Consider the following 72,089-nt stretch of genomic DNA (forward strand, 5'->3'; position numbering starts at 1 on the left):
ATTCTCTGTCAAGATTAAGGGAGAAACAAAAGAAAACCCCTCTTGAAATTCCTCTGACATTTTTACCTACGCCAACTCACAGATCCCAAAGGAGACTTGAGGCTGTAACTCAACACATGATTTTGCATAATTGGACGCATCTTAAATTGCAGTCTTCTAGTGTTGCTAACCCTGAAGTCTGACCTTGGCTTTAATTTTTAAAAGTTTACTTTGCTGAAGCTTCTCCTTCTCAACTTCAGTGATATTCAAAACAATGACAGAGCGGCTAATAACTACAAAGTGGGCAAATAACAGAGCGCTCATCAAACTTTTTTGTACTCGGATACCATTTTAAACACAAGCGATATCAGGAACAGAGCATGATTTAAATGTGCTTTGACATGGGAGATGATACCGGGAAAGATAAATGTTTTAAATCAAACTCTATTTAAGATAAGCGCGGCATACAAAGTAGCTACTTGACTCTTGAATTTAAAAGTGCAGTTATTCAGATACATACTTAAATATACAGAACTGTATCTGGAAATATGTTCAATGAGCAATTATATTAGTAAAGAAAATACAACGTGCTCAGGCAGTATGCCATTTTATTTATTATTATTCTTCAACTAATTTTTACAACTTGCCAAAGTGCACGCTCTATACCGATTTGAAGCCAAATTGAAAGTACAGGTGCACCAACATGTGAGAAAGTATTTCAATAGCTGAAGAAAAAAAGCTCATATTCAGAACTGAAGCTGTGTAAATCAATGCCTTCAACTGCTTAGCTGTGTGCCAGAGGAAGAAAAAGCCTCAGAAAGAAACAGACAGACTGATGCTACTGCCATCTCACAAAAATCCTGGGCTACAAAAACACTATATTTTGTGTAACTTTACCATCAGACAAGCCAAAATATTTTGTTCCTAGAGACCAGGGTTTGTACTCAGCCCTAAATTTTCTTCTGTGTCATCAAAGCTAATTGCTACTTTGAAAACAGATGTGGGAGGGGTCCACTGCCCTGGACCTACGGTAGTCATTAAAAAAGTGGGAATAGCTGTTAATACTGGAATTTAGTAGCATTTTAAGATCATTTTGACCTGGTATAATGCCAAAATTTGGCATGACTGTCAAAGTTTGAAAAAAATAATTGCACTTATTAAGAATTCAACAACTTTCTACTTAGTAAGGGTCTAGAGACAAAAAAAGGAAAAAAGTTTTAAACAGGAGTGAGCCTCCTGAGTTTTGCTGCTCATGAGAAGTGGTCTGAGAACAAGAGATTCATGTTTTTTAGCAGATATGCTGCCAGCTTTTCTCACAGGCAGCAACAGACAATGTAAACTCCAAGGCTATATCTAAAATAAACACATTTTATACCTGTGGGAAGCAGCGAGGTTCAGTTTTCCAATGGTCTAAATAATTAATATCCAGCAGTTGAGAGGTACAAGCTGATATAATATACAGTGGTGCCATTGGGTACTGTAGCAAAAGGATAACAATAATCCAAATGTCACGCTGAGATCTGCTATTGTGCAAACTGCAAGGGCTACAACCAACTCGCTCAAAGGTTTTCAGACACTGACTCAACTGTCCAACTACCAGTCCTAGGTTAGCAATGAGAAAAAGATGAAATCCTGGAAATTTTATAACGTGATGATCTTATCCCTCAGTATCTTTTAAAGTGCTCTAATGAGAAAGCATTGACTTCTAAAACACTTCAGAAAAAGCATCACTTTGTATTTGGGATTGCTGTGAGTGGTTATTTCAACTGGCCAGTATTAACTAGTTAGTAACTAGAATGACAGTTAGTAAGCTAGAATGACAGTTACTTCGTATGGGGATTTATTGAGGGAAGGATGTTTCCCAGAACATTGCAAAAAGCCAGAAGACCACCATTTCACAGAAAGGTTTTAATTGTAAAAAGAACTCTACTAGCCTGATTTGTCCCCGTTATAACTGCATCACTCTTTGTTTATGTGTCAATCTTTGAACAAAGCATTGACTCCATTAGCCTTTAGTCAGACTAAAATCCATAATTTTTCTTTCAATGACAAATCACAGGAAGAATCAAATAAAGCAGTAAAAGATTTAATATTTTGTATATCTGCTAATTGTCCTTTGGGTAATAAATAAATAAAAAAAATCAGGGGCTTGTAATTCAAGCAATTTACTTTGGGGGAAAATTTATGTACTTCTTTCCAGGCACGACGGAAATCTGAGAAATCTGTTACTATTTGTGTTCACAGCATCTAACACACTCCTGAAGTGCGATGCTTACTGTAGCTAGTCAGTTACTGCCTCCTGTAAGGAAGCAGTTATTGCTTCTCATGCCTACCACAGGAAAACTCAACAAGCTCATTCTTCACCTTTTATATTCTGAGAGAGATGCTGTTCCCTTCTACAGCTACCTTATATATTAGCATTTGATCAGTCTTCAATACAACTATCTAAAAATCATCATACTTCCTCTCCTTCTAAAATTAATATTTCCCTTTTTTAACTAAATGCACAACTCCCAATTGCTAAAGACCATCATTGCTGAATGGTTTTCTCCTACTATTTCTGAACACCTTAAAATCTTGGTACTTTGAGCGATACTGCGATTGTGAAAGAGGCTTAGCTTTTTCACAGAAGAATTCTCTTTTCTCCAATGCCAGCTTTTTTTAACACACACACACTCAAACGCAAAGCATAGCTATCCATGCAGTTACAGCAGTTGTCTTCTGCAAGTCTACATGTTTCTTAGACAGACACAGGGAAAATATGGTCTTCTCCTTATTCAGATGAAATGGCTGAAACTAATGAATGGAAGCTGAATGTTCTCATCTTTTTAAGTTAGATGAGGAAGACACTGAATGTATTTAACAGAACACATCTCCAAACTGGGCAACTTTTCAAACAAGTTAATGATGTTCCACATGACATTATCAGCAAATGTTACCTTTTATTTTGAATGCTCTTTGGCTAACACACTTTTGTGTACTAAGCCCAAACAGATGAAGAACACCCTGACCAACCCATCCTGATTGATATCATTTGGAAATTCATCTGCTAATTTGCTTCCTTTCCCCTAAGACTAAAGTGACTGTCTAGTCTTAGGGGGACACACACCCCCACATGTATTCACAAAATCTGTTCTACCTTGACGTTTATTTCACTGTTTTGCTCTATTTAGACTGTGGCTTTGAGTCATCCTTCCAAAGTTCAAGATAGTATTCCAATGAGCCCTTCAGAAACTTGCTTTGATCCCAGTTTTGGCAGTCAGCTCTCGTCACATATTTCATTTGTTACTTTAGACGTAAGTCCCCATCTGAAACAGTCCAAGAGCAAAGAAGAGGAACAGCCTCCAAATATGGTGAGAGCTAAGCTGGTTTCTGGAGTAGTTTAGCACACTGGCATGCGTAAGAATGAAGAGAACTGGAACAAGTTTTAAATAATGCTCTAAATAGACTGTGGTGAAATGTTCAGAACTTAAAATTACACAGAATATCCTGAAACAGATAGAAGAATAGCTAAGACCACATTAGTAAATATAAGACCCCCAATTAGTAAATATAACTCCAGCAACAAAATGCTGCTTCAACTCTCTGAAATCATGTCTGATGAAACAAAGGTTAAGCATAAGTCTTTAACTTAGTATTTGGTTTATAAAGAGCTAGTAAAGTTTATACCGTCAAACATGAAGGATGAATTTTTTTTCCAAAGCAATTATACTGGACCAATAAAAATAATTACCAGAAAAAATACTCTTCAGATCACACAATTCTTTTGCTTTTAAGTAGGATTATTTTATTTCTCCCCTCTACTGTTGGATGTTGCTTTCATTTAGTCTCTCAACTTAAAATTCACACTATTTCACAGTCTTCCTTCCGTGTGTGGATTATGAGAAGGCCAATTACAAGAGGGTCTCAAAACGGCAGTAATGTTAATCAAGTGACTATTACATGTATTATAGCCAACAATAATCTGGCCCTCAACAATAAAGAAATATTTATACAAGTTTTTAAATGTGAAAATATAAGAAAATAGGAAGTTTTCTATATCTGATCCTGGAAACATATAAACCTGGTATTCACACTCAATATACTGCAGACACACACCAAAAAAACAAGACATCTGACAAAGCATCAACATTTTTTTCCTTGGTCCATAAGAGCAGTACCTAGCACCTGTTGTAAACTGATTCCTATTCTCTTGTCCTCCAGTTTATAAAGAAATAAAGCAAATTTGATGCTAGCCTGTTGGATAAAGGGAGTGCCTGGGGCTACATACCCAAGTCTAGCTGCACTGTAGTTCAACACAAAGGTTTGTACAATTTTTATGAAAACCTTAATTCTCCCACAGTTCATTTTTAACTTCTACAATACACAAAAGAATATATCAGATACTTTGGCTCTGTATGCTTTGGAAAAGAATAATTTGGAAACTCACAATATTACCTTACAATTTAAAATATGGAACTGTGGTAGATTTTGAATCATAACTATAAAATATTGGAGTACATATCTGTAAAGGAATTAAAACTATAAATAGCATGAACACTAAATTGTTTCTTGTTATACACATTTATTGATATTGTTTAAAATAGCACATAAAAAGTCCTTAAAAATAGTGCACTGAAAAATTCTTATCTGAATGCAATTGCTATGCACAAGACTTTTCTTTTAAAGAAACCTGACATTTTGCATCTCAGTGTTCCTTAAAAAGTACTAAGTAACCTACAATTAGCAAAATATAAGCATATTTAAGCTATGAATTATAAGCTAATGAAATAAGCAGCTTTAATGGGGAAAACATTTTATTAGGAAATAGTAGTTGGAGAGTCAGCAGCTGCTTTTAAAGGATGCCATTAAGCTGCCATTATTTTGAAGAGCTCTGGCCTCAAAGAGGCATATTTCCTTTACGCATTGTAGAAGGCCTTGGCAAATTACATAATATTCATTAAATTTAAATGGAGATCCTTGATGTCTCCTGTAAAGATGTCCCAGGGAGTCAATTTTCAAGGAATTCATAATGTAAGCAGCAAGTTATCGGAGAAGGAGACATTCATCACTTAAGAAGGCCCCGAATGAATCATTTAGAGAAGGAGGTGATATGACACATTTTGGTGGTTTATTTGTTAAGACTCCACGAGACCCTAAGCCAGACACCTACTTCAACTAACAACAGAGGCAATCTGGCCAGCCATGTGCTGCATACGCCAAATTTCCTCAGACATTTCCTAACTTCCCTATGAAAGTGGTTTATTTAATCCCTAAAGTTAATGCTAGTGTCGGAGGGACTAAAAAAGCAGAGGTGACAGCTGGCTTCTGCCTGACACCTGCCTCGCACCCAACACCTTGGGAACTACATCCCACTTTTTGGGGGAGGGGGTTCACCCTGACACCGATCTTACTAGTGGAAGGATGCTGCGTTAACTCTTCCTGTTACAAAAAGAACCTGGCACATGCTGGGCAAACAGATCCTTTAAAATCTGAGTCCTAGTCCTACTAACATTTTGTTGTCAGCTTCTACTCATTCCCTCTATGTCACACAGCAGATACTGTTAAGGCTGAAACAAAAGGCCATCCCATGAAGTTTTTCCCCTTTTTAATATATGGTTTCATTTAAAAGTTGTATCTCCATAAAACCTTTTTAAACTCCTTACTTTTAAAGTATAAACATGTCAGTTAGACACGGAGGGTACTTTTCTATCCTAAATCATCATCCGTTTATCAAAGACTGATCTACATTGCTAAATGCTGTAAAAACACGTAAATACATTGCAATAATCTCCATGTAATAGCTACTGGCTTCCAGCACTGAACATACTCATATTTATAAAAACATTACATGGCCAATGCCACACGGTTTTCAGAATGGGCTGTACTTAGTGTAGTAGCCTTCTATCATTACTTAGTAAGTAGTACAGACATGAGAAAATAGCTTCCTTTAGCAGATAGTCTTATTCCTATCTCTCATAAAATGGCCCTATTACAAAATAATCCAAGAAAAAAAATCCAACATTTAATTTCTTAATGCAGAATAAGAGATAGGATTTGGTTTTCGTCATCATTATTTATAACTTTACTAATGCGCCCAGTGTTACACAAAAGGGCAACGTACCTCAAGTGAGCTGCAGAGTTTGCACAACACTCCCATAAAAAAAAAAATTAAACAAAATATGAAAATGAAATCTTGATTTTTACTCTGTATGATCCCATAAAGAATTAACTTTAATAAATCTAACTGGAGAGAGAATTGTCCTTAATGATCCTTCTAGTTTACTTCTAGATATTTCAATAGCTCTTTAACTGCTAAACTATATTCAAAATATCCTTGAAATCCTTTATTAGGGGGTTGAAATGTTAAATAATGAAAATTCAAACACCAACTCCATGCTGGGGAAACTGGAAGCTATTTAATCAAGCTGGGCTCTTACATTGTCAATAGAATTACGGTTGGTATCAACTAACAAACATTATGCCTCTGAGGTAGGGAAATTGTGCTGGCTCCATTTTCAAATGGGCATAGGAACTGAGATTAGTTACCAGATGTGAATTACAGATGGAAACTGGTATTTAATATGCAGCGTTCAGAAAGCTGCCTTTCTTCTCTGTCCTCATTCCTCATTTACTCACCCATCGGGGCAGTTGCAAAGTCAGTGAGACATGGGGGGAAACAGCTGATGGAAACCTGCATAACAAACCATGTGTAAGCACACGCACATCTCCAAAATTGACTATGATTTCCTGTAACCACCACATTTCAGGGATACCTCAAGGAGACAAACACTTTCCAAACTTCCTAAGTCCATAGTTGTACGACGAAGGACCTAGTCATGAAGCAAGTTAACTGCAAGGAAAGGAAACACATCCCAGTGAAATTCAAGACTCCAAGTAACTGGGTGAACTACTCACAATGTTGTTCTCCTGAGCCAGGACCACTCTTCATATCCCCTTAGCATCCAGAAAACCTACTACTGTCAGGGGACAGACTTTGCTGTCTTACTGCTCCAAGGAAAAGAAGACAAGGCAAAAGCATTTTTTTTTTCCTGAGAAAAGCGTGTTGAAAAACTTGTGGGAGCATTAAAAAAAAATACCTATGGGGCAGGGAGGTGGGGAAAATGCTCCCGTTTTCTGTCATTCTGTCTGGGTTTTATTCTGTTAAGCATGAAGAGAAAGATGCATCATGTTTTCCATATCAAAATTTGCAGTGTTTGTCCTCATGCTAAATGCAGTTCTGGCCTGCAGTGCCAAATATCTCCCAGTAATATTTACACAACCACAGAATTAGAGGAATGGTACATTTAAAGGGACTGCAGCTGACATATAAAAAAAGACATAGACATTAGCACATTTAAAAACATGCCATTTTTTTCACTAATTATATATTTTGGACACTACTGAAGAGATTTCCCTTAATGTCTACCCTGCAAACAGCTGGGATATTCATTTGGGGTTGTCCTTAAGGAAACACAGCTCTCTGTGGTCTGAGAGTCTTAACAGCATGGTTCTCACAAACACATACTTAAGCAGAGCTTAGGAGTTAGATGCTTTGCATAACACAGATTAATATCACAATTCAAGAAATATTGTGGTAGTGCATTGTGGTGCTTTATTAGTGTTAGACATGCAATATTTATTTAATGAACAGAAATTAAAATATTAAGATAACATTTTAATCAAATTAAAGGAGTTGAAGTTGCAATAATGAAACAAAAATAAAGTTTTTCATGCATTCTAAGTTTATAGTTCTCACATGTGCATATAGTTGTGATTCCGTACCATTATTAAATGTAGACAAACTACCATTGATTGCACGAGACGAAATCAACCCTTAAGTTATAAGTAATGTTCGTATCTTTTACAGACTTCCTATATAACCTGGATCTTCAGCTTTTTATAGTACATTGTAATACAAGACATCTGGAAGCTTCTAAGATGAATAGGAATGGCTCTACTATTTGTAACATACAGTGGCTTCTTCAATGTACAAATTATGAAAGATAAAGCAAATGCCCACCATGCTTTAGAAGACCATGACATTTTCAACAGAAACAAATCTCAAAACCCTTCATAAACAGAGTAAAGTGCTACCTATTGCATATTAAATACTTCCAGTGACTGTATCTGCATTTAGAAGTTACAAATCCCTGAAAATAGGGTTTCATACCGAAAGCGCTGACAGACCTTTAAATCCAGCATCAGCAACACAGCAGCGCTATAATCCTTCACCATGTACTTCAAAGAGAGGAAGTTAGTCAACATGCTTTAAATATCAACATTTTAAAAGCCCACAGCTAACGCCTCTATCATATCTACAACAGTAATGGATACATAAAGAGCAAAAAAGCATGAACTTACTTTACATACTTCATGTAGGACAATAATTTTTCTTTAAAGCTGGAAGTGTAAATATACCTCCAGTGCAGCAGTAAACATATTAAAACAGCAGTTCTGTTTGTTTTAAGATGCACCTAAGAAAGGGCATCCTGTACAGAAAGAAATGCAGACTAGTACCCAACGAGCATGAGTTTCATGAGGTCCCCAAATCATGAAACCTTTCTAAATGCAAGGCAACATTTTCACAGCTGGAAAATTACAAATAGTTCTTGATACAGAGCCAACAGCAATAAATGTAGTTAGGTATAATCTAGGGAGAATGCTACATTCATTAGTAGGTGGAAAACCAAGCTAAACGTAAAATACAGCAGCAAGAGGTAACATATATAAATATTAAACATCCTTCTTGAATGGCAGAAAGTTTAAATTTGTTACTTACAACATTAAAGCATGGCCTTGATATTTGTTCTTTAAAGTAAGTAAAGTACATGGCTATGAGCAGAGCTGTTTCAGAGGATAATTTCAAAGTATAGTGTGTGCATGGATGAAATTTTACGCTAATTTTTGAGAGGAAAAAAATCAAAATAATGTGGACACGTCAAAAATTTTCATCCCTACTTTTTAAAGGGCAAGAAAGACTGACCATAAGTAGCAAGTTATTATGTTTTTAAAATGATTTGCAAGAAAGTTTGCAGTTTTATCCTATGGGAGAAACAGAACTTTCTTTGTTTTCCATATATAAATTACTCCGTATGAAATGTTTTCATTTGAAAGCTGTGTGGTTCAAAAAATACACATGGGGTGAAGATGCTTTTCAAAAATAATCTCAAAATATAGAAAAATGTTTCTTTCCAAGCAAAAAATGATGTGCATGTAATCTTCCCAGAATTGCTCCAAAAGCAGCCTACATCTTTAGCTATAAGAACTCTACAAAAATATTTTCATAGTTATAAGTGTCCCATTCTGCCTCTTGTAGTAACTTTACCTTTTCCTAAACTGCATTTGTCACTCTCACCTCTTTCTTAACAAACTCTTAGAAACAAAAGGTGCTTTTATTCACTTACAGATCAGATAAAGACTAGATAGCACATTCAAAGCTTCACTAAATTTCTTCACTAATGCACAAAAATTGATCTTTTCGCTACCTTTAATCTGCTTATCGTTCTTGGTATGCAAATATGTCAAATGATCTGCTTTTAGTCAATTATGCAGTTTGATACTCTACATTTACATTCTAAAAGAAGTGATTTCAGAGGTGCTAAATATAGTAGAGTTTCATTTTAATAATTATAAGTTGGCTTGCAAGTAAAAAGCCATTGGAGCATATTCTCTGGTTAGTTTACTTGTTAAACCCCATTGGTGTGTATGATTTCATCCTTGTAGATACTACAGATGGTCTCATACCAGTTAGTTTGAAAATGACTGTGGAATTCAAAACAATTGCACAACACTTCCCCATTAACAATATGAGAAAACCACTTGCTTCGGCCAAACATTTGAAAATGTTTAAGAACTTTTATGGAAATACTGAGTAACTGAAATACATCTTGGTGTAATTAGGAAATTAAAATCTAATTGAGTGCAAAACCTAACTTCCAACAGTAAACGTACCATAACTTAGTACATAACCTTTGGCACTTTGAATATATTACAACAAATTTACAGTCATTTAGATCTTAAGTGGGTCAAAAGAACATTCATGTGGTTTATGAGGTACCAAACTTGATAAATCCTTAGGTTGTCAAAAGAGAGACTACCTGATGAAGTGGGCCCGCTTCTGTGCTACAAACGTCTAAATGCAGAGCACTACAATTAGGTAGGCCTTGAATCACTCAGGCTCCATCCAGGCACAATGATCTATGGTAATGGATCCCAACGGTGGGCTGGGAACACTCAAACTGCATACATTTTAGGGACATAGCGCTAGGGGGATGGGAGGTAGCTGCTAAAAAAAAGAAGAAAATAAAAAGAAAGAAGAAGAAAGAAAGAAGAAAAAGCCCAAAATAAGTAAATGAAATCTGAGAACAATTGTACAAAGTATTTTTTCCTAACAAGAATAATTCTGTGCTGTCATACAATAGTAACATTGTCAAAAGCATTCAGATAGTAGAACTTTTTCAACTCTTCCAGATCATCGTTATTCAAGATACTACTAATTTTTGCAGTTTTAAAAATGAAAACATATTTGGATCTTTACAACAACAACAAAAATATTGGAATTTAATTTCAAGCTTTTTTGCCTCCTCAGCAACAGCCATTACATGGTGCTGTAAGAAAAAAAACCAGATCATGTACCGAAAAAGAAGAGGAGGAGGAAAAGATAGTCAGTTTCCTTAAATCCAAATCTGAACTATTCTCTGTACTTTTTTTTAATATCATCTTACTGTTTCACAGCAATAGACAATCCAACTGAGACTCTTATGGAGGAAATTAAAATTAAAATCTATTTATGTTAATATTGTGAGGATTCTTCTCCTACAGTATTTTCCCATTTACGTTCATCACTATATTTTGCCAATTTATTGAATAACAGATACCTTTTTCATATGTCATTTTACAATTATTAAAGGATCAGGAAGACATTTACTACATTCTTCTTTCATTTGCCTCAATGAAAACTGACTTGTAGAAGTACTTACAAGGAATACATATTTTTTTGTTAACGAAGAGCCTTTCTAAGTACTCTATATGTGTTTCAGCAACATAGCCTATTTCTAAAGGCATATACTTTGTTGTCATAAGATTTAAAAAACCTGACAGATATATATCATGTAAAACTCAACCTTAAATTGAGTCAGTTCTATATTTTTTGAATTATCATGTCTATTTAATTCAGTCTGTTCATTTCTCCTACATTTTCACTGTAGCAGACTTTGACTGAACAAAGTATTCATATCTTTATTCCATACTTTTCTCCAGTCCTACCTCCGACTCTATTAACACTGTTCAAAGAACTTTAACACATAAAAAGGCATGCAATAACTTCATACAAAAAGATCCTCAAAACAACCTTGTGTCATGAGCTTGCTACCAAAGTTCAATCATTATACACAAAATTTAGCGTTTAAGTGTAAAGTAACTGATTCCAGCATGTGCCATTACTGAAATGGCATGGTATTTTTTACATTGTTATACCAAAAGCACATTGTATAGAATACAGCATTTACTCCGCAAAGATTGTGCACCAACTGTTTTCCTCTAATATGTGTAGAACAAACTACATTCCATTGCAACAAAACACACTCAGGTTTAGTAAAGCGTACTACACTGGCTTGAAAACAGTGGTCTTGATGGCATGCTGTACTATCAGAATCGATATATTTGCATAACACCAATAATCATTCAAGAAAACATTCATAACAACAAAGGCTTCCCAGTTGAAACTGCCACATGGTGAATACTAAGCTATTATATAAACTGCATGGACATATTTAATGTGTATTATTAACCCTACTGTAAGTATTCTGTACCTAAAGGTGTTTTCAAAAAGAAAAAAAAAAGTTATTTAGGTAATCTAACAGAATATTACTTTTGGCAGTCCCTGCTAGTGTTTGGAGTAAAAAACAAACAAAAAAACCCCACGCCATAGTCCCGTCCTCCCCTGATTCCTGGAATTTCTTAGAAGAAAAGGAATGAAGAGAAGTCAAAATGTTAAAGTGTGATTTCCTTCCACTAATGTATTCAGCAGAAAGTACCATCAAGTATCGCTATCTTAGCTTTTGGAAAATTTGCCAGCTTTTCGAGAAGGTTCATATGGCACTCTGAGAATACTAGGTGTTTCTTCCATTACTCGTACAAGAAGATTATCAATGTAATCCTCAAGTTCACGAATATGGGTGTCCTTCTTCTTAAGTTGCTCTTTATGTTTCACCAGCTCCTGCAAAACCTCTTCGTAAGTAAGGTTACGGTATCCTGCAGTGGCATCAAATGGATTTCCATCCTACAGATAAGTTTAAGAAAAACACCAGAATTTATTAAATAGTTCAGTGTTCTGAACAAATTGATGTGTTATTGCTTTTCATATGTTTCTCATGTGCAACTCCTGACAGAAGCAACTTCTCCTAGACAACATACCTCCATTTGCTCTAGAGCTTTTTCCCTCCAGCACCCCCACTGGTGCAGGCAACGGGAGATAGGCTGCCCAGTTTGAATTAAGTTTCTCACACTGTCATCTCAGAAAAAAATAGTGTTCTCAATAAGATGTATACATAGTTAATGACCATATGAGCAGTAACCACAAGAACACTTTGCAGGTCCATTCTGGGAAATCAACTACATGCTAACCTTAATTATAGAAGAACAAGACAAAGAGCCCTGAAAATTCAAGTCCTACCATAACTTTACAGAGTTCTTGTCTTTTGAGCGTATCATAGCAAAACATTTACGTAGCTCTAAATTACATCAGTCGTCATCTGTCTTTCATATTCTATTTTTAGTCATCAGTGGTTCTACAGACCTTGGCCTCTGAATCATACAAAACTTTCAATTTTAAATTTCAGGTGAAGCTAAAAGGCTGCATCTTATTTGCACCAGAGCACTTAAGAGAGAAATGTGTACTACTAAAAGATATTGCTTGCCTGCTTGCTTGCTTTAAAGCAGGAGGGGGCCAGAATTAAGCAGGAGAGAAAAACTGAATTGTTTCTGTAATGATTTCTGATGACTCAGTAAGTGCAGGTATTAACAGAGATGGACAAATTAGTCCCCTTAACAAAGGGCAACATGTGATCCAAAACACTATAAAATTGAATGTCTTATCCTGTGTCAAGAAGAATTAGCTGTGACCTTAAGTAACCACATTACGAAAAATTTGGAAATACATAACTGAGAAAAAGATTGTGAGAGGTGGTTTATAAAAGTATTAGCACTGTTAGACATGCTAAGCAGTAAGTTTCATCTGATTCAGAAACAGGGACATTTAAAAGATATGGAACCTCTAATTAAGTAAAATAATCTAACCTCTCAAGTCCTGTACCTCTTAACAGGGCAGAAGAACAATGTGGGATAGCTTTTGTTTACAGTAGAAACTTGACATTAAAAATGATAAAGCTTGCACAGCTAGGAAGCATACGACATAATAAAGTCATATTCATGCCTCTTCCATGCTCCATTCCTTCTCTTTCCATATAGCTCCGTATTTGCACACTGGCATATGTGGAATCATTAAAATATGCAGGTGGGGAAAGTTTTCAAATAAACCTAATTAAAAGTGATGGTGCACTGCAAATAGGCTGAAGTACGACAGATCAATCAGCCTCTCTCCATCAATTATATTCTAATAGTAGCTCTCGAAAATGTGCTTTTAAGGGTTTCTCACTACATTTGATATTTAATGTCACGTTTATGTATGTGTATTCAGTATTTTAAACTTACCAAGTTACAAGATTGCAAGTGATCAGTAACTCCCACCTCATTAAAATGGCTAACTTGATGAAATTTATAAATTGGCTAGTAATTTATTTCCAACAAGTATAGAAGAGAAAATACCTTCACTTTGTGGTCATTACATTTTAGCACATTTTCTTCTACAAGAAAGAAGTAAAATTTTCTCTTTATGGTACTAAATTTTTGTACACATTGGAAAAGACATCATTAACACTTCCGTGTCTGAAATACAGAGTTTGCCTAATTTTCTGATTTGGCAAAGGAACAGGAATTAAGATGCAATGATGTCTTTAATTATTTTATAAAGTTTACTGGAAAATTGTGTGTAATACATATGCTTTAAAGATGTTTTGTCATACACATGCTCCATATAGATCTTTGAGGGGAATAACCTATCACATTAATTACGTAAGAAAATCCTAATTAAAGGATGCTAGTAACTTAGAAATAAATACTGTTAAAGTTAAGATTTTAAATGTTCAGTTTGAGCAAGTAAGTGATACTTAAATGTTTAAGGAACAACTATATCTTTATAAAAACAGATACTACAATTCCAATACAAAACATTAATCTTATAATGAATTATTAAGAAAAAAAGATTCTAAATAACAAGGTATGCAAAGAAAAATTGTCTCAGCTACAAAATACTACTGGGGTACACACTGACAGCTAGAAGAAATAGATAAAATGAAGGCCTGGCAATCTCTGATCATCTCTTTATTGTTCTAATGAGGAATTCTGCTCTGGGAATATCATCTAAGCTACTTTCACATCTTTTGTCCTACTTACTTCATCTTCCTTTCAGTTCTTAATTAAGCCTTAAAGAGCTCACACTGCCCTTTCAACTGGCTACTGCTCCCATTTAAACACTGCTTTCAGAGACAGGTGTTGGCACCAGAGTAGAAGACATATAAACATAATTACTAAATGTGATGCACAAGGAAGAAATATAATAACTTGGTGAGGGCTATTATTGAAGAACCTAATAATAAATTACTTCAAACACCTTAGAAAGCAATCTTGAACATTAAAAAAAAAAAAAAAATCAAATGATTTCATTCAAAACTATGGTTGAGATATAGTTTCTTCTCCTAATTTGTATTTTGTATTAAATAAGCACCACCTCATAATCCTACAACTGACATTTAGGATAGCTTGTATTCCAAAAGAAAAATCATCAAGGAATTCTTTTATCACCTTTAAATCCTTTAAATAAAACAATTCACATCTTGTTTCTTAAAAGAATTAAACTGATGCTTTTACCAGCAATAAATTACATGATTTGCAGTAGTACATTTGCAAGCACATAGAAACTGTAATTATGGTTACTTTACAGACAATAGCAGCTAAGTTAAATCAATTTTTTTGATGTTGCTTTTTGTCAGAGATTAAGTAACTGCTTGGTAGAATTCAGTTTACTATCTGATCAAAGGCAGCCTTCATATACTCTGACATCTCCCACCAGTTACTTACATTATAAAAACTTGGGCATTTACAATAACATCAAATGTTATTACAAATCATTTACATAAACTAGCAAAAAATAAACAGTACAAAGTCATATTTGCCTGCAAAACTTGTTTTCTATATATTTTAAAGACTGAAAACAAACCCACTTTTAAAGATTTCATCTATTCACAGAACAAATTCTAGCAAGACCACATTTCCCTTCAAAGACACTGCATAGGAAATAGGTGGATTTTTTTGGTCTTAGGACACAATTTATTCTAGGTATTTTTAGAGACATCAAAAGAGTATTTTGAATAGTAACTCCTCGTATTTCTATTTTTAGTGTTTTCTGAGAGGCTGTTCATTTATTATTTGTATTATTAATCCTATCATATATCAGTTCATTTCTTCCATTTTGATTTGTCATCTAAAGACTCTCCTCAAGTCTCCAACTATAGTGATAGGAAGCTCCTGTTAGGTCAATTAATACAGCACTGACTAATGCAGAGTTCCTCACCTGACTATTACTTCTCTAGTCATCCGAAATACCCCAAAGCAACAGTTTTCTTTTTACTTTCTGTGCAAAGATCTAATTTTTCCCTTCTTCTCTAAATCATCATACCAGAAGTACACTGCACATTGAGTGTAAAAATCTCCTTTATTTCCAAATTTATATTAAGCCGGTAATTTTCTAATTAGATTTTTCTGTATATGTCAAAAAACCCCAAACGCCCCCCCAACATTTCTTTATAAGAGGTTAAACAAGAATAGTAGCTTATATTGTCTCAAGCACCAATTAGGTGGCATTTACTGATGGCTTTCCGTAACACTTCATAACTCACCATTGTTTTCCTGAGGTCCTCAATGCCAGAAGGATTCATATTAAAACTGTGGGAAAAAAAATAACCCCCCAAATATTAGTAGTGCACACTTATCTGACCAAAACATCTACTAAAAGTCACTAATGAATTAGGTATACAGCTGCAGAATATTTAATATTATTTATTTTTGCAATTTGTTGAACTTAGGAAAAGTAGAAAAATATTTAAAGTTAATGGAAATCTTCATATATTCTTCACTCACAATTTTTTGTATTTTACATATTCTTTTTTTCATAACATTTGAATAAGTAATAAAGAAATGCAAGAAAGGATATTATGGATTGGGCTTCCCTAGCTCTTATCTCTAGACTTACCTTGAGCTTCTAAGCAAAATAGGATACTTTAAATGAAATATTCTGGAAACAGGTCCCTGGGATGAGATTGTTCAAAACCAGCAAAAACCCGCAGACTAACATGTATTCCCAGCTTTCATGGCAGCTGCTAGAGGAGAAAGGTCCTTTAGAAATTCCAGCTTAAGTCAGAGCCAAAAAGCCATCTTCTGTCAGCAACATTTGTTTTGTACTTTAGATTGAGTAAATAATCTATTTTTTTATAAATCTAGAGATTATCTCACATATCCAAAAAACGCCACTATTGTATGATGTTGTTGAGATTTTTTTTTCTTCCTCAATTGCAAAAGTGCAGTTGATCTTGATAAAAGCAGCCACTGTCTAAGTGTCAGCCCTAAGAAACGGTCCACTGGTGTCTCAGGTTGATGTAATTATTAGCAAATATCTTCAAAAATCAGTGCTGCTATGTTCTTATGTACTTGCTACAGCAAGTTTGGAGTGAAAACTAACTCTCTGAAAATGTGTTCAGAATTTGGATATGGCTCACAAATACTATTTATTTGGTAGCATCACAGCAGGCATCATTCTTTCACATCACAGAATCTACACTATTTAGTTAGTCTGCATGTACTGGCTGTCAAGGGTGATGTTTGTTGACTGAGAATAATGCAAAAAGTTACAAAAATATGTTAACCCTTCTTGACATTTTATTTTAAAGGTAGCTTAAAGTAAGGAATGTATTTTGAGATTGTTCATGACTGTTATCTGAATTTATAAGCCATATATTTAATGGTGTAAAAGTGGAAGGGACATAATTTACAAAAGTAAATTATGTAAAATGCAAAATCCAGTTTTCTTCTGTAAAAAAAATTAATTACATTACAATTTTTTTACAATAAAATTTTTTATTCTGTACATTATTTTTCATATCCAAAGTAGGCAGACTTTCACTCATACGGAATTCCCATGAACCATCTGCTGGACTGAGGATATTAGATAGACTGGATTACACAAACAGTCACAACTAGAAATCAAGAGGTGTCTGACGAATGAAGTTCTGGCTAATTCCCATTGTACCTGTTTGTAACAGTGATCCGCAGCAGTCTGCCTAGTTTGCTGGAGACCAGTTTTGAATGAGGGGCCTCTTTCATCGGGTTATTGTCTAAAAAGCCAAAGGCAGGAACCCTCCCTCACAACCCGCCTTTTAGTTTCACACTGATGTGTCAAACACATGATGAACTTGCTTCTTTCATGGCTGCCTTTTGTGATCCGAGGACAAAAAAAAATGAGTTAACTGAACTGGATCGAATTAGCTTGGTGAAAACCAAGAATGTGTCTATTTAACGAAGTGTGGCGTTAATTTGGGATATCTTTCTTTTGGGACTGTTTCCTCATGTCAGACAAGATATAGAATAATACGGCCTGACTGCTCAACTGAGTGACTTTCTGAAAGGTTAAAAAAGCAAGATCTTTCATTGCCTTGAATGACTTTATAGTTTCTGTGAAATAAGTTCTAGGACACTTTTTCACAGCAGCAGCTTAACAGAAAAGCAGCAGTTCCATATGAAAATTAGAAATATAAATCACTGGCAATATGGACTAATTTTTTTTTTTTTTTTTAGCTAAAAAACCTGCAACCATTTCCATAACATTGTGGAGATTGTAACTGCAATTACAAGAGAGCACATCTGCGTATTTTACATGAAGCAATTTGAATATACTTGCAAAAAATGAAAAACTATTAAACAAAATATTTCCCCATAAAAACCCAAACCCCATGAATACTCTTACTCATATTTTAAAGAGATATGTGGAAAATATACTGCTTCTCAAGGAAGAAACAGGTGCTGAGATCGCATATAACATTTTTTAAATCAGATTGTCTGCTAAGTAAGGTGGGAGCTCCACGGCCTCGCTGAGCCCCGCAGGGATTCCTGCCAGCGCTTCCAGCCTGAGGTGAGCGTGAGCAGATGCAGGCTCCCTACCCGTAATTCACTGTCTGAGGACCAAGAAATACCTCAAAAGAAAATACTGTAAAATTATGAATGTGTACAGTTGGGGGAGTTGCCTGTTTGGTGTATTGAAATTCATGAAAGCGTTTATTTTCTAATTTAAATTTCATCACAATAATAAACCCCTAAAGTTACCATCTCACTTGATTACTGGTAATAGCTTACAGAAAACATGCCTCTAGGACTACAGCCCACACGCTGTACAACCATCATAAGTCTCCTTTGAGCAACCATTTTCTTAACTTCCTAACAGCTTTCTGAAATCATTGATCTGAGCAATTATAAAAAATGATGTTATTTTTTTTTTGCTGTGTTGCAATCACAGTTCATAGTGATAATGCTAGTTATAGTCCCAGCTCTGTTTTTTCCCCAGGGTTTGATAAATTGGCATGGAACTTTTGCGATGGAAGCACGGAAACTATGTTCACAGCTTGGGAAAATAATTTCTTTTAGATTTTTTTTGAGTGCAGTTTTCTGTGAACAGTGATTGTAAAACAAAGTGGCATTGTGGGATTCCTTAATTATTGTTTCTCAATTATGCCCGAACTAAATTTGCTCAGTTTACAAGCAAAAAGATGTTTCTTTTCTAACAAATGGACTTTCTGTCAACTCACCCTGAGAACTACAGTCAAACTGGGTTTCTCTGGCTCATCGTCATTAACACTGTGTGTAACTCCTAGATGTTGTCATATCTAACGCCTCCTCGCTGGACGTACCTTCTAACCTACACAAACTGGCTTGACTACTCCTCTTTCTGCTCACTGAAAAGAGATCATCTACCTTCTTGCTCCTGTGTCCTTCATCATCTCAAGGAATCAAGTAATTTTCTACCTCTTTCGCTTATCCAGACAGGGCAAGAAGCCCGCTCTCCACCACTGTGGAGTCTCATGTGCCTCAAGGTGATGTCCCAGGTCCCATAACAATTTTTAACAGTTTGTCTCATACAACTAATAAGCTTTCATTCACTCCAATAACCTTCAAGAGAGTTAGGAACTAGTAAAAGGGAGGTAAATCACACCAGCACAGATTCAAAGTCAGCTGCAGTAGGATCATGCAGGTGATGCTGACCAAACAATCCACTCAACTTCTACACCGCCTCTACCCCACTATAGGTCAAATAGACTTCTTTAATCTAGCACAGCAATTAGTTGTGTCCCCCATTTCACTCATTTGGGAATTCAATTAGTTTCCTTAACAGTTACTTTATATCAGATATCGGTACCAGATTAAATAATTTTATTGCTTGGGATATAAATTTTTCTTTATACATACATTTTTACTGAATAGTAAAGTTTGCTTGAATTTCTGGGGTTTTATTAGCTTGGATTTCAACTTCAGCTCATCTGAGGTGAAAACCCTCTCCTATCACCATGTTGCTGGGGGGAGAAAAGTGATGAGAAATAAAACCAGTATAAGCTAATAATGGAGACAGATGTATTATAATGCTAATTCTGTAGAGTGTTTTGGATTACTATTTCATAACCAGAGCAAACGTATTATTTTATACTTTGTTATTTTCATTATTTAAATACATTTCATTAGAACTACATGAAACTTTTTTTTCATAACACCTAATTTTTATGAGGTAGTTAAATACATCACATGCTGATTATTTGCAGTTTGTATAGAAACTTCAACACAGTGGAGTTGAGTTTAGGACATATCACAAGCTCAAGTTTATGGCAGGAGCTTCTAATTCCGTCTTCTGAAGTTTAATGGTAGTTAAAAATTCAAACATTAGGTCTAGTGGCTGCTTAAATATTTAGCTTCTAAATGCCTAGAGATTAAAACAATGTTTAAAAAAATATCTCTCCTATAACTGATTTAAACATTTTAGTGCCTGAACCATTTACTCTGACAACATAATGAATAGGAATCAGACTCCTAAATTATGCGTACGGAAAGCATACTTTCCTAAGGAGCAAAAGCTTTTTACTTATCTTTTGTTATTCGTATTAGTTATATGATCGTTGTACTGTATACTATTAAAAATTAAAACTAGGATATTTACATTAATCACTACTATTCAAAATACTGAAATCTTTTATGTTAACTTGACATCCTGTAAAATATCCATTATACCAATAAGCTCAGTGTGAGCTTTCAGGTTTTTTCCTTTAACATGGAACATCTGTGTACAGGTAATTAGCAAAGCTCTACCATACTCATCTTTCATTAGACCTGAAATAATATTCCTATTCCTACTTCTCGGTCTTTGGACTGATTCTCATTACAGTGCTTACGCATTTTTCTTTGGATTCTCACAACACATATCAAAACTTTGAAATATTAGGACGCAATTTATGTACTAGAAAAACAAAAGAAATGAATAAAATCAGATACAGTTAATGAAATTCAGAAACTTTGCTTTCCATAGAATATTATTAGCCTGCTGTGCCTGGCAATGCAGACATCACTTTATACTCTGAAAAGGAATGACTGTCATGTCTGGCAGCTAAGCAAGTATGGAGTAAGCATATTACCATTTACTTCCCAATCAGATTCTGGGGAACATCACTTAAGACACTTCACTATATAAATTGTCCTGCTGTCAAGCCATGTTCCATGGCCTTCTGGAGTTTGTGTAACCCCGGAGGACACAAAAAGAGTATCAGGTTTTGTTGCTATCACTCCATTTTCTTAATATTATTATAAAGTCTCATGCCAAGAGTTAAGAAACTGGACCAAAAACTCTGAATGTAAGACACACTTTTTCTGCAAATCATTTGTTCTCAAGCTACATATTCTTTACATAGACTCCTTTGGAAATGGTCTGCTTGTGATGATGCTGCTGCACTCTATGGAGCACTTTAAAGATGGCAGAAGGTTCCATGAGATAAAGAAGTTACAGTCTCAGAATACAGTGCTCAGTAATGGTCCTGAACAGTACGCACTTCAAGGAAGCAGCCTTTTCTCTTGTGGCTCACGTATATTTCAATTTTAGTGCAGCAGAAACACAATAACGCAACTATACAGAAGCACAGAAACTTTCAGTTAAAACAACTTGAAGAATTTAACAAAATTTTGGCTTTGTGTATAAAAACCTTCATTTTGAAAACAGACAGGGATCCACAATAGGCTGGTGACCAATTCTGAGGTGTCTGATACTGCTGGAGACACAACAAGGGAAAGTGGAGGCACACAGAGCTGCATTCATGAGCTCTGTCAGAATGCTAACCTTCTTCCAAAAATACAACTATCTTAAAAACTTGCACACCACTGGACACACTACTTGCGCAAACTCACTTACTATTCAGGACTTACAAGACATTCTAAAATCAAAAATGATCTCACACAGTGTACTCAACTGAATTTTAGTTTAAGTTTCTGGAAACAAACAACAACAGTTTTACACAAAAAGTTAATGTTTTTAAGCATTTAAATATTCATCCTTTTACTACTATGAAGTTTTATTCTCAAGAGGCCACTAAAGAACTGTTATACTAAAAGTTCTGCCAGCACCTCCACTAGAAGACCCTAATATTAGAGATCTAGAAGTCAACCAAAAAATCAAACAACCCTGAAGTAAAATTTTACATTGAAACTTCCAGAACCATTTTTAAACACTTAAAAAACCAGCACTAATACTTAGTTCTTATAATGAAATGGAAAAAAAAACTTCATCAGTTTTACACAGCTTCTGCATTTATTAATAGAGAAACTGGATATAACTATTTAATTATTTTTTTAAAAGAAAACATAACAGGCAGTGCATTTCCCCTCGGGATAGATAACATGCCTTCTGCATCCACTCAAAAAAGATTTCACGTGCCCTAACGTGTACCGACAGACAATGAAAGCTTGAAAAAAAATCTTGTCACTCAGCCAGCAGGATGAACTTTTGAAACAGACAGTTTTGACACTTTGCTAAAACACAACTAATTAGGAGTAAGTGATTGCCAGTGAAGAGTTTGCAAAAGTCAAGATAAATACTAAACATTTCTATAGTATCTCTCTAGGAATTGATTGCTTCAAACCACCCTAGTAATATCCCAAATACTGTGACTATTGCTTTGTAGTAGCTTTAGGCAAGATTTCAGTATTATTCTCTCATCACATGCAGGGATCTTTCTAAATTGGATGAGTCTTGGCAGGACAGACGAAGAGACTAAGAATCCTTGCATGACTTCTAGTTTTGTACTTTCCTGTTACCTCTCACATACCTGTAATGTCTTTGTTTTACTGAAATAATGTTCTACTGATAGCTTTACCACAACGAATTAACAAATATTAACGGTCTACAGTATAAGTGATGCACTGTCATAGTCTATCAATATTCTACCTAGACTATATATAATCACAGTTGACTAGAAGTATCTAGTCAAATTTCAGTAGAGAACTGAAAAAACCCCTTTCACTTCAAGAAAAGCAATGCAGAAGTATCCTGTTCTTAAAATAAGACGTGCTAACACTGACAGAGGTAACAAAATTCTGAAAATAGCATAGTTCACCTGATGTCATTTTTTGACTAACAGAGAAACATACAATAAAATTTTGGAACAGACTTTATTACTCTAGCAAGCACAGTAATAAACTTGTTAGAGATCAACATTTCTGAACTGGATAAGTAGTGAGTTGTATTGTACACTGGGAAAGGATGACCTACTTGGTAAAGAAATAACACAGCTATTACAACCTTTTGCTCTGACCAGGCAACTTCTGAGGTTCATTCCAATGGAGCTGTGGCCAGTAACTATATGCCTCCAGCACATCATACGTAACAGGCAATATTGAAACCATTTAACAGTCATTTATCTTTGATGATGCTCAAGTTACTGCACTGATAACTTATCTTCACTGTGGTTTAAACTAACAGATTTTACTTTACAACTGCAGTTGACTAGAGCCAGGCACCTGGTCTACTAACAGCTCAACTGACAAGCAGCAACCTAGAAAGCCATAGTAACACCATGATTTTGCAAAAGTTTCTCTAACTAGCTGACCTTCACACATACAAAATTTTAGTATTTGCTGAAATGTAACAGACAGATGTTCTTTAGACTTAACAATTTAATGTGATCTGAAAACACCGTGGTTATCAAGAGCCTCATGTTTTCATGGCACCTCACTTGTTTGGGTTTTTTTTGAAATCTAGTAATGAACATATCAAAATGCAGAGACATTGCTTATTTCAAACATTGCATCCATTGGGAAAAATGAAACTACAGACACAGATTTGTTTGGAACAGGCACCACTGGAGAGGCAGGGAGCTGTAACGAATGCATGTGATGACAGTATGGGGGAGAGAGGCTGAACAAAATAACCACATTCAGAAATGACAGACAAAGCAGAAAGATGCAAAAGAGACGAGTTTAAGGGTTGTGTTGTTTGTTCTTTTTTAGTTGCAATTTTTAAAAGACTGAAGCAGTAAAAGAACACAGAAAAAAAAATATTTTTGTATTTTATGCTCTAATTGACCAATGACTAATGTCATAAATATGAGCATTACTCATAGTTGTTACAGTGAATCCTAGTAAGAGATATGTTTCTTTATCCCCCACTACTCTGCCTTCCACACTGCTTAGAATGTAACATATTTATTGACAGAACTTAAGATATATAATCAGTATGCAGGCACAAGCTTTACCTTCTTTCCTCTAAGTTTAACAATACTTAGGTCATAGAAGTGCTACTTTAAAGGGGTTTTTAATCCATCTCTCTATATATGTGTATACATATGTATATAGAGACACATAGTTATATTGTTTCTGTATACGTATATATTTTATATATATATTTATATATTATTTTTCTATATTAAAAAATGTTTCTTAGAAAGCTCTCAAGCACCTATCAATTCAGTTTCCCAGATCTGGAATTTGATCAGACTAGTAACAACCTGTCAGCTTTAAATATTGGACTATTTGTTTCCCTGTGTCCAGTGCCTAAGATCTTGTTAATTACCTAAACTCTCTTTCTGTAGGTCTTGTTAATTACCCGTCTCCTGTCTCAGAGGACCTTGTTAATAACTTGTACAATCTCTCTAAAAAGGTCCTAATAACACATTAAAATTAAAGATGCTTTTCTTTTAGCACTTGTCAAGTGGTGTAAATTGAGAAATTTTCACATCAGTTGATTAGCCTACTGTAGTGTATTTTCCTAAACACAAACAATTTCAGAGAAATGATGCACAAGGTTTGGTCATGGCACAAAACAATCTTTGTTTACCAGGAGTACCCTCAATTTCTTTAACTGTGTTCAATACAAAATCCACGTGGCTCCTGACTGCAAATTAACCTCTTGAGAGCCATGACAATAGCAGTAATTGTAAGACTGACAGCAATTTAAGATAATATTAGCTAAAAGTTTTAAAACAGTGAATTAAGAAGTACAAAGGCAAAACTATTATTGGTAAATGCTAGCTAAAAATAGTAGTCACATTGTGTGCTTAAAAATTCTTCATTGGCTGTATGATATAAATCCTCTGGAGCTAACAGATTTTGTAATATTTGGAAAAACAACGTTTCTTGTTTCACTGTGAGACTGCAGCGTTTTTAAATTGTCAAGAAATCAGCTCATAAATATCTATATTACACCTACACCAGACAATAAAAAACCCCCAATCTTAACACTTATGTAATACTGTAATACCGTATCTATAAAACCCTTAAAAAAATACTAATTTATCCACTCAGCATTTGTAAGAGGTAACAAAATATCATCCCCATTTTACAGATCAGGAGCAGGGAGACTAAGTGATTTAGCCAAAGCCACAGAACAAGACTTTGCCAGAGCAGAGATTAATAGAAATCAGGGGTTTGTATTTTGTGATTTCCTGACAAGTAGTATTATACACAAACCAGGTGGGTTTTATTTTGCTTTTCCAAAATGCTTCTTAAACCTTCTTGAAATAACAATAAAAAATAATAGTAATAAAAATAAATAATACTTTTCAAATAATCCTGGGATATTAGTTGCTTTTAGGAAAAAAAATCCTATAACTATCGCTGAACCACCTCTACATTTTCTGTATCAGCAGCTGAGAAACACATGGAAGATGTATTTATCTTCATGCTTTTAATTAGTAAATAAGAGTGATTAGTGACAGAATATTCATACAGCCAGTTAGGTCTTAGCGGGTGGTTGGATGAAAGGTTATTCAGCAACTCTGTTCTGCAACTCACCTAGCCATCCATCAGTGAGTGATGTTATAAGCTGCTGTCCTGCTCATCATTACTGCTTAGTCAGCATTACCAAACACAACTGATTAGGATGAACTTGAGCCTGAGCGAAAGCTCCCCAAAGTCACTGAAAGAACTCCTGCTAACTTTACAGACATAGGTTCAATTGGTGCCAAGAACATGACCTTCACACTACACACATGAAGGAGTTGGGTTTGGTCAGGTTTTTTGAGGGTGGGGAAGAGGGTTGCTGTGGGGTTTTTTCTTCCACTTTGCAGTATCTCCAGCCTGGTCCCAGAGACCAAATGCCCTTCTGTGGCTACAGTGTGCTCCTGGAATACATCTTCCAGCTGAGTTTCACCAGACAGGAATCCAGTTCACATCCTCCAGGACCATTTCATCACTCAAACCATGGCTTTGCTAAGTGCAGTTAAATGGGAGATCCACCTGCTAAGCAAACTCCTCATCCACAGCAGAACACTGATTTTGGACACACCTTAATAAAAAGATACTGCCTGGTTTACTTGCAGAAATGGTATCCATCCAAAAGAGCTTAATAGCATGCTGAGTAAATAAAAAATAATTCAAAGTCTAAATTCCCTGTGCATGCTTTCTGCATACTGAATTTCTTACTCAACCTCATTTATTTTGTGCCCACAGATTTATACAACTCTTTCTTCACAGTACTAGTTCAAAAAATTAAAAATGGATTCTATTCAACAAATCCTCCACAGATAAATGGTAAACTTAAACTGTAAACTTATTAAATATGCACATTTTGTATTAGTTTCTACTTCAAAAGAAAATCATTGTACAAGTTACATTTGAAAGAAAGTGAACTTATTCTAAAAGGTTCTCACAGAACATAATACTGGAGCATATAAAAATAGAGAGTTTCTAACTTAAATTATTGCACACTAGATATTCCATAATAGCTGTCTTACAGGAAAGGTCAAAACATTTACTATTTTTGGCTTTTTCAAAATAGCAGAATATCTATTTGTCTTATCATATGTTTATGTTTACATAAAAGTCAAGAACTAGTCAAAGAGACTCATACAAAGAGGGGGAACAAATGACTACAGTCCTTCTGAATGGGCACTGTGATGAGCTTTTTAATTACAAAATAAAGAAAAAAAAGTCCATCATGATTACCATTGAAGATTTATATTTATCAAGATCTGCTGCATTCAAGAACTTCAAAAGATTTCACTACTTGTATCTAGCATCTGCCTGAATAGATTTTTTCATTTAAAAAAAATTAAATGCTATGTAATTTTAATTGTTATTTAAATTACTTCTCTTTAAAGGAGCTTATTTAAATGGAAGTTTAACTTCTGACAAACCAAGCTACATCCTAACCTTACTCTAATCTAGAGAAATCCTTTATTAAATAAATAATATTCTATGACTCTGTCTGTAAACATGATATTTAAGACACTAGGAACTTACTTGACTTGTAGAAGACGCTAAGATAATTCATTGAAGTCTGTATGAGCTTCTAGCAACCGAATCTTTTCTATAGCACTTCCATTTCAGTTCATTTATCTAATTCACATCCATGATTAGTTTTACTGAGAAAACGATTATAACTTTAAATCAAGAGTGCATGCATTCTAACCTATGAATAAAACTGAGCTGGGATACAATAAGATCAGTCTGTTCTAAATTCTTAAAGAACAAGATAACAAGAAAGAAATTACCTTTTTTTTTTTTTTAAAAAAAAAGAGAAAATACTACTGTGTCATTAATTAAGGAATTAATAATAGGGAAAAGGCAAATTTGTTAGAACCATGTTTTCCATTTAAAATGCTGATTATTTTACAACCTTAAAATTCTAGTTTGGAGCACTGTAATTTTAAATTCAATTTCTACTAAATTTAAGTCCTTAAATAGAAATGAATCATTATGTTGCAAAAAAAAAGCACTGTTAATTTCAGGCATTAATATACAGAAAAAAAAAAGAATGCAAATGAATAAAAGTTTAATTATTAACTGCTTAAACATTTATCTGTTGAGAACAGTACATAGGTGGGGGTGTGTGTGTGTGTGTGTACATATATATATATATATTAAAAAAAGAGAGTATATTTTCCTCACTAGCAAACAAAAGCCAGAAAGGAAACACTGTGGGATACACATTTTTGGTTTTGTTTTGGTTTTTTGTTTTGGTTTTGTTTTGTTTTTAAAGAAAACAAGTTAACTGTTGATAGACAAACAAAGATTAAAATGGATTATTTAAATCAAAGTTTCTTACCAGCCCCCGTAACTTAATTCACTCTGCTTAGAACATAAATTGCTGCCTCATGCAATGACTTGAATACACAGGAACTCAGCAAAGCTACAGTGAGCCAAATGAATTCAAGCACGGTAAGTGTCTATGTGGGTGCTCCCGTTTTGAAACGGAATGGTCTTCAATTCTTGTGCTTTAATGTATAGAATCTAAATCCATTTTTTTTCCCCAAATGGTGACATCCACAGGACTTGTTTTCATTACTCCCATTTTCTTTATCCTTTTATTTATCCCGTTTCATCTTTCCCTTAGATTTGAAACCTTTCCCTCTAAACCCTGACTTAGGGCAGTGTAATAATTAGCAACGAGTGTTCAGTGAAAGCAGAAGACTTTCAGGAAGAACGCATTCTGAAGCACAAACAAGGTCTTCCACAAATGCAAGTACCCAAGAACATTCACAGTACATATTAGTAATATAAATGTAACTACAAAATGAATTAAGAAAAGATCAAACTATATAAAAAGTTCGTAACTTTTACTTAGAAGCAGATAAGCAATGATATAAAGGTATAAAAAGCACAAAGATTGTGTTCCTCAACACTTCACATTTTCATTTATATAACATGTTCAAGATATCAGATCGAAATACAGCAAAAACCTACCTTGAAGATGGCAACATGCTTGTAGGCTTGAAGTTTGTCATAAACGGATTAGTCGAATCATAATCAAAACTCTCCCGACGAGTTTCACCAAACGCACTAGGTGATTTCAAGTCAGTAGAACTGTCTGATCCCCCATTGCTAAGTTTATCTGACCTCTTGCTATCTTTTTTTCCCGTCACTCTTTCAAAAAGACTAACTTTCTCTTTTTTTTCTCTTTTAATTTCTTTCCTGATTTCGACAGGTTTGGAAAACAGACTTATGTTTTGATCCCATGTTGCTGGGCTTTCTTCAAATGGATTCTTCTGTCTTGGCAGCGTAGCAAATTTTTGGGGTAACGAAGCACTCACATTGGTAAATGGGTCACTCTGTGCTTCAAGTGCAGTTTCATTAACTGTGCTGTCAAGCTGGTTCATTTTAGAAGTATCAACACTTAATGTCCTTCTATGTGGAGATTTTAGACTCCCTGCAAACAATCTGTCATTAGTATATTATCAACAAGACACTATATCATAGTTTATGACATGCATAGAACCCATTTTAGCTTAGGTCTAGAAAGTTTGCAATCAAGCCTCAGTTCAAAACCCTGTTGAGTAACTGAGGTATTTTTTAAAAAAAGAACGGCTGTCATCCTGACGTTGTGATTCAGAAATGTTTATGGATAGCCACTATAGCAAACTTGTTTTCTGTGTGAAAACTAAGTTTTACAGAGAAGACAGCTGTGTCTAGTGCACCATTCCAGAAAGCGACAGTAGTCTACTGCTGCATAATAACTTTAAACAATGCAAACTATTTTCAGTTCTTTGTCTAAATCAGGTTTAAAACTTTGATGATAGTTTTCAACTTTTTAAACAGAATTTTATTTTTCACAAGATGTCATTTTGCCTACAGTTCCCTCTAGAATGCAATGCTTCACTACAACATACTCTCAAATTAGGACATAGAAGAAAAATGCTAAATGACCATAAATTATGACCAATGTAAGTTATTTCTTACGCTCAGAAACAGCAGTTATGAGCTACCACCTAATAGAAATGAAAAAAAAAAATAGGCCAGCAATAGTTCTTAACTTTTTGGCCTTGTAATTGCTTCATAAACTAAACAGACTTTTGAATGCTCCAATGGCAGTGAACTATAATTATAATGGTCATGAGTTGTACTTACCACCTTCATCAACTGAACCAAAAGAGTCTAGCTGACGCCTGAAAAGATGAGAGTAGCCAACTGTGCTGGATTTCATTTTTTCTGAGGAGACATGCGATCCTGTTAAATCTGACATCGAATGAGCTGAGGATAACCGCTGAGGTCCCAAAAGGAAAGGTTTTTTTGGTTTTGATTTCATTTGTACTTCACCACTACATACCTCTATGTTTGCATCAGGTATGTGAGTACTTGGGATGATCGCAGAGGAGGTGTCTGAAAACGTCCCATCATTTTTTCGACCCTTCATTTTGTCTTTTAGTTTAGCAAAAGGGGATTTGGTTTTGTCCTTCATTGACAAATCAAACATACTTGCTGTCATGTTATTCCTCATAAACTGAATATTGACCTTTATTTCTCCTCTGTCTTTAGTTCTCTTCCCTTGTCTGGACTCTAGATGAAACCACCTTAAAGGAGAAAAAGAGCCAGTTAAGTTGTGTTTTCTGGAGGCTAATTATTAAACTCTGCTTAGTTGGTTAATGTATCTGGTTCGTATAACTTAACATACAAAAACCAAATTCCATACCAAAAATCAAAGCATTCCTGTAACTGAAAATTTTTTTTGTCTGTATTAGTTTTTGAAGAGAAAACTTAGGAACTAAGCAAGTAGGAAATTCTTTGCCATGTTCACCTGTTTTGAGAACCAAAGTCAACTCCATGGAAGCTTACTAAACTTCATCAAAGCTAATGGGCTCACACCTGCTTACAAAGGAGAATTTGTATCTAATGTTAATTATAAATACAAATACATTTTATTTTGCTATTTATAAGAACACTTGATAATTTTCAAGTGGCCTTTATTTAGCTGTGATGCACACTACCTGAATGTATACTACGTGGCAAATATTTCATCTAGTAGCCTTTTCTCCCTTGATTTTGCTCAGGTTTATATGCTAGCAAACATTTTTCCCCTCTGTCCCTTCCTTCTAATGCTGCCCTAGCAAAGAAATATCTAAGGTGCCTGAATAGTCAACTCTCGTTTCAGTTCTGCAACGGCAACCCCTACTGATGTTGATGGTAACTCCATGAGCACCGGTGGCAGAACACTGTGTACGTAGGGGTATCTAACAGTCGTCCCTTCTCTTGCAGGTCACCAGTAGGATTTACTTCAGAAATACTTCCACAGGCCTTGGAACCACGACATAAACCCCACTCCTTGAAAACAGACCAAAGGTGTGATCATCTGTTTCAAAAAATGAACTGTGCTTCTCTGCCAGGTCCAACAAAGGCTTTATTATTATCCAAGTTTCTTACTCATTCCCTGTTGTGCTCCATTGTCCCATGGAAGCATCTGCAGAATTATGGCTCAATCTTCCTTCCACAGCTTCACCTAAATGAATGACCAACAGACAATCCCTTCTCCACACCCATCATCAATTGCCTTTTCCTATTTCAAAAAGAGTACAAGGGCAAATTTCAGACCCATCGGCTCCAAAGAAGGTCTCTAAACCCGCTGTCAGGAGAAATGCATGCACACATACTAACACAACAGTGCATTATCATGATGAAGTAACTTTTGAACTGGAGACTAAGAAATGAAATTGCCTATCAGCACAGATGCAAAATTGATTATGCAATTATACATACATCATTCAATACTGCCAAATATAGAAAACAAGGTCAGGAAAGGAGAAAAATAACCCTCAATTTCCTTTCAGATTTCATAAATATTTTTAAAGGTGACAGCTGAAATCAAATTTTCAGGCAGAGATACTATTTTTTGAGTTGAGAAAATACTTCTAAAAGTGACCCACCAAAGAAATAACAAAAGGATAAAGAGTATTATGACCTTTTTTCCTGCTTTGTGATGCCCAAAAGGTTTTATATCCCATACTAAACCAGAATAATTGAGGAATCTCAGACCTTCTCTGTCCCAGCACTGGATAACATGAATCCAGACCAGTAGATCCAGAAGTTCAAACCAGTAGGAGGACAATTAAACCTTTAGGAAGAAATTTTTTCTTCTGTTGTGAGGTAACTTCATTTATGTATTTTAAATGAAATGCAAAACCTGCAATATGTTATGTGTCAGAAGAAGGTGGATCATTTTTCTTTTTAGTTAATAAGTTCACTTCTTGGTAACTGATTCCAGAAACTCTTTAATTCATCTATAGATTTATTACAGAAAACACACAACAGAACCAAGAGTAAATCTTTTTTGTGATATATAATATCGCAAAAACTGGAAGACAAGATAGCCTACTTTATCTGAAACTCCTCTTTACTAGAAAATATGCTCAAATATTCTCTTAAAAAAAAAAAAAATACACAGCCATAATGAGCAAGCTCTTGCTTACAAATCCCCATGAAACAGATCTTGCCTGTGCAGAAAAAAAAAAAACCAAACCAAAAACCAGCCTGAAACTGAGAAAGTCTTCACCGTGATTCCTTAGACACACTAAACATAAATAAGTCTTATGAGTGTTTTAAGATGCTTAATAGGCAGAGAGGACCCTGCTTTTTGACATTCAAATTTAATGGCTCAGCCTACCCTGTAAGAAAACATATTCCCCTTCTTCCACTTCCCCTCACCTCACAGGTCTCCAAAATTAATACTGTATCTCTGATAAGATTGCTGAATTTTCATGTGTTCCTACTTAGGAATTAGCAAAACTTTAAACAGATGTATGACACTTGCTAACTTGTTTTAGAACAGTATCAAGACATAAATTGTTAAGCTTTTGCTGTGTGGAAGAAAGCCTTTTCTTTTAAAACTTGATTTAACTCAATTATTGACATTGTTATCGTGAATCAACAACCCCTCGGTGTCACTACCAGTTCTCACCTGCTAACAGCATACCTCCGCATACTATTTTGACATTCACCAGGTCTCAAGGACAGAATTCCAGCCCACAGCTAATACATTGCCTTTGCAGCCTGCACATTTTTTTGAAAGTAGACTTTGAAGAACTTAACACTAAAAATAAGTTCAGCTGGGAAAACAAAGAAACTCCCCTTACCCTACGAAGAGAACACAACGGCATAAGGGACTGGACCTCATACCTGCTGGGACCAGGTTCAACGCTACCACTGATTCCAATAGAATTTAATCATAAACTCTTTACTCCAGCAAAATTCCTCTGGACTTCAGTGGAATTCTTATTTGAATAATGATTGCTGGATCAAATCCTTGTATAAAACACAGATATTTAATTTTCATAGGCATTTCAAGAAGGTTTCTTTGTTACCTTGGAGAGTTTATCTTGGTTTAGTTATAATGAAGGTTCCATATGCTTCAGCTCATAACAAGACAATATGCGAAGCAGACTCAAATCATGATTTTCTTCAAATTCAAAGGTGAATAATTACTTTTTTAAACAGATGAGAACAAATGCAGGCAATGCATTTGTGTGGAACTGCACGTGAATGAGCAACTGAGTCTGTAAATGTTTCTTATTAGAATCTGTTTCTACAACACATGGGCGTGAGCAACAAATAGAAAAAACAGCACTGTATAGAATAAAGAATTGGAAAATGAAGTCCACTGTTTTCAGATAACAACATTTGGGTCCTAAAATACTAAATTCCACTATACCACTGCCAATTTAAAAAATTGTAATGTATTATAAAAGCCAATAAAACTTGCTATTTTGGTTTGTTTACAGTACTTTTAGCCACAATAAATGCTCCATTTGTCAGGCTGCCATAAGCTTATTCTATAGAAGCCTGTACAAAGTAGGAAAATAGCCAATAACATACACGAACAAAACAGGGTGGCTTTTATGAGAGCAGATGCCCTTTTATTTAATAACCAAATATTACATCCAGTCTTGCAGACAGTCTTTATTTAAACAGACCTTGTACAAAGTCTGGCAAATTTTCCCAACTTCAAAGGAAGCCCTATTGCCTTCTGAATCACATTCATACTTCTTGCTCTCACCTTCAAATGTTCTGTAGGACAACGTCCTCCATACACCCTCTAATTTTGACTTTCCCCCTATGGTTTCCATCAGAACAACCCTTGCTTCTTTTTCTCATCTGTTTTTGAGTGCACTTATGGGCTTCGCCTGTCTTGCACAGGTTTCTGATCATTTTTATTTTGTAAGTATTATATAAATCGCCACTCTGTATGCTGACAATTTTTTTGAACACAAAAAGAGAAGATCAAGATTCAAGCCTGAACAGGAAAAATCCTGCTGCCCAGTCAGCCCTGAAAGACTAAACCCCTATCTGAAGAAACGTGGCTATTTTCTAACCATGACAAAATGACTCAATTTTGGCCATTCCTACAATTAGGGGTGCAAAAAGCAAACTCCCTTATTTCTGAGAAAAACAGTAACCGTCTTCTGCATACTATTAAAGTAAATTGTGTAGCATTTAGCAGTACTGAACCCTTTAGCTTAGAAAAGGTAGACAGGAAGAGCGAAGTTACTATAAATGAGCAAGTTATAAAATTCTGGCTTCCCTATTTCATCTAAATAGCTAGTGATCTACAAAAATACATATCTTTTCAACACAGTTTCCTCAACTGTTCTTTTCCTCTCCCTTTTCTGATTTCATTTTCTTCCCATGAACTTGGGTTTCCAACTTACTTTTGCTTATCTATACTAGTCTCATTGCACCCTTCATCCTGCATTCAACACATATTTTGAAACCAGGATCTTGTTCCTCTTCTCCTAATAGCAGGAACCTGATGTCGTCGTGTCTTAGCCTTCAAATCTGCCACAGAATTTAACAGTTCCAAGTCTTAAACTTCTCTCTTTGACGAAGCATCACTCAGCCTATTCTGTTCACCATGTAACAGTGAGCAGGATAGGTTGACAGTATGGCTAAGAAAAATAATAACAGTATGGGTAAGAGAAACCACTATGTAATTTTAATTATATTTTAATTATATACGTAAAACTTTAACAGCCTCCAAAACCACCGGGATACTTGTCTACCAATTTCGAGAGGAATTAGAAGCCTTCTAGCCAACGCATTCAACCTGTGCTTGATACGCAACCTTCTGACTCTGTCTTCTTGCCAGTGCCAAAGATGGAAAGCACTAATGGAATTTTCCCACTTCATTTTGCTGCTTCTCAAATACACCACTCTGCCTTCACTCTACCAGTAAATATCTACTGAGCCGATCTGATTTTTCTTTGCTGAGATCATTACATTGCACCCAAAGTTTTTTGCAAAATCTTGATTTTAATTCAAAATTACTGAAGGAATTCTGCAAGAAGCCACACACTCATCACAGCATCCACAAGGCTTCTAACCTTGATTTTACAGGTAAAAGCAGCATCCTGATCTGCTAACCAACTTCAATCTGCTACACAGTGATGAGGAGAATTTTCTACACCAGCAGATACTTCAAAAATTACCCCTAAAAAGACCATCAAAATCCCAGTGAGAGAACATGCCCATCAGCTGTCACATGAAAGAAGTGCTTCTTCATCTTAGATTACTATGTTCAAACTGAAGAAACTTGCTTCACAAAATCCTACTAACATAGATGTCCACAGCTAATGGATAAAAAACAACATCCAAAGCCCATTTAACATTTTCATTAGCAGCAAATACACACGAAACATACAGCAGCAAATACACATGAAAAATGTAGAAGTATGTTTTGTGATAAATCACTCTGATATCATACCGAAGGACTGCTCCAAAAGTCAGTGAGTAGCAAAATTAAGGCAAGAGGCTGAGCACAGACTACATTGTGTATGAAGGGAAATGAAGAAGAAAAGAGATTATTTATTAAAATAAGTGATGACATTCACAAAGATGAATACTATTACTTTCTGGAAGCCAACTGAAATGAGATATACAAAGTAGAGTTTAAAAATAAATAGTACAGAATGACATCGTAACACCACAAAACATATGGGAACTGACACATATCACAACACCCTTACCAAGGGGTTAGCTAACATCAGCTGGAATCACAGTAATTAGAGTGGTTTTAGTTCACTTATTATTTTGGCTAAGACTATGTGTGAAAACTTTTATTTTAGAAACAAAATAACTGAAGGTATGAGAATTAAGGCCAATTATTTCAGTTGAGTGTGTGTGCAAGCATGTGTATGTGCACACAGAAAACAGAGTATTTCAGTCCAGATGACACTCAGACTGACTCAGAATTATGACTTATTCAGAGGATGTGCTTGCATTTGTTGTCAAAATGTAAATGCTGGGAATATTACTAGATAAGCTGAAAACAATGCTATAATCCTATAAAGCTACAACTGGGCACAACTTCTTGTTTTCCCCCATCTTTCTCTTCTGCTCCTCACTACTAACTTCCTTTAATTTTTTTTTTTTTTAATGTTTAATGAGTGGTACCATGAAAGCAACAGCACAAATCCATATGGATCCTCTAGGCTGCTCATTATTTCTGTATCTTTAACAAATTTCTCAGTTACTACTCTTCCCACTTTTGACTAGAGTGGAACAAGTTTTTCCTCCTACTTTAAACCACAACATTTTGGTAATTTCTGTTAGAGCCTGCCATTTCCACTACTATTTAGTTTTATCACCTAAAATCATCTAAAATGCATTTTCCTGGTTTAAACTTAAGCCTCAAAATTAGTAAATAATATTTATAAAGTGTTATGTTTTGTAGAATTATTTTTTAAAAGGCACTATTCGTTAAAAAGCACTGACCCATGGTATACTATCTATTTACTAGTTCTTTGCTTGTTCATAATTCAAGTTGTATTTGAAGCCACCTACTCAGGCGCCTGCCTCTTGCTCATGCCGCTGCAGATGAGAGAGAGGACAGGGCAGAGGCAGTCAAAGAGGGAACCTGTCCATATCCAAGAAGGAGGCTGCCAAGAAGGAATTCACATTAATTTGGAGGAAGTCACACAATTTTTATATCTTTCAGGAAGCTCAGTAGCACTAAAGTACTTACAGCACAGGGGTATTGATCGTAGTCAATCGTTAATTCTTTTTGTTTGTTTGCTGAGAATCTGGTTTTGACTATTTTATATGATTGATGTAAGCATTGTAGATATGACCAAGATTCCTTCACTGTATTATGCTCAAATAAGCTTTTTTTACAACACTGTTGTGATTAGGGGTGGGGTGCGACGGGTGGTGAGGTATTACAGAAAACAGGGAGAAGGGGAATTAAGTCACGAATAAAAGATGTCTCCTCCAACAGAATTTCTGTAAGAAATAATAACTCTACCATCACCTGCCCTCTCCAAATTTGTAACATTCCAGACAAGTGGTGCATCTTAAATCAGCTGAACGTACAGTAAAATTAGCTCTCCAGGAAATCTAATAAAGAAATGGGCAAAAAATAGAGTGGAACTGGAGAACAACAAGGACGAAGCAAATGCTGATGAAGTAACGTCATGGTGAAAGCCAACTGAAATTTGTTATTCTATTGCTGTGTTCCTTTAGCACACAGGGAAAAAAAAAAAACCTACGCACAATCATTAAGAAAAACTACTGAAAAATACTTCAGTAAATTAAGACATGTCAGTGGGTATTTTTTTTATTCTGTGATAATTCAAAAATTTGTTTTGATGCTACACATTGTCAGATCATCAGCAGTATTAAGGCAACTATGAATTATAACTGAATTGAAATTATTACAAAAATGTTTATATGCTTTAAAACAATACATTCACTGATCAGCATTTACATTTAAACTTCAAGAGCAGAAGAGGTATATTTATTTTGCAACAGCAGACTAGAAAAAATTGTCATGTATTTCTCAGGATGAATTAAAACAAGATTTTACTGCAAAAAATAAAAACCATGTCAAAAAGCTAAGATCTGAAACTTATGCTAAATATACTTCCAATAAAGCAGTATCTCCCAAGCTTTTCGAACTGTTAAAAAAACCTCAGTAAAAATCTCACAGCATCTGGAGCCTAGTTTTCAACTATGGACAAAAGAGCAGAAGTAAAACCAGCCTGTCCTTTTCCAACTACAGCAGAGATGCCACAGACACAAACTTACAAAGCTAGCACAGTGTGATGGGCATTTTTGCACCAAGACAGAAAGAAAATAAACTAGGATCCTGCAGATGCTTTGGCTGAAGTCTCTGGAAAAGGCCTAGTAAGGGACCATCTGAGCCACATCTGGATCTAACCGTTCCAGGAATTTTCACTTTTAAGAATTCGAAAAATCATCAGTTTCGGAAAGAAAGAGAAAGGACATTCTGTGATGGCGTGTACAAAATTGTCACTATCAAATTATAGCAAACATACTGCTTTGTTTCATTAAGTCTTGTGCCAGAGCAAGTTTATTAGAACACAAGACGCGCAAATCCTATCATGAGGCCTCTGCCTGAAAACTTTACTGTAGAGTATTTTTCTTAAAATGTGACAAGTAACAAAAAAAGCTATACAGAAAGAAAGGATTACTTTTCCCTAACATAATGTTTCTGAAGCTGCAGTGAATTTTTAAATTTATTTCTTCCAAATTATAAAATATTAAATTAAAAAAAATACAAAAAGCCGAATGTCACACACCCCACAATCTTCCTAGGAATTCAAAATCAGCTGGTAGCCTTCACTTCTCATACCTCCTTACTAAAAAAGCACTAGGGAATTGCTGACAGGGTTCAGCATTGTGCAGAATATTAAATATCTTTTTTGCAATACCCTGGTGACTCTTGAGTCTGTCTCTTACAGCACCATATGTACAGCTGTGTTGGAAAGAGGAAGCTATTAAATATATTAAAAAGTAGAAATATTACCAATAGACACTTCATCAAATAACTGGATCTCATTCATCCCCAAACAAAGCAAGAAATGTTAAGGTTACATCAACATAAGAAAATAACTCTGGATTTAATAACACCACAAGCCTGTTGAACATATTTGAAAGTAAAAACATTGCTTAATAAAACAGATTAGTGTTTCTGAAACAATGAATATAGCTTTCAACCATCAGAATGCTTTGGTAATAAAGACATTGGACTTGGTCTTGAAAGGCACTGGGTGTCTCAGTTCCCACACCACAGTCACGGCTAGAAGGTCTTCGGGTCCAAATATATTACCCTTAGTTTACTGCCAACACAGGACTAGGAATATTTTGTATCAAAAAGGATTTAATAAAAGGAAAAAAAGAAAAAGCTTTTTGTTTGAGATCGCATTTGCAAATATACTCTTGAAAGTTTGCCCTCCTCCCACATACACGTACAAATATTGCATCCACATCTCCGACTAACGCTTAAACGAGACAGCAACAACACACCCGCATTCCACAAAGGCATGCAAGTAGAGAACCACGAGAACTTTTCAAAAACATCTAAACGCTTAAGGACTTTGAATTATTTTTTTCAAAAGTGAGTTTCAAAAAGGTCATTTTCTAGGTTTCTAAGCACCTAAAGACATCGACAGGAAAACTGGACTTCCAGTGGCTCCTATCTCATAAGAATTTAAATCGGCATTAAGTGAATATGTGCTGCCAAAAATCCCACTAACCGCCTATCTGCACTTTTACACTTATGTAAGACTTTTACAAGTACGGCTGTTGAGCTCCAGAAGCCTAACGCCCATCAACTTTTAATAAGATTTGCAATCTTAAATGCTCGAGTAACTTCCGAAAACAGGACTTAAGCTGTTTGTAAAAATTTCCCCACAGGCCCCCATGTTCTGCAGTACAGCTCGCAGGCAAAGCCCAGCTTTCTCGGGGAGCCCTGGTAACTTCAGCGGTGATCTGGGGAAGCACTGTCGCACGTTTACATAGCGTGAGCTCCTCTCTCACACTTTAGAGAAAGAAATGAAAAAATAAAGAACACCTATGAAGCCCTGCTAAGCACAACTTCATATAAAAATACTGAAGAGATCTGAATGTTTATTTAACTATCACAAGGACTATGCTAATTATGCCACTTACAAATTTTTGCAATAATTCTGTGAGACTCCAATACTGCTTTTGCTAAAATTGGTGCAAAAGCCTATGGTTCCTCAAAGGGAAAGGAGGTTTTATTACTCACAGTAACACATGAATAATTTACATATTTTCCTCCAGTTTCTGAATACACGTTTCTACCTGGATTTACAAAGTTTTTACAGTTAGTAGTGTTTCTACTTCATACATTCTCCTTTTCTTCTGTAGAGCAGCAAGGTGTTTAAACTAAGGCAGCTGCCTACTGACTTGCAAGATAATTACAACTGATGATTAAAGAATGTTTAAGATGTATGTCTAAAGAGCACTGAAACTTCTTGAATCAAGTGTAAATAGAAATTAAGACCCTAAGGCTACAGGCATTACCATGTATTGCATCAAGATAACTGGTTTGACTTAAAAAGATAAGCAATTAAAAAGTGTAATACTTCAGACCATGAACCCACAAGAGATTCTGCACGGACACATTCTTTCCTGTTATATAATCAGTGAACATACTGTTTTGCTAAAAATGTAGTTTACAAAAAAAACCCACACCAGGGCAAAGACAGCTTTGACTTGTCTTTGGTGCTCCTTCAACCTCAGCCACCACACATAAGCAGGACCAGGTTTTGAGATGGTTTCTGGAGAAGCAGTCGCCTGATCCACAAGACCTGGCTGGTGTTGCTGTGATGATTTCCGCCTCCACCTGCCCGCTCAACTCTGATGCTGGAGGTTCACACCTCCCCAGCACAGTCAGCGACAACAACTGATGCCAGCCTCTTAGTCACTTTGATGGAAAGTCCAGCATCTCAGCATAGACCCACCATCACCAACAGAAGCAATACCCAACTTTAACAGCTGAGATTTGGGCACAGGAGCCTTTCTACTCTACTGAAGAGACACTAGAGGAGAAAAGGCACCTGGGGCAGGAACTTTTTAACCACTGCAGCAAGATTTGTCAGCACTCATACGTCACAGCCTCCATATAAGCTACCTTGGAGGTCTCCATGCTGTTCTCGGACTACTTCTGTGGGACAAGCATAGCTCAAACAGACACAAATCATTTAGTCACAGGCATGCCTGCAGTATGCCTACACCTACAGTTTATTCCCATACACTTTGGAGGATAAATTACACTGGTACCACACATCTTCGTGCAACCATGTCCTCCCTAGAAATTTAAACAATTTTACTAATTTAGTTGAAAAAGTCTGAGAGTTAGATACATACACAGTTCACCCTGATAAATTGCTGTGATGCTTACTTTCTTTTTTTTTTTTTTTTGTATTCCAGTGCTAGAATTTGCTGGTAAACAGCAATTTTATTTGACAAAGGCTTATGCTGGTAATCATAGAGGCTACTACCACAGCAGAAATTTCTCTTCAGTCTTCTCTGTCGAGGCCTGCTGTACAGAGCAGCCTGCAGGATCGCGGCCTAAGACTAATCAGGATCAAAAAAGCACTGTGCAGCTGTGGTAAGCCTTCATTAAGTCACAGTTCATTGACCACTAAAACATAAATATAAAATATTTAAAGACGCTTGGTTGCAGCAATTGAAGGAGAACATTTTTAAAGAGAACAACACCAGGCTTTGAGGGAGTCTGAGTTTCACATATGGTTCAAACTGAGGTGGGAGTTGAATGGGGATATGGCCCTGAGCAGAATGAAGAAAAATCTTTAGAAAAACATACTGTAATGAGTTAGTGGTGCACACAAGAATTTGCAAAAAATGATAATGTTATTGACAGTCCTTCACTGTGCAGGGCAACCACTGTGATTACAGTAAACTTCTCTCTGGAAGAGGTCAGGACACAATGACGTAACTGAATACGTTAGGGGCTTTGAACACACCACAGAAGAGAGAAACATTCTAATTTCATTTCAAAGTACGTTGATAGTAAGGCTACTATTTCCCACCCTCCCCAAGTGCAAGTGTAGAAGGAATACAAACAGAATGAAAAAACCCAACTATCACTTACTCTGTTTTCCGTCTTTGCTTGTCTTCAAATATGTCATTCAGACTTATCGCCACCTGTCCCAAAAACTTGTCCAGCCCCACCAGCGACCTGTGCATGACAATCAGGTACAGGATGTATTTTTCTGGATTCTCCTGCATGAGTAATCCAGGGAGCTCGAAGGAGGCCTCCTCTTTCCAGACGGGATCCAGGGTCTTCTCAGCCACCGAGGTGGAGTACTTCTCCTTGCCCAGCTGTATGATGGTGTAGGCATCGTTGCTGCCATTTTTACCTTTTGGCTTCAGACCTTTGGCTTGAAGGACCGTCACTTGCACGTGAGTTGGGAACCACTTCTGGGCTTGCTCTGCCAACATCATCGTTGAAGATTGCCGCAGCAAGAACGATCGCGACGTCTGTCAGTCTCGGAGTTACTGCGTAAGGGCACTTACGGCGCAGACACCTGTCAGGGGCTCGGCGCGGTCCTTCCTCCGGCGCTCCTCGCCGCGGGGGGCACTCACCAGTCCTCAGCTTCCCCCCTCCCCACGCAGCCCGACCCGCGACTCCATGGCTGGGGGCTGCAGGGGCCCCGCGCGGCACCGGCCCCGCTCCCCTCCCGCCCCCGGCCTCCCCGCGCCCGCCGGCCCCGCTCCCCTCCCGCCGCCGCTGCCGCCGGCCCGGCTCCCCGCCGCCCCCAGGGCATCCCCCGGGCAGGGCCCCTCCACCGACCGGCCCAGCGGACCGCGGCCCCCTCAGCGCGGCCCGGCCCGGCGCGGGCCCTGCAGGCCGCCGGCGGCCTCCCCCTGCCCCTCAGAGCTCCGGTGCCTCAGGGCGGCGGGCAGCGCCGGTGGCAGCGGAGGGGGGGCGGGGGGGTTCGCCGCCGCCCCGCTCCTCGCGGGGGTGTCGGGCCGGGCTGCCGCGGCCGTCACGGCGCTGCCCGCCCGCCTCAGCCTCTCGCCGCGCTCCCCCCCCGCCGCCGCCGCCCGGCCTGACGGGCCGGCTCCGCCGCTTCCGCCTTCCCCATGCTGCCGGCGGCGGCGGCCTCCGCGGCGGTCAGAGGGCAGAGGGCAGGGTTCGCCCCCTCCCCTTCCCCGCCGTGCCGCGGCCGGGCACCCGGGGCGGGCGCTGCCGAGGGCACCGGCCACCGCCGTGGACGGGCCCCCCACCTCCGCCCCGCGCTGCTGCCCGAGGGCAGGGCGGGGAGCGACCGGGATCCCCCCCCCCAGGGGTAACGGGAGAGCTGGGCCCTCGGGGTGCCCTCCTGCCTGAGATCCCTGCCTCGTTAATTAATGTGTCGCTATTTTTATTTGTGGAGGGGAGAGAGATCGCTACTGGAGCTGTGGGGAGGAGGGAACTTCTACAGACATCCGTTGTTATTATTATCATTATTATTATTTAATAGTCTATATTAGGGGCTCGGGGGCAGCTGTAGAGCTCTCAGTCAGCCCGTCCTGCTGCGAGCCACCTCGGGAACTTCTTTACTTTCCACCCATCCACCCACCCTGGCACTTCTGTTGGATTTAAATGAGAAAGTGAAAATAATTGTCAGATGTTCTGAGGGCACATAATTTTGTTGATGGTATGCTCAGAGGCTTTTCGCGTATGTGTGTGTGTACGTGTGCACCTGTAAGCGGAGTCACAGGTATTAACTTTGTTTCTACAAAAAAAAAAGAAGCCCACACGCAATTGGGGTTGCAAGGCTGTACGTCCACCCCCACAAACCATAACAACCAGGGAAATCAGCAACCAAGTCAGATAATACTTCATCCACCACCCCTCACTCATGAGTCCCCAGTCCACAGCTCACGGGTTAGTGAGCAACAAAAAGCTTGGGAGACCTTCTCATACTGCTGAGACCTACAGGAAATTAAAAAAGTTAAAGCTGAAGGCCATTAGGGAGAGTAAAGTATGATGCTGCCCACAACCCTTAATGCTGAGGGAGTTATTGTCCAGGGTCAGAAAAGGTTGAGGATCGCCAGTTCTACACATAGCCATTAGTCTGAGTCCCAGCTCATGTTATCTCTGTACACAATTTAAATAACTACTTAAATACCCTTTAAGTTTTGACTGGGAATGATACTTGTCTGCGTGCTGTGATAATTAACACAGTGCTGGCACTTCTTTCCTCTTCCACAATGTATTTGATTTTTGTTGATACTAGAAAATAGATGGTCCAGTTGGAAATGATAACTTCAGAACATGTCTTGGGATCATATTTAGACAAAAGCATATAAATGGATTATCTAGGGTACTGATTTCTTAAAGAGTTATAAATGCTATGGTTATCAGCCTTGGTTTGTATTGGTGAGATACTAATGGTCAAATTAAGGCTGCACATCAACTCGTGGGGATAAATCGCCATCCCCCTCACCTGAAAATTGCTTCCCCTCCTCTCCAGCTGCCTGTGTCCCACATCCTCAGGTGTCTTTCCCAAATGTTTCACAATGAGTTGTCAAAAAGCTCTCGGGGTGAACTGCTGTGCTTGGGGAAAGAGTAGCAGTTCTTCAGGCTGGAAGAGCCAGCAAGGATTATGGTGACAGTGTTCTGCAGGAGACGTAGGCCACAGGGCTCGTGTTGGAAACCAGGGAGACGTGTACATCACATTATTTCTTAAATGGATTTTACCACATACAAATTCTGTTTTAATAGAATGTTCCTCATTGCACTAAATTGAAACCAAGCATGATGCACTTGTCAAATCAAAACAAGAAATTAATTTTAGGTAGGCAGAATATATTTATTTAACCAGAAATTTAAGTCAAACATCATCATGTCTTGCATACTGTGTCTCAGGAAAAGTTTTATGAGTTCTTATACCAGGCAGGATTTGTGCTTTTTCCTTTTCTTTTATTGGTGTTATTCTATAATTTCTTATTATTGTCTCTTTCTAAACAGGGGCTGACTGGAATACATATGCACACAGTTGAACAGGGGAAGATGGAAGAACTTTTGTACCTCTATATACAATATATCAATACAATACCCGATCTGCCTTTCCTGCTTTCAAAAATAATCAGATTATTAGTCCCTTACTCCTTATGCACATTCTGGCATGTGAGAAGAGGAGAGTGAAGCCTTTCTCCCTTTCTCATGTCTCTCCTCTCTGCTCAGCTGCTGGAGCAGGCGTTGGGGAGATGCCCTCTCACCTCCCCCACCCCTGTGTTTGAAGTGAATTCTGCTCAAAGGTGCACCAGATATATTTTATTCCCTTTTATACCCCTCTAGGGTCAAGTTGCAATCAGGCCTTTTGATTTCATCCTCTTTGGAACAGGGACATTGTCATCTTCTTGAATGTAATGTGCGATATAAATGACAAAACATTTCAGAGAAATAATGATATCTCCAGCCACACAGTGTCCCCTGGCACTATGTTGGAGCATTAATCCAGAAACGACTCAGATTCCCGTTTACTAAACCACCACCACGTCTCAGTGGCTGCATGCACTGTAGGTTTTGCTCATCACTGTCCATGATTTAGTGAATATTACATTAAAAAATCCTTTTTGTTTTCTAGGCACCATTTTGGTTATGAGACCATACCGTTCCTTACCTTTTGCTTTTCCTCCCCATGTTGAGATCAAGCATTGCGGATGCAGGACAAACAGTGCGGGAATATCAGTGGTCATTAATATTAAATACTTTGCCTTAGCAGTACAGTGGGAATGCTAATGAGGATGACTAATCTTTGAGGAACCATTTTTTCTGCCTGAATTTGAAGCGGGCACTAACCAAACAACAGTTCATGTGGGGAAGGATACCGTGAAGCTGACAGAAGCGATGGACAAATTCTGTTTTCACTGTCTCTTCACTGATTAGAATATGCAGACAAAAATAGATACAAGAGAAGAAAAGTCTAGGGACTCTGAAAGAGATAATTAAAACTCATATGTCTCTTGGGTAAAGGGAGGAATTTTGCTTAGATTGGGTTTTGGCAAGATCTGTAATTCATGCTTTCTCTGTGAAAAGGACTTACAGCTTTTTATGTATCAAGGTCACCATATTCCTTCTTCTAGTTAGCTCACATCATCAAAATGCTCCTTAATCCCACAAGTTTATTTACAATTGTTTATTTAGGAAGGAATAGCTAAGTGGACTGAAAACGTGAGAGAAGAGAGGGATATTATCTACAAGGAGAGGGGGCACTGGAGCAGCCACCAGGAGCATAGTACAGATAGTATAAACCAGAAATATAGAAACAGTTTTCTGAGGCCAGATGTCCCAGCTTTGATGGCTTTTTCTTCAGCAGCAAGAATTCTGGGCTTGCTTTTCTCCAATCCTACACAGGTGGTGGGAGAACAGGGAAAAGGAACAAGGCAAAGAACAATACAGGAGCTACCAACCATCCTCAGAGAGAAATCCTTTTTACCTCAATATAGTGCACAAGGGAGCTACTTTTGATAGCAAGCTCCAAACAGCATTTTGAGCTCAAAATCCTTTAAAACAAACAAAACCAAGGACTGGAAAGTTTGTGATAGAACATCCTTAGAATGAGCGGACTTGAAGAGAAAACATGATACGGTGATGAGAGCGAGTTTTAAAAATGATTGTTTATCACAGAACAGCAGTGGATATCTATGGTGTTTTTAATATGGAACCTTAATCCTCATGTGTGCCATCTATCTCTAATACACGTTCTTCCAGGCATTTCTGGCCCAGGAGATCCACACTGTTTTTTAAAGAGGGAATTCCAAGAATTACGGTGGATTTTTTTCCAATTTCAGTAATTTGAAATACCCTCTCAATTCTCCCTCCTGAGCCAACAGTATGTCTGATTAAACATCAGGCTTGATATTCTGGCTGCCCTTGCAAAAGAAAATGCAAGAAAATCTTTTTGCCTGTGCTGCTGAGACGATTCCATCCTCTGCTTTTCATTTCCAGTTGTGTACTCACTAAAGAGGATCAGAGCAGTTGTGCTTACAGTTGTAAACTGTAGCAGATAATTTGGTGATTTTATTTCTCCCTGATTTCTGTTTATGAAGTGGGAAGAATTTTGTTATTTTTTATGAAAATGCTATCCCTTCTTTGAAATTATTTGCTGAATAATTCTTTGTTGGCAGATCTTGGGTGATATGTTTTGAACATTATGTAGTTGTGAGGCACAGGCTGGTTTTGTCTAGAGATGCTAACAAGCTTCTGCTTTCTGTTTAGCTGACTAACTTTCAGTAGCTGTTGCAACTGTCCAGATTGCACGTTTTCTGGGGAGACCATGCAAATTTTGAGACTGAACATTGTTGTCTGATAACTTTATCTTAGTTGTTGTTATTTTTTCAATTAGTGACTTCTTCAGGAATTCACTAGAATTAATTGATTGCAGAAATCAAATAGTTGGGCTCAAACCCACCACTGTGAATTGGAAGGTTTTTCTCAAGCTACTGTTTTTGTCTGCTCTCTTGGTTTGAGAAGAATTCATTAAGCTGGAAGTATTTTGATGTAAATATTAAATGCTAGATGAATATTCATCACATTTCTGTCCTGAACCCAAGTTTTGCATCCCAAAATGTTGAAGGTTTTCTGAGGCTGGGTGAGTTAGGCACTGTCCTGCTCTGATGGACACTCTTATGGAACATCTCCTCAGAAGGAGGCAGTGTTTGGCGTCAACACTAGAGCTGACTCTTCTCTGATAGCTCTTGACAGCCCTACACACACCTCACTGGTACTGACCTCTCAGGTACTGCCACTGTCATTACTGCTGTGCCGTTGTTCTCTCTAGCCAGATATGGGTTTGTCCTGTGCAATTTGTGTCTCCCCTGCCTCATTCTTCACTGTCTTTCTTGCATTACTGGAATAAACAGGATCATACAAAAAACAGCAAAGGAAATGTATCTTTGAAGACGGGAGTGGGGGCCTGAAATCAGGCAAATGCCCATAGAGTTGTCCATTGTTCTGATAGAAATCCAGTAGTTTTCAACCAGAAACCTGGAGTCACAGATACAGTAGAACTGTGTGCAATATCAGACTTCAAATAAATGCCAGGTACCACTAAGAGTGTTGGAAGCATCATCTTTTTTGTTCATTTTTAGTTGAACTTGTTTCACGGCCTTTCAACACGGTCATCCATTGTGAAGTTCAAAGAGGCTTAAATGCTGTAAACCAGTCATCAAATGCTATAATTAAACTTGCCAGCCATCCAGATTTGACCCAAACTGCCTGTGTCTCAAGATGTTAGTCAGCTGTCTAGGTTAGATTTCAATTCAGTCTTTGAAAAACATGATAACACCTAGTTCTCGGCAGCTTTTGCACAAATCATAAGCAGGCTCTTCTATCAAAACATCCCCATCATGCAAACTCCTTGAGCGCTTCTAACCTGAAATACCATGGGATACCTCAGGCACACTGAAAGGCCATTGCCCTGCCCTAGACCTGGTAGGATTCAGACTGTCTTCAGCATGGGGGACAGGACTCATTACATGCAGCTCTTCTAAAACTAACTGCTAAGGGCTAGATTCAGATTTGCTGTTGGCTCTCCTAAAACTTCGTGGAAACCTCCAAGTTGACCCTTAGAGAAGTACCCATTCAAAAATCATAGAAACACAAACTGGGGCTCAAATTAAAAAGTTACATGAGAAATAAAAATTGGCTATATGACATGTATTTTCAGACTTAAATGTGCACATTCTTTTCTTGTTTTTAATATATGTTTGATGCTTGAAGATCACAAACAACTTTTATGCATTGGAAATGGACATAAATAATACAAAGAGAGTCAAAGGTAATTTTACCATCTCTGCAGAGAATAATTTTTTCATGCTTGACAGAACCTAAGAAACATTAGCAGTAGAAGCAAACAACTTCAAAATTATTACCTTCTTTCTGGTTTCCTAATGAACCAGGAGGAAAAAAAAGAAAGACATTTTTATCACTGTCTTAGTATAAGGCTTCTTCAGAGGTATTTTTCCTGGGCTTAAATAACTCATGCATTTATTCTCTCTTTATAGGGCTCCAAGGATCTCAGAGACCATTACCTCAGAAATTATACAAAGTTATCAACTCTCTTAAGGAGATTCTCAGCAAATACCAGAAAATTATGTCCTAAAAAAAGCAGAAGTCCTGAACTTCTCTACTTCTTTTCCCTCTCTAGGGCCTCAAAGTGCTTTACAGGATCTACACATTCAACATCAGTAGGCTGCCATATAAGGGCAGACAAAAGGGAATCATTTGCAAGAAGATTAAATTGTTATATCATTCCTTTGTGTACTAAGTTAGCAGTTGCAGCAAACAGATGAAATACCTACCCACCTTAAAGCATAGTGTGCTCCTTGAAAAGAGTGAAAAGTCCTCCTTGAAGTTTGGTCTTAACTATAACAACACATTTAAACTTCCTGCTCATTCCCAAGACTTTTTCCCAGGCTTAGCTGCCCCCAAAATTTCTTCCCAGAGATTTTCTTCTACCAAAGCCCTACCCCATGTCTCTTCTGTTGTTGAAGGGTCTAATGGAATCCACCTGCAGCACTGAGTCAGCCGTGATTAATCTGCAGTTAACTCCAGGGTCTCAACACCTCCTGCGTGTTGGTAACAGGAGAACCCTTCTTCCCTGATGATAAAAAATAACCCCAAAGCAAAAGAGTAAAATAAAATAACATAACATAAAATACTTAAGGAAGGAGGGAGGATTCATGTATTTGTTACGCTTAGACTTAACATGTCTCCTTTCAAGCCCTGGTAAACCAAGACATGGATTTTCTAGCTCTTCACCCCACATTGCAGAGCTGATATAAAGCCCAGGACAATAATTGGTATTTTGGGAGAATTTTTTTCTCTTGCTGAGTTGATGAATAATTCAGATTTTATATCATCTTTGCCTCCTAGCAATAGAAATTTCAATTTGGCTTCAGCAAGGTCTTAATATAAATATGTGATTAGAGAAGGAATCTAAATTAAATTGCTGTAGTTAAGTTTTATGTGCATTAAATGTATGTACTCCAATCACTCTTCTCCAACGTTACTTACAACCCTCCTTTCTTTGAAGCATGGTTTATTCTTAGAAAACTCAAGCTGCTCCTAAAATTCTGCTCCCAGTAAGAGACAAATTAGATAAAAACAACTTACTGAGAGGAGAGAGCTTACAGAGCTCATACAAGTAGATGTGGAGTGCTGCTTGACAGCTTTCTATGCCTTTTTTTCTAAGAATTATCCAGTACCTAGTCAGATAACAGATAAAATTTCACTTTTCCAAAATATCTGCAGTGCATCTTCTTCCCAACACCAAAAGTTGGAAGGATTTTGAGGGCTATGGGAATACTGCAAATTTATTTTGGCACTGCCTAGTGCTTCACGCATCCTGGAAATCAGCACTGGATATGTTCTCATAGTCTGGATGTAAATTAGCCATATGTGCATTAGTGGCATTATTTACAGATTGAATTGTGCAACTATACTTAGGGCCTTAGATAAATTATTTCTATATTGGGTCCAATTTTTGCTGTCTTTTACAGTAATATAAATCTAGGATCACTCCACTGAAGTCAGTGGGGTAATTACTTTGAATTTTGTCCAGTGTGATGGAGAGCAGAATTTAGCCTCTGATTATTATTTGCAGCTCTGAAGCCCTTTCCCCTACACTAGTCTGAGGCTCTCTGTCACTTTGTCCCCTATCACTTTAGAATTGTGCTCTGAAAATGTACCTGCTCATGAAAGCAAAGAGATGCAGTCAGATTTAGTTTTTAGAGTATGAGTAAATAAAAATTAAAACAGTTACCTGGTGTTACGATCTTTTGTTGGATATATAGATTTGCTCTTCATGCTCCTTTGTCTTTGCTTCTAAAAGAGGAATTGCTGTGGAAGTTTGCCACCAGAGCTATCTCTGGTTGAGCCTCACTAAAAAAGTCAATATTAGCAGTGTCAGGATATAGACTTCATCCTCTGAGCTTCTTCACCCACCACTTTGAATGGACCTTGCATTAGAAAAACTGCTTTGTTTTCTTACTTTGGTCATTACTTCAGGGTTTTCACTGCATCTTCATGGCTTAAGCCAGTGGTGCTCCCTCTCTTTCCATTGATGTTTGACAGCATTGTCTATCTAACTGTGAAAAAACAGTGAATAACAGTAAAAGCTCTCTATAGCAGCTCTTTTGAAACTCCCATCTGCTAGAAAAATATGAAATCAAAGATGGAGTATACCAATCTCAATAGAAAAATAGAAACCATGCTAACACATCAGCAATTGTTCTCTAGAAACACTCTCACTGATGCTGGAGTAAATGTGATTGTCCATGTAAGAACACAGATGTCTCATCATCCAGCAACATATGATTTTAAGGCATACCAATGTTGGATGCAAGTTCGTAGCTGTGGTTCAAAAGCTCATGTAAGAGAAACACACTGGGATACTGGTTATATCTTTTTCAACTCAGTATTTCTAATGAGAAGAAGATGTCTGAATGTATTTTATGTAAGTCATAATCATTTGAAAAAATGCATTAGCAGGCACAGGTCTCATAAGTGATTTTAAATCATCTCCATATTTTGTTTTCCTTCAGCTTCTCCTTTGTTTCTTTGCTGCTGCTCAATCTCATTTTTTCTCTTCCCCATATTACTGCAACAGCATGTCCACCTTCATTTACAGTGATAGAAAAGGCTACATAATTAAGTGCTTCACTTTGACAATCAGGTGTTCGTGCTGATTAATTTATCTCAGGATCTTTTGTACAGTGTCCTGCCACTATGTGGGTCCTTCTATCCCCAGTGACAATATGAAGAGAACATGGAAATTTTTAGGTAAGGCATTAATAAGTGCACCATTGATGGGTTTGAGCAACATGATTATGCCTAGAGAGTGCCAACTGAAGAGGCACAAGACTGACATTACTGTGCAAATAACCTTTACTCAGCAAAACTCACAGGCAGTTATAAGTACTAACTTAAATATCATCCCAGCCAAGATACCACTTTCAAGGCTTATTCATGAAATTACTTAAATCACAGAAACAGAAATTTCCTTCAACATTTAAGTATCCAGCATATGTTCCCAAAGAAATTTTTCCAGACTTCTATATCTAGTGGCAAGCCTGAAATTTAGGAGTCTGTGGGAGAAAAGAGGTTGAGAGGTAGAAGAAAGACTAGAGCAGTTGGGTTGTGCATGGCACCAGTGGGATTGGACAAAGCAGATTACCTGGCTCCATTTTTATATTTTCTACAGGAAAGTCCAGGCATGGAGGATATTGGGAAGGAAAGAGGGAGCTGTGCACCAAGCCAAGCACATGTGACAGGGCTTCCCAGAGCATCAGCGTTGCTGTGAAGAGAGGATCGTTCAGGATGTTCAGGTTTTACTGTGGTTCATATATTGATGTTGATTTTGTCAACTGAATACAGCTGACCTGCCCCAGCACATCTTTGGTCATAGGGATCATCATGACTAACAGATTTGCCCTGGCCAGAATGCCTCAGTTGGGAATCCTGCACCCAGCCCAGTTCACAGGTCTTCTTATGTCAAAGAGCCATCCAGTCTTGACTGAAAAGCTTCTGTGGTGAAGAACCCACGATCCTTTAGTAGAATATTTCCTGATGACTAATTAACCTCACTGTTAACCCTGTGTGCTTTATCCATAATCAGAATTTGACCATTTTCAGTTTCTAGGTCTTGATTCATTTCAATGCTAAATTAGAGAGCCATTACAAATCTTCACCACGTGTAGGTATTAATACATCATGATCAAGTCTCTTAACCTTTCTTTTGATAAAGTAAACAGATTAGGCTGCATACATCTATCTCTACAAGGCAGATATTCCAGATCTTGAAATCATTCCTTTCTGATCTATTTTCAATTTTCCATGGCTTCTTTGAAGTGTGAACACCAAGAGTAGTCATGATATTCCAGTAGTTTTCCCACCAGCTCACACACAGCTGTACTTCTTGTGCCAGAATCCCTGGCCCAGTAATTCTGCTGCTAGCTTAGGTTTAGGAAATTCAATCTAGGGTATTAAAACACTTGCTATATATTTTCCCTGCATAATTGGAAAGCAGTGAGAGATCAAGGAAGGGATCAAATCTGGGGAGAAAAAAGTTTCCAATTCTCAAGTCCTGAAAAGTTCGGAGAAATTTACTACAGAGATACTCTCCCATAGAGCAACCGAGTGCTAACTGTAAGTCTGTTTATGCTTTGGACACATCTGTATGGCAGCAGCATAAAGAGTGTGGCATGCTGTTTAATATCTGTCAGGCTTCTTTTTTAAACCACTTAATAAGCATGTATGTAAATTCTATGCAATAAAAAAGTTCTAACAACTAGAACAAGAATAACCTTTTATGTGGTGGCTCCCACCCTTAATCCCAGCTTCTACATGCCAGTTCCTCCCCCCACTTTCACATCCCCATTTCTTGACAGGTGCCAGAAGGTTTCAGAATTTTCTTGCGGCTTCACCATGGGAACTGCCATTTCACCAGGAATGAATTTGACCCGCTGAGCAATAAAGCTGAGGCAAAACACTTATGCTCTAGCCAGAATGGGGGAATTGCTTGTCTTTCTGTTGGCATGTTCTCTGGCAATTTTTTTTAGCCAAGGAGAGCTCCATGTTCATTCAACCTCCCTCTGACTTCACCTTGAGAAAGAAACAGGACTTTGAAAGTGTTGTTTTCCCAGCAACAGCTGCTGCTTTTAGCATCCAACAGTCTTTAAATCCATAGAAGGCTAGTTTATATGGACAGGGAAGCATTAAATGCTAGGAAATGAGGGTCTTTAGGTAACTATTCCAGATCTGCTATATCTGCAGTTACAGCAATTGGTGGTGTAGGTGGTGTTCTTTTACTGGCTTTTAATGAGACACATTTATTACTGCCTTGCGATAAACCAAAGTAAAGCCATAAAAGTGACTTTCATTGAACATTTGTTTGAGTCCTGCCTGGGTCTTATAAAGCTTCATTTGTTCAAGACTTTAGTTTTTGTTTCACATGCCTGCCACCTTTTTTGGTAACAGCTGTTATCTCCTTTGATAGCTACATAAAGTAGGCTTACCTTGCATGATGCAACAGAAATTTGTTTCATGACTTGTGTGAGATGATAAAGTTGGTAGCTGATCGTTCGTAATCTGCTAAATCAGTTGAGTAACCCAACTACTCCATATGACCGGGCAGAACATGGGTTTGAAACTCCTCATGTTTATTTGTTATAATTTCACAATAGTTGAAAGCTGTAACAGTGTAAGTTGATAACAGAACTGAAATTTTAAGAAGAACAGCATCTAATCCAGCAGTCTTTCTTCAGACGAGTGAAGTCCCAGTGATTTAAGAGACAGATCCTTGTAGACCCAAACCTTCAACCATAGCATGATGATAAAAATAAATATGCTTTTTTTAGGTCCAGCAGTGAATCGACTATTGAAGGTTTATGCATTTTCTTCATCTACTGGGCTAGTTCACATTTCACTAAATATAAGTTCCAATATTGCAGCTAAACTGTCTGGAAATATTCTTCAAGAAATGTTCTTAACAACTCACCTCCATAAGTTAATACCTATTAAAACCTAAAAATGAATTAGATTTGGAATTTCCTGGATTCTTGTGTTTGTCATGCAAATTTTCAGTGCTGTTCTTTTTATGATAATATGAAATAAAGTAGTTTCTTATAGTAACACTGTAAATCATTTGCTTTCTATTACACGCAGCTGGTTTTGTTACAGTAATGATTTTGTATGGGTGCACACTGCAGTGCATATTAAAGGCAATGAGACATTCTTTTTCAGGGCTCACATGCAATTGATGTTTGTGCAAATATAACCAGATAATGACAAAACAGTAATTTATTATAATATATTAGCGAGGTTGTTTTTTCTCTCTTCTCCCAAAATGCACCTTCTCATAAGCTGCTCTTCCCCTGCCGCCCCCCCCCAGCAAATCCTTATTTTTCCTGTTTACAGAAATGACTCCCCACCCTTGCAGATGCAGATTACAGTTTTCAGCTCACTAGAGATCCAGAACCAAAATCTAAACCAGCTGGTGTTTTTAGGCGGGTGTCTTACTTTAGCTTACTCAAAAGAACACAAGATGAACGGTAAGAATTAAATAAACCACAAATTATTTTGGGGACTGTCTGGTTTAAATTAGAAGTAAACTTTTCACTGCTGGCTGTTGTTTCAAAACTATTGCCTCTATTTTTGATATTCATCCTTGGGATCTAACACAAACTATGTCTTACTAGTTTAATCCATTGTTAGGCCATGTTTAAATATCTTTTATTATAGTCATCTGCTATAAAATAGTTCTCACTGGAGTTTGCTGGCTTGAAGCCAACGGGTAATACTGCTTCAAGTGGCACAGTGCAGTATTAAAAGAATTTTTTCCTTTGGTGTTGGTACTTACCAATTTCACACCTTGAAAAGAGCCTAACTACATCAAAATGTGATGTATCTACTTTGAGTGCAGGGACTAGAAAAATATTATAGCACAAAATGAGAGCGAAGAAAACATTTCAACTGTATCAACAGCTTATTAATTTCTGGGCGTGATTAGCAATTTGAGTAATTCCTTGCTATAGAGCCTAGGAATTATATACAAATATTTTTCAAGCTTCGTTTTTTAAAAGTGATTTTGTTTTTAACTTGCTGCAGCAGGACCATTTACAAGAGTACAATGACCATGACTTAGTTCATAGTTAACATTAAATTAGGTCATTTGTATTTAGAAAGATTTTATCCTTCTCTGAAATGATTATCGAACGAAGGGTGTAACATCTCCAGTTCAGTTTCTGACAGCATTTTTTTTCCCTCGTGCATAGCCACAATCACGCAAACACTACCAATAAAGTGAATAAAAAATTATAATAATGCTTAATAATGTGGACCTTCAATTCTGCAAGCTTTTTGGCAGGAGCAGATTCCTTCCCTGATACATTTCAAACTACTTCCAGGTATGGACTGGGTTCCATTGGGATGATCCGGGATTAGGACAAAAAAATTGCTACCATTACTTCATCGTTGTGGTTTGTACCAGCACCTTCATTCTAGGGTATTATGACATTCAGTTCTGTTGTTTCTATTATTCATGGTGAAAACATGCCCAGAAAGGAAGGAAAGAGACTGTTAGGAGCAGTTAACCTCTGCAACTTCCAAGGAGAGCGCTTACATTCAATATATGCCAAGTGCAGGCCCATTAGGTTGAATAATGAGTAAGTATATCTGAGACTTTGTACAAGACAAGATGAAAACAGATTGGGCAAGCTATTGTACCACACTTTATTACCTAGTGAAATGTAATTTGATCCATTTGCAGAAGGAAGAACCAGAGATGCTTATTTCAGTATTCAATTGTTCCAGAAAGATGTAAGTACCCTAGTGTTGTTATTTTTATATCGATTTTTATGAAACACGTGTAGTTACATTTTTACAAGGCAGTAGGTTCTCTTAACAATGGCAGCAAGACAGGCAGTGCAAATGTTAGGGGGCTGAGTACATTCTTCTGTCAAATGACAGAGGGCAAGAATATATAGTTTAACTTCAGCCTTGCAGAAATAAAACCAGAACCAGACATCCAACTCCAGACAAGTTGCAGTCGGTTTAGTTCCTGGTGAGGTGACTCTCTGCCTCTTGCATTATTCTCTCAGTCCCAGGTGGGGATGTTTGATAAAGTGCATGTACAGAAAAAATCTTGGGCTAGATTCACCATGCAGCATCTTTAGTGGTGGAATTTCAGGTTTATATTTGAACTTGACTATTGATTTCAAGGTGTGGTATTCTCTGCTGTGATTTAAATTTGTGTTCTCAAGATTTTTACATATTTGTTTTGAGAGTGAGAATAATTTTGAATTTTGATCCTGCATGCTTGAATTTGCACTAAGCATGTTAGCGAAAGATTATTCTTGTATCTTTAAAAGGGAAACACAGAATTTAATTAGCATAACTTCCACTTTTTTTTCCCCCAGTCCCTCTTGAGCTGAAATAAACAAGAAAAAAAAAGGAAGAGGAGATATTGTCAGACAAAGCAAAAAACCAAATGTCCCTGAACTTGGCTGTTATATAAATCACAGTAGAAATGCTGTTGAGGCTAGGCATTATTGTAATTGGGAAAGTAGCCATTAAGCCAATATCAAATGAGACATATATTTGAATACAAAACTCAGCTTGCTGCATACCTTCAGGAGAAGAGAAGAAAAAAAAAATCATACTCCATTATCACCAACAATATTTAGCATGAAAAAATAGACTATAAATAAATTAACCCAGGAACTCAGACAGTAACCCGCACCTTTTAGACCGTTGCTTCATAAGGAAGCTGTACGTGGAAGTGTTCCGTGAAGTTTTATGGAGATACAGTCATAGCTACTGGTGCTTTTCTTACCTGTTTCTCTTTCAGCATCAGAAGACACTCTACTTTTTAGGAAGACCCTACTGAGCATGTGGAAAGTATCATCAGCATCACAGATCTCGAGGCTGACTCATTCACTTCTCTGTCCTGTTTTATTTTTCTTTTTTTCAACATCATTGGCCTTTTTTTTTTTTTTTTTGCAGACTCTACAGTAATTCCTGAAATGTTTAAAATCACATGAACTGACATACCTATTTTTTATTTTGTTTCTTTTTCATCAGTATGGTATGTGTACAGCAACTCTTTCAATTACTGCTGTATCTCAGCATCTTCCTCCTCATCTTGCAAACAGCAACTCCTTCCTTCTGGTAGTCTTAACCTCTTCTCACTATTTCTGATTTTGTGTAGTCCTGTCTTGTTCCTAAAAGAAAAATCCCCATCTTAATTTCTTTGTCTTTACTTGTACATGGCTCTATTTTGTATTCCTTCAATCACCCACTCCATTCCTTCTCCTGACAGGAGAAGGCCTCCTGCTTGCATCCAGCTCACTTCACCTTTCTGTCTAGAAGCAGACTTTGTTCCCCTTTACCTCCTGTCCCAGTTACTCTGACAGTTGTTCCAGCAGCCTGGGCGTGAAGGCCACACACCTCCTCTAACTTTACTCACCTCAGCGCGTACTGGTTTTTAGCTCAATACACACTGCTCAGGCAATCGCACTGTGCGGGACATGACAAACGATACTGCAGTTTCCACAGGTAGTCACTGGAAACACCATCTGTCCCTGCAGCCTCCAAGCAGCGGTCTGGTGGCTGCAGCTGAAGTTCAGCATCCCTTCTTCCCAGCTGCAGCCCTCAGAGGTCACTGATATAATTTTAGTACTTGAAACAGTGCCTTACACAAACTGTTACAAGAATCAGCAATCCTGGACGTAACAGGGAAGGACCTCAGCTGCAAAATTCATGTTGTGATGCAGAGCCACAGACTGGCGCAGAAGTGTCCAGAGGAGGGCTTTGATTCACACCCATTCCCAAAGCACAGCGTTTATATGAAGCAAGAATCTTTAAAGCTCCTTGAAATATGTCTGAATGCAAGAAGAGATTCCAATGGTTTAAACATCTTTGAAAATCCCAAATGCAAAGCAATTGTAGTTCATTATACCTCATCACTTCCTCACTTCCATATTTTTCAGTCTGCTTTTAAACTCAGCAGCATCTGAAATCCATAGATTTTATTTCTTTACACTCATTTAAATACTTCTGTAGATGCCATTAAAATATTCATACATTGGAAATCTCAAGAAACATAGCTATATAATATGTTTAAAGTTTCATCATAGTGGAATAGTAGATAGAGGCAAAATTGCCCGAAAACCGTATTCTAGAAGCTTGTAGTGATAATGAAGAACCTTACCTGCAATAAAGCACTAGTGTATTTTTAAATTTTGTTTGCATAAGTATGCTAGCTAAATATGTAAATTAAATAAATATTTGCTGTACCAGCAAATCTGTCATAATTTTTTGTGACTTTTTATTTAGAAGATTTCAACTGTCTTCACACAAGAGTTGTTTTACTTGCTCTGTCCAGAAGCTGAGTGTTTTTGTGAACTGACCTTCCAGAGTATTTCTGTATGGGGGCTCTTCATCATAGCTACTAAAGCCAGTCATAAAACCACTATTAACCTAAGAGGGATCATGATTAGATCTAAGTCTGATAGCTTCTGTTGTCTAAGGGGGAAAAAAAAAAGTATCTGAGGGTGTCTTTCCCTCCATATTTCCTGAGTGGAAGTACTTCAGAGACCACAGTAAGGTGATATTTCACCCTAGAGCCAGATCTGGGGACACTTGCTCAAGCTACACTAATCCTTTGCTCACACAATCATCTCAGTTTGTGCTGTCCTGAGGGAGATAGAATTCAAAGAAATAATCATGGGATCTTTATTCAATAATCTGACTTTTACAGTGATACAAAATTCGTAGGGCAAGTGATGAATAACAAATAAAAGCGCAAGGAAACATAGCAATTATTTAGAGTTTCCATAATATTTGACTCTGCTGTAGCTGGTAAGGCTCCCTCGGGGCAAAGGAGCCTTCTCTGGGGAGCAATAGGTGGTGGCCCTCTGGACAGAACACAGCAGAAGGCTCTTGGGAACAGAGGTCATACCTGTAACATAGCATCCGAGTTTTATCTGAACAGCAGATAGCTTTACAACTCACCTGCAGCAGGCATTGCTAAGGGTCAGATAAACTCATAGTTCATAGTGACAAAAACCCCACCCTGCCCAACCCAGCACAACACACACACATCTGATAGACATATGGACGGGAGGGTGATCTGGAAGTTAGCTCTTCGCGGCATGAGGATAAAAACAACTTCCAGATGAAATCACAGGTGTTCATCAAATTCTTTTTAAAAGCCCCAAAATCTAAATAAAAACAAACACAGAGAGATTCTTAGCCATGTCAAAATAAGGAAAAACATCTAGTGGTGTTATGACAGTAGAGCACAGAAAGGAAAGGAACTGTGAAGTGAGCAAGACTAATGGGTTAATTAACGATTATCCCGGATATCTGGAGTGGCAAGCTTCTCTCTTTACTGAAGCCATGCTGGAGATAAATTGAATGACAACAGGGCTTAAACTGACACATCTTCCGAGATAGCATTAGAGGCTGGCTAAAACACTGCCCTCCAGGCTCTGCTAGGAAACTGTTATTTGGTGACTGTTCTGGTTATGGATAGACTTTCCACTGCTCACAAACTCTGCCTGGTTATACCAGTAGTAGCACCTTGTAGGTTTAGTATTACTGGTTAGAGGATGTCAAGGTTCTTTAGGCTGGAAGAGTTCCCCAGCTGGGGCAAACTGGACCGGTGTAACTATTTGGTGGAACAGACCTGTGTTAATGCTGGGAGGAAAGTCTGTAGCATGGGACAGATGAGTTGGGTTCGCTACTTTAACTGTTATGGCACAGGTAACATGGAACAGCTTGAAGTTTAAGACAACCCTTTTTACACATGCACGTGTGGGAGTGTAAATGTCTTGAGCAAATACCAAGATTTCCAGTAGGTTTTGCTCTGCCATCTCTGAGGAGCAGAACAAGGCAGCCTGAGGGCAATGATACCTTTCCCTGACCCTTCTTCCTGCTTCCCTTTCAATCCAAATAGTTTCTCCATGCAATTGCCTCACCTATATTTTATTTCTGAGGAGCTGTGGGTTGTTTTCAAGGTGATTTACCAATGGCAGCTGAGTGTTATGAGGGCAGATGGTGATCAGGTAGTGGTTACCATACAGTCCCTGTCCCAAACACTGTTAATCAATAACAGTATGTAGTGACTATATCTGTTTTACAGTTCACTGTCCTGTCAGTGTGCTCGACCCTCTACAAATGGCAGAGACCCTGCTCACTGACCCTTGCTGCAGATCTTTGCAGTAGATCAAAAAGATTAATGGTGCTAGTTGGTAGTTTCAAGACCCAGCTCTCCAAATAAAAGATATTTTTTAATTACTGTCCAACCCTATTAGGCGTAGGGTTGGATAACATGTGTTTCCTTTTAGAGATGAACTGCCCCAATGGCAGTCGTGGAGCACTTTTGCATAACTCTTTCCCACTCCCCCTTGCCCTATCATTGTGCTGATGTGTTAATGTGCAGACATTGTGCTAATGGCTTGGATATGCCTAATCTTAAAAAGTAATTCTGACCCAGTCTTTTCTTGAGTGCTGGGTTGGGTCTGTGTTATATCTCTGGGGGGGTGTTTCCCATGAGCAGGCAGGTGCTGCCCAGTGGCTTTGGGATCTTAACTCCTTCCTGCCAGGTCTGATTTCCATTCAAAGATCCTACCCCACCAAATACCATCCCTGTTTTGATCCAAAGGCTTGGTTTCTCTTCTGGTCAGATTCTCACCAGTTTTATCCATATTTTTGTCTTTTGATGGGGTTTAACCACTCAGGACATGTTAGCAGAAGGGGTTTGCAAGCATCTGCAGTAGGTGCATTGTCTTGTTTCAGCATTTGTCCAAATCTGCTTTAGAGCAATTTCCAGTGTTACCTGAGGTCACAGGGTTAGGACAGTGAAATCCACCTCTTTCCCACAGTGTGTTATTTTCTGGATTCAAGCAATAGTTTTCATGTGGATAGAAACATTTGAAAAGGTCTCAGCCAAGTGCTTCACTCACCAGTTTTTAGACATCAATTAAACTGGGGTGAATCCTGCAGCTTTTACCTGTATGGGTAATTCAGAGTCCTATGAGTAGACTTAGATTACCTGGATAATTACAGATTTTTCAAATATGAGATGGTTAAGGATCAGGCCTGTCATTTTCAGTATGACTGGAGCAGAGATGACACACTTCGAGTAGGGTTTGCAGGGTGAAATCTTCATTTGTACTTCTGAAATGATCTAGTTTTCTGTGGCTTTATTTGCTGTCTACCCCTGATGCTGGTCAAGACAAAATGTTCCACCATTCAAATACCTGGCAACAACTATTTAATTTGACAATTTGTAGATGGTATTCCTGTATTACCCTTTAGGACCTTAATAATAGGTTTTTCTTTAGTGAAGCATTAAAACATTAAAGGCCATAAATTCCACAGTCACCTGTATCCATTTATTGCTAATTTATTATGGAACATATCATAAAACTTTGCTTGACATATAGGCCTCTTCATAACTATAAATCTTTTTTCAACTGTTTAGATAACTTATGCTTAAGTTCAAGGAAAGACCTCTATGAACAAATATTTTAAACATCTATTTATTATGCAATACTAATACATACAAACTATATGGCAAATACTGAGAAATATTACTCTATTTTCAAATTTATCACTTCAAACTTTTGGGGGATACATCTATTATAAAAATAAAATTAAAACTATGTGCCAAGTATCTGCTTTATTAAAGGGTTTAAGAGGTCTAACTGGATAAAGCTGTTATTACAGTTAACATCAAACATATAAATGTTTCTCTTCAGATTAGGTTTGTCGTTTGTAACCTGGAACCACTGAAAGGATTGTAAGTGTTCTTCATACAGGAGAGCTCAGCAGAGTGAAAACAAAAGTTTTCAGACTTTGTAATACCAGATCAAAATAGAGTCTATAATATCATTGCTACTACAGAGCTTGGTCTTGCTCTCATGAAGTCAGTTTTAAAATCCCAGTGGTGCTGGGTCAGATATATGCACAGAAATAATTTGGGCATTTCATTTACTTTATCTCAAAATAATTGTTTGGTGTTTGATACTGTTTATATTTGTTGCTTTTAAATTACCTGCTGTTTCACAGGAGTAAAAATGTTCTTTTTCTCTCTTGCAGTGTATAAATTCAAAAGTTGCTGGGATATATCAAACCAGCCTTCTGCAGAACACTTGTTTTTCCTTTAATATTTTTGCCTGGCTGAGTTATTAGCATAAGTATTTGCTAATAATACATATGTATTATTAGCATATGTAGCAAACTAATTGGTTTTAGCAGTAATGCATGTGCATACATCCAGACAGCTTCTTTAGCAAGAAGTTGGTTTGTAAAAAAAATTGTTTGGTTGTTTCATTAAAAGACTCTGTTTTATTAGTTCTTTTTCTGCAAATCAGTTTGCTTGCACATGGAAGGTCATTTTAATTTTGAAACAAATTTCCCTCTTAGTGCTGTCTCCATCAGTTCAGCTTGATATGTGTTTCATATGCTCTGTGGCCTCAGGATTTTCTTATACATTGTTAAATTATATGACCAAAGTTTTCATGGTGAAAGGCCAGAATAGTACAGTAAGCACATCTCCCACATTGGTATATTAAAGTCAGAAAAAAGGGGTGGAAATCTACAAATCTACATGAAATCCTACTGTTTTAAGTGAGCTCATTCACAGTAAAATAATTAAGATTGTACAGAATTTTTTGTACTTGAGAAAACCAAAAAAACAACTTACCCTCACGCAATCACAATGTGCTTAGCATTCAAATGAAAGCAAAGCAACTGATTCTTTCAAAACATACACAAGTTATTCACCAGTTCTCTACTGACTTCATCACTGGTTTGTTAATTAGGGTTTGTTTGTCAGGACAGGACAGGGAGGATTCATACTATAAACTAGTATATCCACTCAACAGCCACACACGGACGAGGGTTGGTTGTCCACCGATGCTTTGGCCACATCTCTCATTTGCTTATTTCTGCTTTTCCAAACATCTCTATCCCCCTTCCTAATTTTCTCCTTGCTTTCTGCTTTGTCTCTTTTCCTCATCCTTTTGCCAGTCGTTTCCCCCAATATCCTTCCACTCTCCCCCTGCTTCGTATACTACATATGGACAGAGCTCTGACAGCCAGATTCATGCTGGATATTTAGTGTAGTATCACATGAAAAGTGCCGTGACCAATTTTGATGGGACTATTTGTGCGCCAGACTCTTTTTCTGGCGTTTATGTGTTCATGGTTTGGGACTCAATGAATCAGTATATAGCTGTCCAAGAGAAGAATGCCAGCAATTTGTAAGATTAAACAAACTAATTAGCTTTTGATTAAATTATCTATAGCAGACATCATTTTAATATTACGTATGGACTCTGTGTGTCTTTGCAACAGGCTCCCAGCACATCTCTACATTTTGCAGTATCACAATAAATAACTTTTTATATTACTTCCCAGAAGTTGACCCTGATGGATTGTTTAATTAATTATATTGCTGATATCTGACAGAATAAGCAACTTTCCCAGTTATTTATGGTCTTAGATTTCACTAAACTACATAATACAATGTCTCCTTAAATGTTGTCAGGTGCTGTGAAAATTATCAGCCTCAAGCAGTGAAGCCTGGGGAACAAGACAAGGTTTAAAGTTAATACCATGAGTTTCAGTTACTGATACAATCTTACCAAAATAAAAGAATTACCTTTAATAAATATATTCCAGGACAGTCTGTGATGGGACTCAACAAGCCAATTAAGTGTTGTATTCAAATGTTTTGTTTTCCTCTGCAGAGAAACTCCTGGGCCAGACTCCCTTCTGGCACAAGTCTGCTTAAGTCAACAAATGGAGTTACACCCGAGATGAATTTGCCATGCTATGTTTTTCTAAATAGATTAGGGGTCATTTGAAAAGCTGTAAATAAACCTTTCAAATTCTTTAAGGCAAAAAGAAACAAATCTCCAAGAGGAAGAGAAAGGGGAAAAAAAAAAAAAAAGATTTATTCTGCTTTCCCAGAACTGCAAGTTTCCAGGTGTTCACCTTTTGATCTGGCTACAGGCAATGATTTTCTGAAGTGGTTTCTGATGGTGCCTGACATCATTTATGGCACTCTTGAACAATCTTGTAATGTGCTAAACTACACAAAATTAAGTGAGTTAGTGGCTAGCTAAGAGCAGCAAAAGGGCCATGGGTATCACAAGCACTTTGCTACTTGCAACAGCATGTGTAGCTCCAAAGCAGCATTATTTCTTTGATTTGATAATGAGAATAAAATAATGATTGTTCTTAATTATTAGTAGTACAGTAGAGTGGGAGGCCCTTGGAGGCTCACTGTGCTTGATGCTGTACAACCACAGAGAAAAAAAAGTTTTTCCCTAATAACTTACAGCTCAACTGAAAGCAAAACACAGCAATGGAGGCAGCAAACCATAGGAGGGAAAAGGACAAGCAGTGTGAACCTACATTAAGCCAGCAGAGCTGTGTGCCTGGTTGGACAGCCCATGTTACTCATCTCTGACTAATTTTTTTTATGTATCTTCTTATTTGTAGCTTGTAATTAAAAGGTAGAAGAATCCTTCCCATGAGCTAGAGGCACGGCAGAGCTGGACTTAGCTGGTAGATGCTGCACTGCTGAGCCAGTGGGAACTGTGCTGTTTATTTGCATGGGTGAAAGCACAAATGTTGTTGCTGAGTTTCAGGCAAGGAGAACAGAAGTTACCTCTGCAGTACTTATGAATGGGATCAAACTCAAAATGGCTCGAGTCAAAACCGGCACAGTCAGTCACCTATGGCAAATCACCAGCATTCACTTAGGGTCATTTCTTCCCCCAATTTCTTTCCCTAATGAAAAGTTCATTAGCTTTTTCTCTGACAAACCACTGTCAGAGAATAAATTTTCTGTTGTGCCCAAGGAGAGAAACTGTTGGCAGTAGTCTGCATCTCAAGATTTTATTAATTTTTGTAGCCCTGCTGGTCTCAACTTAGTGAGTTTTTTAGAGAAGGGAACTGGACACCTGACTGGTGGTGTGTGGTGGGAACAGAGAGCAGATCTGATATGGAAAACCCGAGGATATGAGCTATAACTTCTGTTAGTTGGAATTTCCTCAGAGCTAAAGGCTTCTTGTGCAGATTTGTTGTTGTCCAGGCAAAGGGTGATAAATAAAAGTGATTATTATGTTGTCTCCCAGGGTGGTCACAACACGTGGGAGGTGTTTCTTGTGAATGCTTCTATGAGACTCAGAAATCTGTGCAATACTTCAGTGCCCAGCATGGAAATGAGAGTGAAATGCTGCAGTTTTGTTTTTACAAAATATTTAGTCTATAAATAACTAATTAGGAGCCTTGCAGAATTTGTCATTACCAGCATTGATTCTAAAGGTTGAATTTGTTAATGACATTTTAAATTCTTATTTTACACCAACAAAGACTGTGAATGCTTAGCCAAATTAATAGAATTTGCATTGTCAATGAAATCTCTTCTCCCACTAAAAAAAATCTAAGAAGAGAAATATATCTTTGAGATCCTAACGTGATTTTGGTAAGTCTTTTCCATGTGCTTATTCTGCAAATCACTAGATTAATACCATTTAGAAAGATCAGGCAAATGAAGCTGCAATTAAGAGAATTAGTTAAATCCATTATAGATTGCTGGCCTTACTCCCCAACTCAGGAAGGATTAAGCACCACACCCAAAGACTGTTTGATCCTATCTTCAGGGCACTATTTATTAATTACACTTAATTATTCATGGCAAACCCCAAAATGAAGCAGTTGAACATTAATCCAGCTGTTACTTTTCCCTCAATTCAGGGGCTTCTTTGGGATGCTTTTCTCATCTTCTTGTCTTTTCCATCCTTAGTCTTACAGAGCATTTGCCCAAGAGTCTCTTGCTGCAGGAGCAGGCTCATTTCTATAAGATGACAGGTCACTCTTTGCCACTTATCAGTGCTAAATCTAGAAAGCAACTTACTTACAACATCAAGCATTATAGAAACAGAGCTGACTAATGGGCTCTGTGACCTGTGCTACTCCTGGTATTTGTGGAGAGGTAGCATCTTAATGAGAGGATTCACAGCACCAAGCTAGCTAAAGCAGCAGTTCAGAACACATCTGATAGGAAAGTCAGCTCTGTAAGGATTCATTTCTAACCAAAATTTGTATTTCAGAGAGCAAGTCTTCCACTCATCCCTCTCTCCCATAGTCCAATGGCTACCATATGTAGCTGGAACATGGGTAGCCCACGACTGAAATCCTCTATCTTATTTGGAGCAGGACTATGAAACCACTGACTTCCAAGTGAATCCAGAGTGCGACGAAGGTGATCTGTCCTTTTCCTTGACAAGGCTTGTGTTACTCAGGGTCAAAGCAAAGCACAGGGTAGATGACTGAAGGCAACCTGGCACTTCAGGAGACAGAACACCCCATTGCAACCCTTTATTAGTTACCAATAATAGATTTACTAGAGTTATAGAGTAACTCTAGTTAGACTCTGTAAGTGGAGTTATATAATGTAGATTATATGTTATTGATGTAGAGTTATGGCTCAGATGCTATTCATTGTTTTAAGGATAAGGAAGTAATAATTTTAACCACTTAGGTTTTGTAGCTTGTCAAAAACAAGGGCAGATTTCTGATTGCTTTTTGCAGTGAGGGTCCTTCTGTATGAAGAACTGAACTGAGATGATCAAAACATTACACGTGTAAAGTGTAAACAAAAAAAATCAGCAAACAGTGACTTTAAATTTCAGTCGTCGTGGTCTGAGGGCAGAATAATAAAGGAAAACACTACACACTTATCTGCTTCCTATTTCCACTACATGATCAAAGCTTTTAACTTCAGTTTGTTTAATTCTTAATGATCTTCAATCTGTTTTTTTACTGTGAAATACCAACAGAGAAGTGGTAGAAGGTATCTGAAATGTAGGTCCTTCCCATGTTGTTGAACACCAAATCTCCCTTTTGAAATCAAGCTTTTCAGCAATCAGATTTAAAGCTGATTTAAAAACAAGAATTATAATGTTCCCCCACCTAAACCCATAATAATCTCTATTCCTGCCTCTGGATTTGCTGATGTACGATGGTTTTTAAGTATTTACCTTCTAGATATGAAGCTCCTTAGGACTGCGTAATGTCTTCTTATTATTACCAGTCCCTCAAGTCATAATGAAGTCTGGATTATAGCATATTCTATATTTAAGTTTCCAGGACCAACAATTATTATATGTTCTTTGTTCTGAAATGAAAAAAAATATATAAGTCACATAATTAGTTCTTTTCTGCTCACTACACAACAAGAATTGATTGGCAAGCTCATCACTGCAAATGCTTGAGAAAGCCCTAAAACTTTTTTTTTTTCTTTTCTTGATGGTGGGAATATATTTCACAATTTCATATTTTTGATTTACTAATCCAGAGAGCTGGCACAAGCTACAACTGTTAAATGATGCGACTGTGAATTTTAGAATGAGGATGTGTTATTACTTTAAAAAAAAAAAAAAAAAAGGACAAAAGGACTAATACCCACCTAGGTTTCCTACAACATATTTTTCTCCTTGGAAATTTTATCTGCATAGCAAGACTTTGGTCATTTACCTAGGATTCTGGGTCAGTGGTGTGTAGCTGGACAAATATATGCCAGCCTGTATAAGAACTGCCTAAACAGGACTTTGACTGTTTTGATTTTACCTTCAGAGCTCACAAAGGAACCTCTGAGCTTGGCTCCTGTAAGAATAGAGCCGATTTATGACACAGGTTGATTTGTTCTTTCCTTAGTGCACACAGACTCCTGCTCTGAGTCCTTCTATCTTGCCTGAGAAGTCATGCTCATTCAACTAGCCCTGGAGTGGAAAGTGACCTATCTTATATACTTAAATTGGCATTACTTTGCTAGGCCAGAGATGCTGAAATTACCTTTCACACAGAGTTTTGATTCATTCTTGATAGGAACTTGCTCGCAGACATTTTCTTTATGGTCTCATAGAGCCTGTGTATCAAGCCTGGTCAGCTCCCAAAGCTTTAACGATGTGAATGGCTTATGCTAGTTTTGCCATTATGGGCACCTAGAAAAATATGTCTGATAATAGCTAAAACAGGGTACTTTTTACTTATGAGCTGTTTCATAAGAAACAAATTCAAATTATACCTTTGTATGCACCTGTGCAGTTGCAGTGATATGAAAAATTTTAGAGCTGATGAAACAGATTTTGGAATCAGCTAATGTGATATTTGGTAACAATTTTTAATTAGATTTCAAAATGAGAAGGGTTTCCTTTAGACAAATAACATCTGTGGGATGTATTGCCATTGTCCTGTATCTTGCTGACATTGCTTTTTCTAAGCTCCCTTTTGCTACTTCCCCATTTCTTAAGCTGCATCCTGCTAGGGACTGAATCTTCCTTAGTACATCTTTTCTTAATAATAAAATAGATTTATGTTAGAATATGAGGCTTTTGGCCAATTTGTTCAATTAATATTTGGGTGGGTGGAAGTTGTTGGTATTTTTTTTTCAAATATTCAACAAGGGTCCTATTGAGTTTCCTATTGTAGCACAACTTATTGGCAGGCAGTAGCACTTGTTCACCAGTCCTTTGTTTTTCAAGAATTCAGCACATATTGCTGCTGCACATATTTCTGCTTCAGCACATATTTCTGCATTCAGCTCATATTGTGAAGACTGGCAAATATAAATGGGTATAAGAAGTCATTTGGTTTCAAAGTTGCAGTTCTAGCATAAATAATATATATGGAGGGAGGGAGGAAGGAAGTAAGAATGTGTTCTATATGCAAGTAAAAGGCATGATTTTCTCTTGAAAGCAAGAAATGGGAGTATGCTCAAGTATATATATTGTAAGAGCAGCTATTTTGCCAATGTAACTTCTAGCAGGGTTTCAGTCTCCCCAACAGGAGCTGAAATGAAGATTTTGTATGTCAAATGCAGTGGAATATCTGGGGAACATGCAATTGAAATCCTTATCCCCACTCTCTTCTTCTCTTGCTCATCTTCACTAAAACTAACCATCAGCTCATGGGTTTGTGCAATACGAAGCACAGTACATCATATTTTCCACTCACACCTGTGGAGCTGGGATCCTGCTGCTCTGGTGACATCAAACGCAAGTACCTTTTTCCATCTTGCTGAAGCAGATTCAGAGCAGGGAGTAGAGCACAAACACCGGTCTGGTCTGTAGAAACCAATTTCCTGGCACTGGAGTGTGCTAAAGAAGAGAGCACAGAAGGGGTGAAAGGGTCAGGGGGGAGTGAGGATGCTGAAGCTTGACTGCTGTGCAGAGGGAAGAACTGCCACATCGCTCCGTCTGCTAGTGCTGCGTGGGTGTTCACATAATAGCGTTCAGTCATCAGATCTGAACTACACACCTACACCGAGGGCTGTATGATATAACAGATTATGTGGGGGTGGATTAGAGGATTGAGTATATAAAGAATTCAGAGCCAGATTTTTTTTTAGATTTGCTTTATGTTGCAGCTAATCATTGTCCAAAAGCATAATGGAACCACAAAGAAACTCAGCCTGAAATCACCTCACCTAGGTTTGCTGGATTTTAGATGTTGAAAGCCAGGATCTGGGATGTAATTGTGTAACATTACATGACACGTCAGGTGTCCTAAATCCCCCTGAATTATAGGCACATAATTCAGGAGGTGCCTCGGGTGCCCTGGGAAAAAAAAAGGTAGGTACGTGTAGAGAGCAGTTCAGATCCCATTGACAAGGCTGTGGGAAAAGGCACGGCAGCCAAGTGCCTGAAAATGGGAGGAAACTGGCCCTGAGGTGTTTCAAGGCAACAGAAGGTGTGAACCAAGTAATTCATCCGCAACAGAAATGAAAGTCTTTGACAGAGCTCACACTTAGAACTTGTGTCCATGAGAGCTTGTCTATTTTTTCCAGTGATATCAGTTTTCCTCATAAAATGCATTACTTCTCCCTACAAACCTTGCCTCCCTTGCTCCTTCGAGTTCTCAAATAGGTGAGTAATCCTATTGAGTTCCAAGCTCTTGACTTGGAAATACTCGTGAGCTTTGTCTGGTCAGGGTCCAAATGTCCTTCTAACCTGCAAGCAATTATGGAAAAAAGTGCTGGCTGAATAGGAAAAATTGTGGTGCTAAAATATATTTAAAACCTCCCCTCTCCAAACCTCAACTGGCAAACAGAGCAAGACCAATGGTCTATTCTGAACTGTTTAGTCTCCCCAGTTTATAGTCCCCATTATATGCCAGTTATGAAGGTAAGCAATCACTTGTTTGCCATAGAGCAAAGCTATACTCCAGCACTAACAATGCTCTGAAAATCAGGCAGCTCTGCAGGATAAACCAGTACATTTTTATATGCAGCTGTGGTTTAGTTGGATTATGGCAGGTCATACTTGTCATTTCTGTCTGATATTCTCTTGTTCTAATAAGCCCTATTTACAAAGTAATGGATTCTGTGACCCTTATTCAGGTAATTACTTTTTAATTTTAGTTTTCAAGGATTTGTATTCAGACTTCTTGGGCAGATGCAGTGTCTGGCCTGTCTATCCCTTGGAGGGCATATGCTTTTTCCCAGGCAGGTATATTCAGGGCCACTAATTTTTCCTCTGGGACTCTCTCATGGAAGTCTTCATTTCACTGTGGCAGGTTAAATCACTTCAGATGCTTCTCAGTAGACAAGTACATACGCTATCTCTGTTTCATAGACAGCAAAGCACTTTTATTAGTGAAGGAATAGCCTTTGGGAATCCAGAGATCTTGACCTGTTACAGTACAAGCTCATTTCTTTTTCCTTTCCTGCTTTCATTGTATGTTCTAGACTCTGCCTATGTAACCTTCTCCATCTAAAAGTTGCTCTTCACAAAGGTAGGAGAGATATCACTTTATTTTTCAGTTACAGTACTTTGCACCTTCATCAGAAGAAAGGTTCTTGTTTTCATGTAGTCCCCTGGAGTTACCACTTAGTGTTATTATGGTCTTTGCTCAGGGTAACACCAGTTTGACAGCTTCCCATTTATTAATGTTGTTAAATATGTTAATAAACGTGACATTTATTATTAACATAACATTCTTCAATTACATTGGTACAGTCTTATCCAGCAAAAGCAAACCTGGGCCAAATATATGTTTAAAACGTCTGCACACATGCCAATGCCAGCCAAGGGTGTGACATTTTTTGTTTTTTATTTTTACAGTTTTTAAGAACACTTCACACTGGCAAAAGCTTTCAGGGAAACACAGCTTATACTGGCATCAAGTGATTTTCTGCTCATACAGCTTGCCTTGTTTGCAGAACTGTTCCACGCTAGACCAGAAAAGCACTCCTTGGCCAGCACAAGCTGAATGTGTGCCAGGGCATGCACAGCCCAGCCTTGCTGGGCAGCTGCAGCTGCATCCTATCAACCCCCAATCAAGGTCTTCATCAGGCAGTGCTAACGGGGAGCTGTAGCCCCTTTAGCTGACCCTTATTTACACCCAGTAAACCCCTTCTTGGTTCTCATTAGAAAGGTTCACCATTATAGCTAGGTATTAGCACACCTTTCCTGCCTTCAGTTTTTAAAACTTTTCTTAAAGTTCAGATTCTTAGCACTCAGGTCCCACAAAATATGGGGCCAGTATATGCTCTCCCTCATAAAGGGAATGCCACAGTAAACTGAACAATTGCATATATGCCTGTTCGGCTTGCATGGTCTGATTCTGGCTTCATAAACAAGGAAAACCCTTGCTGGTTTTTCTTGGTATCCCTTTGGTACCATCTGCACAAAGGAAACAGGGAGGACCAAAGGCTTAAATCATGAAGAAATGTCTGGTCTGGGAGGAGAGCAAAAGTTCATAAAGAAGAGTTTTCTATTTGATGTGGGACATTGCGTAAATCCCTTGTTCTGGAGATGTAGGGAAACTTTGTGTAATAACTCTACCTGTTGTGATAGAGAAGGATGACTCTTCTCTGCCTTGAAAAATGTGCTGGTTTTCTTTTGTATAGCTGCAATTATTGGTTTCCATTTTCTGCATAGTTTTGGGGTGAGAGTGGTCTATCCCTCCTCTGAGGTCATGTGATAGAAGAATCATCCCTTCCCTGAAATACATTTGAAATCAGTTAGTACTCTAACTGCACAAATATCTTGCACTGAAGTACACCTGGGATGGTTTTTATCTCTGAGTTGTTGTTTCAGGTTCCTAAGAAGCTACTGGACTATGAAGTTGTGAGGTCTTGCCAATGGTAAGAATTGCATCTTCCCAAATGCATGTAAATCTGTAACGCCTGTGTTAGAGTAACCTTTTACAATGCTCACCACACATTTATATGGGAATGTACAAACCCCGTGTAATAGACCCCACAGATTTTTCAACTTTGAGAACAGCAAGAACTCACATAAACTTTCTTGCATTTTACATACACATCTTTCATTGTGAGATATTGAATTGTGACATCAAAGGG

At 37.6% G+C, this 72,089-nt stretch overlaps 1 protein-coding gene across 2 annotated transcripts; it reads right to left on the minus strand.

Moving 5' to 3' along the window:
• Positions 1-7,550: 7,550 nt before the first annotated feature.
• On the minus strand, positions 7,551-41,889 carry RAB11FIP2 (RAB11 family interacting protein 2). Of its 2 annotated transcripts, XM_074875387.1 has the most exons (5): positions 41,294-41,887; positions 29,494-29,936; positions 28,333-28,795; positions 15,975-16,020; positions 7,551-12,241 (listed from the first exon to the last, which is right to left on the minus strand). In XM_074875387.1, the coding sequence occupies exons 1-5, from the start codon at positions 41,644-41,646 to the stop codon at positions 12,014-12,016; spliced, it is 1,533 nt and encodes a 510-aa protein (XP_074731488.1). In that variant the 5' UTR covers positions 41,647-41,887; the 3' UTR covers positions 7,551-12,013. The 2 variants fall into 2 exon arrangements, with proteins under 2 accessions (XP_074731488.1, XP_074731489.1); XM_074875388.1 differs by lacking the exons at positions 7,551-12,241; positions 15,975-16,020 and adding an exon at positions 16,322-16,451 and having other exon boundaries at positions 41,294-41,889.
• Positions 41,890-72,089: the final 30,200 nt, after the last annotated feature.

This window comes from Strix uralensis, chromosome 7 (assembly GCF_047716275.1).
Source record: "Strix uralensis isolate ZFMK-TIS-50842 chromosome 7, bStrUra1, whole genome shotgun sequence".
Lineage (NCBI taxonomy): Eukaryota > Metazoa > Chordata > Aves > Strigiformes > Strigidae > Strix > Strix uralensis.

What these genes read in the sequence shown, in the direction of transcription:
- RAB11FIP2 (XM_074875387.1), bottom strand. Translation starts at nt 41,646, where the DNA reads ATGATGTTGGCAGAGCAAGCCCAGAAGTGGTTCCCAACTCACGTGCAA. An exon ending in AAGCAAAGACGGAAAACAGA is followed by an intron (nt 29,937 to 41,293) that starts GTAAGTGATAGT and finishes TTCTCCTTTAAG; the next exon opens with GTGGTTTCATCTAGAGTCCA. An exon ending in AGCATGTTGCCATCTTCAAG is followed by an intron (nt 16,021 to 28,332) that starts GTAGGTTTTTGC and finishes TTTTTCCCACAG; the next exon opens with TTTTAATATGAATCCTTCTG.